Raw genomic sequence first — 70,210 nt, forward strand, 5'->3', positions numbered from 1 at the left:
AAAAAAAAGTCCCGATTAGAAGAATCCCATTCATTTGGAACAGTAATGTACGTTGCAATTCAAGGATGGTTTCCAAGTAAGTGAGAAGTCAGTGCTTATCTGGTGGCCACTTCGGTTACATCCCCAAGAGAAAGATCTCTATCCCCCACACCAGAGAAGCCCCCTCTTCCACTGAGGGGGAACGAGGCTGCTCACGCTGGAGTCCTCATTTAGGAACTTGAGGTACAGGCTTCGAGTTCCATTGCACAGATCCCGGTTTCTGTCTGTATCACTATGGCAGGTAATACTTAACGGCTAACCACACAGTATCAGCTATATATATGGCTTGTAAGGCAGTGTTGGACAGGAGCAGGTGCCATTAAAGACTTGCAACCTCACTGCAAAAAGAGAGGTGACCTTCCTTATCAGGGATAGTGACATCAGTAACAGAGTCTGTTTTGAGCGTGTTATTGGTATATATGGAGCACAAATAGCACTGTAATCCACAGCCAACTGCACGCTCCTTTGATCAAATACAAGCTTTGCTATTTTTCCTCCCGCTAAGGCATACAGCACACATGCAGAAGTGGAGGGAAAAAATCTTCATTTAATCATCTTATGGAAGTATTCTGCTGCTGCTCAGTAGCATAAGAGCACCTGGGCCCTTCTGGTGAATTTCTTCCTGCCTCGATTCTACAAGTAGTAAAATCCAGACTCTTCATGAAGGGCACATATCAATATACAAACTAACAGCTCCACCCTACTCATGCACTTCAAACATGTAATGGCAATCTATACAATGAGTGTGGCTGGGAATTATATTTTTTTTGCATGGTTCTGCTTTTCTGCTCAGTTCAGTTGAGCAAATACCGTCAACCCGTAAATGGGGATTTTTGTGAAACGAAACATGACTTTCTACTAATGATAGTAACTGGCAGCGTTGGCAAATCTGCAACAAGTAGCAGATTTACAATCACAGGGCACCACTGAAAAAGAGAAAGAAAGTTGCGCGACAACCACACTAACAGCGACGGTGCTCTTTCTTGGGGAGCTGCAGCCCCTCCTCCGTGCGCTGCAGCCCCACGTCTAGGAGCCCTCTGTGGCGCGTGGCAGCGTCACCTCGCGGCGTCACCCCGCCGCCCTGTGACGCCCTCGCCGCGGCTGTTGAGCCTGGCGCCGTCGCCGCGCGGCCTCAGAGCTGCGGCCGCCACTGCCGGAGCGACGGTCGGCGCGTGCCTCGCTGGGAGCCTCGCTGCGTCCCGGCCCTCGGAGCGCGCCTCTGCTCCCGGCGCGGGGGCTCCGAGCCCGCGACCCCCGCTCCCGCAGCCCGCCGGGGCTCAGCCCCGCCGCAGCTGTCCCGGCCGCGGCCCCTGCTCGGGGCTCGGCTCCTCTGCCCCGCCCGAGGCGGGGCCGTCTCTCTGGCCGTGTCCGCGTCCGCGCCGCAGCATGAAGAGGTTCCTGGCGCTCTTCGGCAGGGGGCAGAGGGCGGCGCCGCCCGGCGGCGCTTCCCTGGCCTGCGTGGGCGCTCGCTACGAGCTTCGCGAGGAGGAGCTGAGCGAGCCGCACCGGGCGGCTGCCCGCGGAGACCTGGCTGCGCTGCGGCGGCTGCCGAGACGCGGCCTCGACGGGCGCGACAAGGCGAAGCGGTGAGGGGGGCGGCGCCGGCCGGGGCTTTGCCGGCTCTTAGCGAGGGCCTGCCCAGGCGTGGAGGGCGCGTGTGCGCCGGGGGGGGAAGGCCGGGTGGCAGGCCCTGCCCCACCAGCACCGCCCAAGGCTGCTGTGCTGCTCTTGGAAAGCCCGTGTCCCCGGCGCGCGGCACTCTGTTGGCACGCAAGCGGTGCTGGCGCACGCTGGAGGGTCCCTTGGCGGAGGCTGGAGGTGGCCAAGCCAAGCCTTGGTGGTCCTTGCCGGGCAGCGTGGGTGGTGCTGTTGGAGGCAGCGGGCGGTCGCGTGGGCAGAGGGATGGAGGGCAGCCGCTTGCGCCCGGCAGCGTGGGGCTGCGTGGCCAGACTCGTGTGCCTGGGCGCGGGAGCCCCTTTGCAGGGAAGCAGGTGCAGAGCTGCGGGAAGCGGGAACTGCGTGGGGTGGGGGTGGCTGCTGCCGTTGGTGCAGGAAGGAGCGACTCTTTGTAAGCTGGCTTTGTGGCTCCGGACAGCGGTGGCCCTAGGCCCGGGACAGAGGCAGGAGCGGTGGGTGCAGCTCGGCGTGTGTGTGCTTGTTAATGGAATGTGTTGCCTTTGTAGGACACCCCTGCATCTGGCTTGCGCTAATGGGCACTCGGAGATCGTGTCCTATTTAGTAGAGAAGAAGTGCAAGCTCGATGCGCGGGACAGCTACAAGAGATCTCCACTGCTGAAGGTACGTGGAGCACGGGAGAACTGTTGAGGGAGGGCTTCCAAGTTCCACCCCGAGCGCTGCGTCTCTGGGGTGATGCGTGACGTGGGGACAGGTGGAGACTGTGTTGTGATTGGCGCAGAATGGGCCCGCGTTGTCTCCTCTGGGAAAGCCGGGGTTGTTTTCTGAGGTTGGCCGGCTGTGGGAGCACTGAGGGATGGAAACGTAGTTGCTGGAAAGGCTTCCTTTTCTTTGCTGTGTTGCTTGCAGGCAGTGCAGTGCCAGCAAGAAGAATGCGTGGCCATTCTGCTGGCGCATGGTGCCAGGCCTAATGTTGCTGATGTTACCGGCAACACTGCCCTTCACCTGGCTGCCCTTGGTTGTAACACCTCTCTAGCAGGGCAGCTACTGGAGCACAATGCCCTTCTTGAGGCTCAGGATAAGGTAAGCGTAGAACGTGGGTGAGGCTGCTCTTGGAAGGAGAGAGTGGCTTCCCTTGCCTGTTTGGTTCTGACTGGGGGCGGTTTATGCTTGCAGATGGGCTGCACGCCCCTTGCCCTTGCTGTGTCCAGTCGTCACGGCGAGATGGTGGAGTTCCTGCTTCAAAAAGGAGCTAATGTGCACGCTCGAGACCAGTCTGCCAGGTGAAGGGCTTGTCCAAAGAGCGTGTCCGGAGGCCCCCTGCTTTCCCAGTTGTCCTGTGCTTCCATGTAGCTGCCTTTGCTTTGCTTTGCTTTTCCCACAGCTCTGGCTGTGGGAAAGGGGGAAGCAATTGTTGTGGGAGCAAATAGGGCTGAAAAGCATGCGAGTGAAATGTCTGTGTTGGCTCCTAGCTTTCCTCTCCTCTTTTGGGTGTTCTAGGACCCCTTTAATGCGGGCTGCTTCGACTGGGGACAGGAGCATCCTAGAAATTCTTCTTCGCCACGGTGCTGATCTTTCCCAGAAAGATGTTGCTGGGTGGACGGCGGAGGAGTATGCTAGGACTTTTCGACATGCTCGGTAAGTGCTTGAGGTGACCGTTAGAGTTGTTAAGGTGTGTGAATGTCCGTGTTGGCTTATGGGCGCACTTGTTAAGGTTTACTGATGTGTGGAGACGTCTGTAGAAGCAGGGCAAAAGGGCATGATGTGGTACCTATTGTGTCGAGTGTGAATTGGGACGGGTGTGCTCACATATGTGTAACTAGCCACCGTGTGTCACCTTGCCAGTTGGCTCTGAGTAGGCGTAGCGTGGAGAAGCAATGGCTCGGTGTGTCCTAGAAGAGCCGTGTACAAGGATGCCGTTGGTTTTGGTGCCAGTCCTTCCTTTCTTCCTGTCCGTAGTGTTAGTGAAGAGCTGGCAGAGTGCGCGCAGAGAGCGCGTGCAGGCGGCCCAGTAGGCCTGGCAGTACTCAGCTCGCCTCCCGAAGCAGGAGCTGCTGCCTTTGCATCGAGTGCCTGTGCTGCGGCCAGCGGAGGTAGGATCCTTGAGCGCGGAGGAACTGATGGGGCTCTGCGTGTGGCGTGCGCGTGTGCATGTGTGTGTGGTGGGAGTAGCTGAGCACTTCATTAGCTTCCTATCCCGTCAGCGCCCCGCAGCGTTTGCTAACTGTCTGCTCCCCAAGCGTATTTGTCCCATGCTAGTATTTTGTTGAGGAAGCTTAGAGGAAATGTAAGGGCAGTGTTGATTTTCTTTGCTAATGTCCTTTGAGGGGAGGGGGTTAGAATTCAGCAGGGTGCGAGATGTCCGGGGTTGTGGCCTGCTTTGTTCCTGCTGTCTTGCGTGACTGTTCCCCTGCAGTGTGGCCTGTAGAAGTGCCTGTGTTAGTTGCTTGTGGGCAGTGTTGACTTCTGAAGGTCTGACATGCTAAGAATTAATCGTGTCAATTAATATTTTCGCAGTGGGAGAGGAGCTTTCCCGCGAATGCTTTGTAAGGTGAGGCTTGAACAACGGCTTTCCGCCAATCCTTTCCCGTGCCTCAGAAGAGGAGAGCCTGGAGAGAGACACGGTCCTTTTTGTCTTCACTTTTCAAGCATTCAAGACATTGATGATGAGGAGAGTGAGGAGAACTCTATTCCTGCCTCCGAATTAGAAAGACGCCGTTTAGCTGCCAAGGTGAAGTGGCCCAAGAGGCAGAATTTCTCTGGAATGAGTGAGTGGTTTGGAGGGCTGAGCTGTGTGGATTTGAGCGAAAGGGCGTTTGCAGTGCGGTGGCTTTTCTCCTGCAAGGCCGTCTCCTGCCTGGCCCCCCTTCTCCTGCTGTGAGCTATTTCCTCCAAGCCTGGTAGCTGTGACAGGGCGTGCAGCAGCTTGGTGGTCGGGGGCAGAAGAGCACTAGGTGACAAGAGAAATGACCGCATAGTGTTGATGTGCGTGAGATTTCTAGAGAATAAAAGCTGATGAGCTCCTAGATTACCTGTTCCTTTGTCCTGCAGACCTTGCGCTCAGTTTCCAGGAACAAAGGGGTGATAGAATTCTGACTGATACGGGAGAAAGGCATTTATTGTTCAAAGCGTGCTGAGATGCTTCATCCCCTGGCTCTCCTGTCCTCCTTGTGAGGTTCCTCAAGGGTCCTCAGCAGGGAGCTGCTGTAGTGGGTGTTTTTTCCTCCTGGCACATGCGAATGGCATTCCAGGCTCGCGTGTGACTGATCTCCCACTGCCCGTTTCCCCTCTGATGGTCTCTTTTTATTTTTGCTGTTTCTCCTGCAGAAGAGGTGTTTGGCACTGGGACTGTGCAGTGATTCTGAGGATTCCGAGGATGATGCTGGAAGGCACCCTGCAGTGCTGGAGATGCAGGCAAGATTTCCTTCTTCTCCTGGTCGCCCTCTTGTCAGTGAGCTTTGAGAGAGTGTCGCAGATGCCGTCTGCGAAGAGCTACTGCAGCACAGTGAGATGTGCTAGTGGTTTGAAGAGTGCCCGTGAGGAAAGGGAAGGAGGCTGGACTAAGGCTGTGGGAGGAGCAGGCAGCTGTTGCTTGTCCTGGGTGTAAAGAAGGGGGAGATGGGGAGCGTGCTCGTGTGTGTCGCCGTGTTGTTGAAGCTGGGGTCAGAGTGTGTCTAGGCCGTGCTTGTGAGGGGCAGAGCAGCATGTCTGTGATGCTGGGTATTGCTGTCTGCCCAAAGGCATTCCTGTGGGAAACCTGCAGGCCTTCCTTGCAGCAGACAAGAGAGAAGTCTCCTGTGTAGTTAGCCAGGGATATGAAGTATTTAGCAAAGCATGGGTGACCGGTGCAGAAGATGCTTCTTTCTGTTCTTTGCAACTCTTTCTTTTTTTTTTTTTTTTCCTGACCTCTGTTAGGAAGCATCACCCGAAAAGGATGGAGAGGGAGGTGCCGGTGGTCCTCAGGATAAAGATGCTGCAGGATCAGTGGCTGGTGAGAAAGGTGAGTTAGTAAACATGGATCCCGCTGTGTGTTTGCTCGTTGGGGCTTGCCTGATGGAGGAGAGCAGCAGAGTGAAAGAAGCACTCATGGTGTGCCATTCCTTATTTCCCTTGCAGATGTTTCCTTGGCAGCGGGAGCGAAGCAGGAGGAAGATGGAGACCCCCTCTTGGATTCTGAGGTGCTCTCTGTTGGTTTTTGTTGTTGCAGAGGAGCGGGGGAAAGGGTGTGTGTGCTCCTGCATACCTGAATGTAGGTGAACGTAGGCTCAGACCGTGTCCAGGCTGCACTTCTGAGGGCCTCTATTTCAGAGGAACAGCGTGTCTGTGACACTGGGTACTGCTGTGCGCTGAAACATCCTCCTAAGGGAGGAGTGCAGGCCTTGTAAAAGAAAAGTCAGAACATTTTCCCCTGTCCAAGTACAGAGAAGAGAAGTACGTTGCCAGGTGTCCTTTCCTGTGCAGCGGGTTCTTCTTTCTGTTTCTTCCAACTCTTTTGGCTGGCCTCTTTCAGGAGGAATCACCTGCACGGGATGGGGAGGAAACAGCGGGTGGTCCTCAAGTAGCAAATGCTGCAGCAGCCCTCCCTGATGTTAGAGGTGAGTTCAGAAGCGTTGCGCCCCTGTGCTTGTTTGCTCCTTGTGCTGAGTCAGTGAATGCCAGTGATGACCTGCTGGTGAGATGGGAAAGCCCCTAATTCTGCCCTTGCCAGCAAATGCCAGGGCAGAGGGAACGTCAGCTGAGGGAGATGTTGTGTGGTAGTGCTGGAGTGCAAGGAGCACTGTTTCTTGGTGACTCACTGCGCATGCGAGGATATTTTGTGTAGTGCTTTGAGGGTCCCTCCCTTGCGATGCGAACGGACTGTGGGTGCCAGATGCTGGAGCGCGAGTTTGGGAGAGCAGCTGCCCGCAAGGCTCCGTCCTCCAGGCCTCGGGCATTGCAGAGCCGTGTTTGGATGCTCGCTGCCCCTCTGTTGGGTGTTGGTTGTAGCTGTGTGAACTGTCATGCTGGGCTTGGGCAGCTTGTGGTACAAAGAAGGGCAGGGGAAGGGGTGAGAACACAGTGGTGTGGCTGAGAGTGAGGATGCTCTTGAGTGACGCTGATTTATTTTCTTTTTTTAAAACACTCTAGTAGAAGCATTATCTGTCCCTTGGCTGTGGGTGTTGCGTGATGGAGGAGAGCAGCAGAGTGAGAGAAGCACTCATGGTGTGTTCTTCCTTATTTCCCTTGCAGATGTTCCATCGGCAGCAGGAGCAGAGCTGGAGGAGGACAAGGATTCTCCTTGGGATGCTGAGGTGCTTTCCATGGGGGGCACAGTGGTTTTCCTGTGGGGGGGATCCTCTTAGGAGGTTGCTCTGGGTGTGGGCCCAGCACTGAGGAGGCTCTGCTCCTTCTTTGGCTACTCCTGCCATATGTTTGTTCCTGCGAACTAGAGCAGCTTATCTGTGTGCAAGCTGCTCCACAAGGCTTGTGAGGAAGCAGGGTCTGGGAATGTCTGAGCTCTCATAGCAAGTGGCCCTTGCATGGGATTCATAGTGCAATACTGAAAGGTCCAGATTCTGGCTCTGCAAGTGCTTGCTGCGATTGCTGCTTCTTTGCCAAAGTATCCATTAAAAGGACAGTGTATGGAATCCTGCAGCCAACTAAGAAGGCCGACAGCAATAATGTGGGTTTTGTCTTGGAGCCCTTTTTTTGGGTCAAAAAGTGCAAGGGGGGAAAGAGCAGGAATTGGACTAAGGTTTCTGAAAAGCAGGCAACTGTTGGTTTTCATTGGTACAAAGGAGGAGGGAAAGGGTGTGCGTGCTCCTGCATATGGGAATGCGGGTGAAGGCAGCTGAGGCTGTGCACAGGCTGCACTTGTAAGGGTCTCTTCAGAAGCAGAACAGCACATCCGTGTCATTGGGTACTGCTGTCTACTCAAACATCTTCTCAAGGGAGGAGTTGCAAGCCTCAAAGAAAGGAAGTCATAACATTTTCCCTGTGTGGGTACAGAGAAGTAGCTTGCAAGGTGTCAGTTGCCTGCATAGGGAGTGCTTCTTTCTGTTCTTTGCAAGTCTTTTGGCTGGCCTCTTTCAGGATGAAGCTCCTGCAAGGGATGGAGAGGAGGCCGCTGATGGTCCTCAGGATACAGATGCTGCAGGAGCCACAGCTTGTGTGCGAGGTGAGTTAAAGCCCCCATTGAAGCCCACGTCTTGTTTGGTGGCTGTGAGCGCCAATGCATGGAAACGGTGACGTGACTGTGAGACGGGACAGCCCCGACTCTGCCCTTGCCAGCAAATGCCAGGGCAGAGGGAATGTCAGCCGAGGGAGACGTTGTGTGGTAGTGCTGGAGTGCAAGGAGCACTGTTTCTTGGTGACTTGCTGCACGTGCGAGGATATTTTGTGTAGTGCTTTGAGGGTCCCTCCTTTGCGATGCGAATGGAGGAGAGCAGCAGAGTGAGAGAAGCACTCATGGTGTGTCCTTCCTTATTTCCCTTGCAGATGTTCCATCGGCAGTAGGAGCAGAGCTGGAGGAGGACAACGATTCTCCTTGGGATTCTGAGGTGCTTTCCATGGGGGCAGAGTAGTTTTCCTGTGGGGGGATCCTCTTAGGAGGTTGCTCTGGGTGTGGGCCCAGCACTGAGGAGGCTCTGCTCCTTCTTTGGCTACTCCTGCCATACGTTTGTTCCTGCGAACTAGAGCAGCTTATCTGTGTGCAAGCTGCTCCACGAGGCTTGTGAGGAAGCAGGGTCTGGGAATGTCTCTGTGAGCTCTCATAGCAAGTGCCCTACTAGAAGTGCATGGTGCGTGCTCCAAGCTTTTTCTTCCTCTGTGTGTGACTATTTCATTAGGATAGTATTGGAGAGCTGGGTGAGGAGCTTGCTGATGCTCCCAAAAAGCAGTCGCTGCCAGAAACCTTGCTGGCAGCTGCCCCACGTTGTCACCAGGACATGGAGGAAGAGCAAGGGCAGCTGCAGAAGGAGTTGGCCAGGGTTAAAGGCAAGGTAGGCAAATGCCATAACAACTGTAATGATGGTAACAGCGCTGCTTTTCCCCCGTAAATGATGAGAAGGACAAGGCAGCATTCTGAGCACAGGTACAAGTGGGATGTGATCAAGTCATTAATTCTATGCTGCCGTAACCCATGAGGGCAGTGGAGCCTTGAGCAGAACGACATGCTCTTCTTCGTGTGCTGTGCTGTGCAGGCACTGTAGTTTGAGACGTGCAGAAAGCGCTCTTTTCCCTTGTCGGTCGGAGCCGGCTGCTTGCAGGAAATCGGGATGGGGACAGGAGAGGCCAGCAGGAAAGAGGGTGAAGCAAAAGGGTTCGGGAGATTTGAGTTGGGAGTCAAAGCAGTCAACTTGTGTGTATGATGCTGACGATGAAGCTGAGTACCATGGGTCCTGGTTTGACAGTTGCAGGAATCGGAAGAGCGGCGTCTTCAGGCTGAGCGGAGTGTTGAGGAGTTGAAGAGAGCCCTGGCAGAGAAGCAAAGCGAAGCAGTGGCCGCTTCCCAGCAAGAACAAGACCGTGCCTCCCTGCTATTCACCATAAGGCTCTTGAGGGAAAAAACTGGACGGTGAGGAAGTGCCAGAGTGAAACAAGGCTTTGCTTTGTGGGCTGGTGTAAAGGCAACAGGATTACCTTGCTGCATCACAGCAACGGAATATGGGCCTTGGAGGGAGGCTTTAGCTTGAGATGTTGTTAGTCCACAGTGTGGAGTGGGTGTGTATGCTCTTTGGGTTCCCATACTGAGCCCTATGTTTCCTTTGAAGGCTGGAGCTTGAAAAAACGGGGCTGGAGGTGACAGCGCGACAACAGACTGCGGAGATGGAAGCTCTTCAGAAGGAGCTGCACAGCTCTGCCTCTGTAAGCGACTCCTGCCCTTTCCTTTTCACGAGCTCCTGAGCCTACTTGTGTGTGTATGTGGGGCCAGCTAGAGAAGAGATTTTCCTGGGGAGCCCAGGGGAGAGCGTTTGTGGCAGCGTGGAGGCGATCGGCTGCTGGTTCCTTCCGAGGCTTTCTGGTCTTGGGCGTTTTCACGGGGTCCTGTGCTGCATCTTCCTTAAGCCTGTCTGAGGGGAGGCTTTGGCACTGCTGTGCTGCTTGGAATGTGTGCCGCTCTCAGTGAGGAGAAACTGCTTAGGCTCTGCAGAATGACTTTGCTTTGGCACGCTGGTGCGTGCTGTTTTCTGTGAAGTGCTGAAGAGGAGTCCCTGTGGTATCATTTGCAGAACTGTGTGCGATGCTCCCTTGGAATTTATAGGTGTCCCAGGTTCAGTGATTGAGAGCGGCTGGGAAAGGCGCTTTCATCTGCGGGCTGCGTGAAGCCAGGGATTTTGGTGCCTTCTCTAGCGAGCGAGGGTGCTCTGTGCCGTGCCGTGTCCCTGGAGTTGTTGAAACAGAGCTGAAAGTAAACGAGGGAGCTTTAAGAGAAACTGTTCTGCAATGCAATGCACAGCTGAACGTGAAGGACAGAGTGGTCAGTACTGTCCCCCAACCTGGAGCAGCCAAGGGAAAGCAAAGATAGATGAGGGGCAGAAATTGATTCATTCTGCTCACACTTGGGCTCCGCTCTTCAGGAACTTGAACATCATGAGGCATTGAGAAGCGTTGTTGAGCCAAGATAATTGTAATGACACCAAAAGAATGAAGTGAGGCCCCATGTGAGGCAAATGCTTTTGGTTCTGCTTGAGGGCCTGTGCAAGCTGAAGTAAGCAAATCAATGTATGATAAGACAAGAATCTATGAAGGAAAGATTGGCTCAGCTCAGCTCCTTTTGCTCAGCTCTTTTTATTTGTTGCACAAGTAGAAGATGTGCAGAACAAGGCAGGTCATCGCAGAGGAAGTAGTGAGGGCTGCCCAGGAGAGTATTAATGATCTTGTCAAGAAACTCAGCGCTGACCCTGAAAAGCAAGCCTATCTGAAGGAGGGGAGAGACAAGGGATCCCGTGCCAAATGTCCTGACTTAAGAGAAGGAGCCTTTCCATATGAGACTGACAAAGTAGAAAAAGAGGACAAGAGACCTCTCTTTTTTGTAAAGGAGTATAAAGAACAAGTAAAGATTTGTCAGTTCTTGAAATAATTGTACTTTTCTGAAGGCCCCAGGTATACGCTGCATGCGTGGGAATGCACCGTGCAGGGTTTGGTCTGCTTTGTGGTGTTTCTCTTGCAATTTTGGAGGGTTTTGGCAAAGAGGAGGAAAGGCTGCAATGCGAGCAGAGATCAGAGGATGATAGCCCAGTCTAAGCTGTGGTTTAAAACTATTCAGGACTTTTCTTTTCATTTCTTCCACCTAATCCTTTTGGTGTCACAGCGGGCGAGTCATTTTATTTGATGTCCATCTGTTGCACTGGTGACACAAAGGAGTGTTTCAAAAGCAGGAAGCACCCAGTGTGCAAGAGCTGAGAAGAGGAGAGGCAGGGAAGTGAAGTGATTGGGGAAGGAGGGGAGAGTATGCTGAGGAAAACTGCTGCTAAGGAGGCCTGAGGGGAGGAGCGGGATCAAGCTGACTGTAGCTGAGTGGAGAGAGGCAAAGGAAGGGAAGGAGAAGAGCTGACAAGAGACTGTGGACAGAGTGCCAAGCAAAGGCCAAAGAGGGTTCTTTGGTCTTCTGATGAGAAAGGCTCAATTCTCCATAAGTTGGTATGGAAAGTGAAGAGCATCAGTATTGTGCAGGTGTTTGTTAATCTCTGTGTGTGTGGAGGGCTCTAAGGGGGCTGCAGTTGCTCAGGAAGCTGATTTTGCTCACAGTCCTGAGCTTTGTCTTCCCCCTCTCCTGATGCGGTCCTATTTCTTCCTCTGAGGCTTGGCAAAAGATGATCCAAGCGAGAGAATGACTGCTTGGCAAATCAGTCCAAGTATCTGCCTACAAATGGACACGGTGCCCAAGTATGCACTGTGCTGCTCTGCAGAGTGTCATAGTAGTCATTTGGGGAGCTACTTCTAGGGACAGTTGTATAATGTAGCAGGAAAAAGCAAACGCACAGTGCATGGTGCACGGCTTTTCTTGCGATGCATGTAATTATTTCATCAGGGCAGGGTCAGAGAGCTGGAGCAGGAGCTTGCCGATGCCCGCAGAAAGCAGGCGCTGTCCCAAGCCTCGCTGGAAGCTGCCACACGTGCTCGCCGGGAGCTGCAAGAAGAGAAAATGCAGTTGCAAAAGGAGTTGGACAGGGTTAAAGGCAAGGTAGGCAAAGGCTGTGACTACCCCGAGGACCCTGACAACCCGGTTTTCCCCTGTAACCAAGGAAAAAGCACAGGGCACTATTCTGAGAACAGGTGCCAGGGGGACGTGAGCAAGTCAGTCCATAAACCCTGTTGTAACCTGTGAGGTCGGTGAAAGCTTGAACCTAATGACCTGCGCCGCTTCCTGTGGTGTGTGGGGTCCTGTAGTTTGGGACCTGCAGAACCTGCTGTTTTCCCTTGCCAGTGGGCGCTGATACGGTGGTAGTTCTTAAGGCTGCTCCTAGGAAACCAAGATGGGGATGGGAGAGGCCAGTATGAAAGAGGACAAAGCAACAGGGCTTTTCAGAGGTGACCTGCGAGTGCAAGCAGGTGGCTTGACTGTATGAAGAGGAAGCTGAGTAGCGTGGGTCCTGGTTTGACAGTTGCAGGAGTTGGAAGAGCAACTTCTCCAATCTGAGCAAAGTGTTCAGGATTTGAAGAGAGCCCTGTCAGAAAAGCAAAGGGAAGCATTGGCTCTTTCTCAGCAACTGCAAGAATGTGAGAAGGCCCGCTTGGAAATGGAGAGCCTAAAACTGCTGGAAGAAAAAGTGGAAAGGTAAGGAGTTGCCACAGTGAAGCCAGGCTGTGCTTTGTGGGATGGTGTAAAGGCAAGGGTGTAAAGGGTTAGCTTGCTGCTTGGCAGCTAGCAAATATGGGATTTGGAGGGAGGTTTTTGCTTGAGATGTTGTTAATCCACAGTTTGGAGTGGGTATCTGTGCTCTGTTGGGTTCCCATACTGAGACCTATGTTTCCTTTGAAGGCTCGAACTTGAGAATGGGAGGCTGGAAGGCAGAGCTCAACAACAGACAGCTAAATTCGAAGCTCTTCAGAAAGAGCTGCACAAGCTGCACAGCTCTGCCTCTGTAAGCTGCTCCTAACCTTTCATTTTCACAGGATCTGATATGAAGCCCTGGCTTTGTGGATCACAGTCATGTGTGCAGTCAAATAACACCACGTGCATCTGAGCAGAGTGCTGGCATTTTCTTAAACATAGATGCACGTGGGTGCCTGCAGTCTGTGTTTATGTGCTGTTCCAAGAAGAACAGTACTTGGCCATTTTTAACTCATAGGAAGCCACGGGCTAAAAGAAGAGATGGCAAAGCTTAACTGTTCCCAGCGGACAGAGAGCAGGCCTGAGCTGTGCAGAGGCGCACTGGTGTGGCCAAAATACGTTATGTTTAGGTTCCCTCTGAAGCCTGAAGCAGCTCTGTAATGTAAGAGCAAAGAAGGGAAAGTGGAATCTGTGGTCCAAGCCTTTTCTTCCTGTGCATGTAACTATGTCCACAGGCCACGGCCAGACAGCTGGAGCAGGAGCTTGCTGAGGCTCGTAGAAAGCAGCTGATGTCAGAAGCCTCTCTGGAAGCTGCCGCCCGTGTTTGCAAGGACCTGGAGGAAGAGAAAGGACAGTTGCTAAAAGAGTTGGACAGGCTTAAAGGCAAGGTAGGCAAAAAGAGTAACTACTTTAATGAGCCTGACAAGGTTGTTTTTCCCCTGCAAATGATGAACAAGCAGAGGGCAGTATTCTGAGAAGAGGTGCCAGGGGCACGTGAGCAAGTCAGTCACTACAGCCTGTCGTAACCCGCGAAGGCAGTGGAAGTTTGGACCAAATGACCTGCTCTTCCTCCTCCACCGGGCAGGGTGCTGCAGTGTGAAAGCTGCAGAAAGCAGCATCCCTCCTTGCTAGATGGGGGTCTGCATTGTCCACGTGAAGCAGCATCTCAGGCAGGTGTTCTGAATGGTCGCGCAGGCTGAGCCTGCACTGGGCCTCATGTCCACACGGGAGATCGAAGGGCCTCAAAGTGACTGACTTGCCTGGTGTAATAGCCCCGGTGCCTAAGGTTGGCAGGGTCTTTGCTGTGCGCTTCCTGTGTCCTCCCTTGGACAAAGAGGAGTGTAGTTCCTTGGAAAGGCCCTGACCAATCTGTGGCACGTACGGGTGTTCTTGCCTTTGTTTAGGCAAAGGAGGGTGTCCACTCCCGGAGAAACGGTGGAGATCCTGGCTTCTTGGCTTGGGGCCTTTTTGCATTCTCTGCCCTTTTCCTTCCCAAGAAGAAAGGAACCTGCATTCTGCTCTGAAGTTTTGGGCCACTTGCTCTGTTTAGGGACTGTCTCTGCACCATTTGTGTAAGAATAAGGTAGAGGTGCCTGCACAGTGTTGGAATTGCAGCCTCCCCATTTGGCCATGGGTGGACTTTGCAACTAATGCTTCCCACGGAGGAGTGACCGCCCGGACGCCAGGAGCGTCACAAGTGCCAGAAGGAAGAGGATTGGTGTTGGGGCGGTTTTGGGGACTGCTTGTAGGAAGACAAGATGGGGATGGAAGAAAGAGGCTAAGGAAGAGAGCAAAACAAGAGGATTTGGGAGAGATGAGTTGGGAGTCAAAGCACTTGACTTGTCTGTATGCAAACGCAGCTGAGTACCGTGGGGGCTGGTTTGACAGTTGCAGGAGTCGGAAGAGCAGCGTCTTCAGACTGCGCGTTGCGTTGAGGAGTTGCAGGCGGCCCTGTCAGAAAAGCAGAGGGAAGCAATGTCTTCTTCGAAGCAACTGCAAGACCTTGTGGAAGCCTCCTTGGAAAGAGTTAGCCTAAAGCACCTGGAAGAACGAGTGGGGCGGTAAGGAAGCGGCACGGTGAAGCAAGGCTTTGCCTTCCGGGATGGTGTAAAAGCAAGAGGAAGAGCTGGCTGCATCGCAGCAAGCCCATCCAGAATTTGGAGGGCCGTTACTTCACAGTGCTGTCTCCCTGTGTTTCCTTTCAAGGCTTGAGCTTGAAAACGTGAGGCTGGAAGGCAGAAGTGACCAACACACGGCTCGAATTGAAGCCCTGCAGGAAGAACTGCACAGCTCTGCCACTGTAGGCTACTCCTAAGCTTTCTTCTTCCTGAGCTCCTGAGCCTAGCTGTGTGTGTATGTGGGGACTTTGTGGGAAGAGATTTTCCTGGGGAGCCCAGGGGAACATCATTTCCGACAGTCCACAGGGGATCAGCTCTAGTTTGTCCCTTTCCAAGGCCTTCTGGTGTTGAGAGTTTCCCTGGCTACTGTGCAGCCTTAGCACTGTGCGAGGAGAGGCTTTGACACTCATGTGCTGCTTTGAGCGTCTGCTGCTTTTTAGCAGTGCTGGTGCTTAAGCCCTCAGGCAGTAGCACTTGTTGCTGTCCTAAGAGCGAGTTAGCTCGTGGAATCGCTTTGGTGCCAAGCAAAGCCCAAAGCGGCATCCTCAGGCTGTGACAAGGGAGACTTCATTGCCAAAGCTCTGACACCTTTCCTGTTTACTGACTGTGGATTACTTGGCTCGAAGGTGTCATTCCATAAAGTAACTCCGAAAACTGCCGAAGGCCAAGGTGCAGCTGCTAAAGCAATGTCACAGGCCTAGGCAGTGTTGTGTGCTTGGGCCGAGTTAGGAGACAAGTCCTTAATGAAGGAGAACTGCTCCAGGGCTCAAACTGGGGGTAGATTGTAAAGGAGTAGTGAGATAGAGAAATGTTGGTGGCATTTCCCTTTGCTAATACCCCTTGAATGAGGTGCGAGCATGAGTCCGGAAAGCATCAGTGTGGCTTTTTTGTTCCATAGGTTCATAAGAGCCTGGAAGATCTGCTCTCTGCCTTACGGACAAGGCACGTGCCTTTGAAAGAAGACAAATATCAGCAGGTACATCAAGAGTTGCTTGACTTCCCTCTTCCAGTCGATGATTTCTGCTGCCTACTGATTGCGGCTGATTCCCCTGAAGCTTTAAGTTAAGCTCTGCTGTCCACTGATGTGGATAGCTAAGTACCACCTGCTGGTGCCAGGGGGACAGAGGAAGCTGTTTCTCAGGCTCTTTTGCACCTTTCTCCCCAGAGCCCCTCGTAGCAGGTGGCCTTCAGTTTTGAGGGGTGCAGGGCAGGGCAATTGTGGCTGCCCCTAGGCTAGCATAGAGAGACATCCTGCAAGTTCTTTGTGAGGAACACCCTGTGCAGCTGGTGCTTATGCATGGCGTTACTGAGCTGTGTATGCCCTTTCTCCTTCCTGTGTGGAAAGTGTGAGAGTGAAGAAAAGGCAGAGAAGGAGGAGGCAGAGAAGAAACAAGCAGCAGAAGCCCAGCTGGAGGAAGCAGTGAAGAAAAGCATGGAACTGCAGAAAGAATGCAGCAGGTATGGCTTTTTAGCATTTAGCATTTTATCGGTTAAGCTGGGAGTCAAGGTTGCTTTAATTGACGCTGAGACAATGGTTTGTGAGCAACTTCAAGGGGAATGCTTGCTTTTTTTTTTTTTTTTTCCTATGTCTTCTCTAAGTCACTCCCTAAATGGCTGTGCAGGTCCAAGAGGCTTCTGGAGAAAGCTCTGAAGAAACTAAGGACCTACGAGAGGCGCGAGAGCGAGTCCCAGTTGAATTTACAGGAGAAACTGAAGGACGCACCTTCTGGAGGGCGCAGCGAAGAGGCCCTATTAAGAACAAAGGTGAGCTGTGGTCTGCTTGTTTCTGTGTGTTTGTTCTGGAAAGTTCTTGGAAAGAATCTGCCACGTTGATCCAGAGCAAATAGGGCTTCTTCCTCCACGGCTTAGAAAGCTGCTTTCTGGAGCGGTGTTGACGAAGTCAGGCAGTGCTGCCTGTGAGGCAAGCCTGGAAGACCGCTGGCAGCCCCGCTGCATGCAGAACACCCCGCATGATGTATGTTCCTGAGGAAAGGAGAAGGAGGATATGTGGATATGTGATCTCCTGGGAGTGTATGAGTCACTCCCTGAAGAAGAACCCTGGTGCTTTGGAACCTGTCCTCAGGGGTGCAAAACTCCTAGCCATTATTGGCTAGGGGACTGCTGGAGTTAACCTGAGAAGGGTGGGAAACTTGAGGTGGTCTTCTGAGACACCTTTAAAAGAGGTGGTTCTTTTAGCAGAGGAGCATGGCTTTCACTTGGTTTTAAAACTGAGTGAGCTGGTGACAAACAGTCTCAGTGCCCAGCCTGCCTGGTTTGCAAAGGACTGCGTATGCTTAAGCCTCTCTGCCTGTCCCTTGGCTGTGTGCAGGTGCATGAACTTTGCAACCGGCTCTCTGCAGAGCAGAGAAACTCGAGGCAGCTCAAGAAAGCAAACGAAGGTTTGCGAGAAGAGCTGACTTGCATGCATGGGAGCCAGGCAAAGCTGCGGAAGAGGAAGCGGCAGCTGGAAGAAGAGGTGGCTGCCCTCAGGTGCCATGTAGAGACCAGCGTGCCAGATCTCAGCCACATCAAAGACTATAAAAGAGGGATTGAAGAAAAGGCCGAGCGAGAACTAAGGCAAAAACTACGGGAAGTCAATCTCTTTCTGCAGGTAACGTACTTGGCAATGGCATGCTCAGTCCATTTGTGCCTTGTCCTTCATCTCTTCTGTACTGCTGTCCTTTTTCAGTGTTTCCTGCTTGTGCTGGTCAGGGCTGTGGGCTCATGGGCTCTTTATATCTGGAGGAGTCTGTTGAAGGCCATGAGCTTGTGGAATGCTTGTCCTCAGCCATTTTGTGCATCATCATCTTTACGCACATTAGTCCCTGGAAAATCAGGGAACTGCATTAAGAGAAGGGGCTAGTGTCTTGGTGAGAGAGAGGTGACTTCTTAGTCCGAGCTTTGATTGGAAACCAAAATACATAAAAGATTGTGCTAAGAGCAGGTTTCCATCTGTGAACAGAAAGCGCTGTGTAACGTGGTGCTTCTGGCTTTGGCCGTGGATTCTTGAGGGCAGTGAGGAGGCGCCTGAGTAAGGCTGTGCTCTTCCAAGGGGGTGTGTGGAAACTGTCGTCGGGTGTCGGGGGAAAGTTCTTCTTCCCTGGAGGCTGAAATCACACAATCTGCTTCAGACACAGGCAGCCACCCAGGAGCAGGTGGAACAAAGAAGAGCCGCTGCTGAAGCTTCCCTGGTAGGGCAACTACAGCAGAAAATCAGGGATTTGGAAAATGAATTGGCTCTCAGCAGACGCCTGCAGCAAGGCAGAGTTATTGGAGGCCTTGCGGAAGCCGCTGCTGCCTACCCTCCTGAGCTGGACAGGAGCCACTCTTTGATGGTGAGCGCAGCGGGCAATGCTTCCTGTGTGGCAGAGCGACTGGAAGCTCGGATGGCTGAGGTAAGGCATTGGACATGCATGATGTGCTTGAATGAGCTGCCCACAGAGTATGAATGAGAAGGGTTCAGCTTTTAAGGGGAAAAGGAGCACGCATTCATGCCTAGTTCCAGGACACCCAGTCTGCTAGTGCAAACAGCACTGATAACCCTCACAATTGGGCGAGCCCAGTCCCCTGGATCACCCTGAGAGAATCTGTGAGGCAATGCTCAGAGCCTGCTGCAAGCTCAGCAATAGCTCTGGTCCGAGTGTGCCCCAGCCTTTGCAGTGTGTGTGGAGAGCACGTTCCTCACGGAATGGTGAGATTTGTGGCCCGTGTGGCAAGAGTTGGAGAAGGGGGCGAATAATTCTTCACTGAATGCCATGATCCATTCCCTGCTTTGCACAGAGTGGAGGCAAGGGCAAGCTGTGCTCTTCACTGCTTTTTAATCCAGGGAAGGATTCAGGCAGCTCTAATTGTGACTCAGTGCTGTGGTGCCCGCAACGTAGCAGGGTCCTATTGAAAGGAGATGCCTGCAGACTGTAGCTGTGGCCATGCCTGTAGTGTTCTGAAGCCGAGCTCCTCGGCTTTGGGCATTGTCTTGTGGGGTCTCAGAGGGGTGATCCAGATGACTGTCCTCGGGCAGCCCTGTGTCTAAACAGTAAGTCGGCAGCGCTGCCATGAAAAAGGGTTGTCTAAAATGTGGCTGCTGCAGGGAAAGGCAGCTCGTTCTGGCCTGAATCCTTTGCTACTGAGTAAATTAAAGAGAGTTTTGGTTTGTAATGAGAAAAAAAAGCAGGCATCCCAAGTCGGATTACTCGCTGTAAACAGTGTAAATATGCTGCTTGTGGCTTTGGGACTAGCGCTCTGGCCATGTGTGGTTATATCCCCTTGCATTTGCACGGATGGGCACAAGTGCCTTGGGTTGAATGTGTCTGCATTGTGAGCAGAGGTGCCTGTCTACTGGGATTAATGGGGTTGGTTCCTCTGGTTTGGGACCTCCTCCCTTTTCCTCCTGTAGCACTAACAGAAGGCCTTTTGTTCCCCCTCCCGCGCGCGGCTTCCTCAGAAGTGGCTTTCTGGAGTGGGGACTGCCAAGAGTGGATATCTCGAGAGAAAGGAAGTCTGGGGAAACGTGCCCTCCAGATCTTGGCGGAGTGGTGTGTAGATGGCATTCAGCTGCATTCAAGTGAAGGTGTTCTCGTTCAATACTCTATTTAATAAAGCTTGTAGCCTGGGACATCTCTGTTTTATTCTCGTCCCCTTCCTGACTTGGCCTGCCCTGTGCACGTACCTGTTCCCTCTTCCTCCCACTGCTTGTCCCTCTTACAGAATAGGAGCGGCGGGATTGCTGCCAAGGGGGGACCACTGGTCGGAGTCTGGCCGCTTGCTGGCAGCGTGCAGCCTGTGTCCTTTTCCTCAGTGGAGGTTGAAAGCTCCGCTGGGTTTTTTAGACAGGGGCCTGGAGTTGGCTGCTCTGTTTGCCTCCTGCTGCCTTTTAGGACAAGGCTTCCCATGGCCTGGGCAGGAGGGAGGGGGAGAGCTGCTGCTAGCCATGCAAGGTTGCAAGGCCCCTGGGTCTGGAAGGGTATTTGCTTTGTGTGGAGTCTGTGAAGGCGAAAGGGCTGAAGAAATGTCTGTGCCCTGCAGCCTTCTTGGCAAGACTGACCTTCTGTTCAGTGATGGGCACTTGCTTTTCTCTCTGCAAAGCAAAAGCAAGTGGAGAAAGTCTGTCACTTCAGCTTGTGGTGCCCTTTGGTAGTCGGGCATGAACCCTTTGCATATGGTCCCCAGCGTGTTTTGATCCTGCAGAACATGAGTGAGAGCGAGGAGAAAAGCAGGACTGCAATTCAGCACTTGCATCTGGCCTAAGAGGAGCTGTTAATGGTTACAGTGCGGGGAGAGAGCAGTCCCCTTGGCTCCTGCCCTTCAGAGTGCTCCTGCACTGCCAGGGGGAGGCCGCTCTCAAAGATGGAGGGCAGGTGCTGCCAATGGCGGGAGGCTCCTGAGGCCTGGCCAACAGCAGCTGTCCCCCTTGCCTAGAAGTGGGCAAGAAGGATGATCATGGAGTCGCAAACGGGTCGGCAGCAGCTCGAGGCCTGGCAAGCTGATGGAGCACAGCCTCCCAGAAGCCCTTTCCAAAGATGAGAAGGAACAAGAAAGTGTGTGGGGGTAGTCGGCAGGGATTCCCAAAGTGGGAAGCAAAACCCTGCTGTAAGATCACAAAGGCCTTTGCAAGAATCTCAGTTTACCTGATCTAAGGGTGGCTGGTCTTAATGCACTTGATAAGGAGAGGTTTGCTGAGTGACAACAGTACCACAAACTCCCAAGGATGTTCAAAGGCAGAAGAAGATGTAGTAACGTCTGTGCTAATGTGTTATGAAAGCAAGCATGTTGGCTGCTTACCAGGCCATTTAAGGACTATGCAATACCAGAGGACATCACCTGTGCACATGTACGTATGTATATCACTCATATGTTTATTTATTAATCTATATATGATAACTTGGTGTTGGCTTTGTTTTGCTTGGTGCTGTTTTGATTTTAAACACCTGGTGTACGTAAATAGCTCCAAAACGTCTCAGTCTTCATAAAAATAAGCTAGTTTGAACTTTAAGAAGAAAGCTGGCCATCTGTATGCGAGGGCTGTGGAAGATGCATTTAGCAGCGGAAACCTTCAGAGCACTTCCCAGGGAACATTCACGGCTCTCTCCACAAGAGATCCCCACCACACAAGCCTGCTCCATCCTCCTCTTCATGTGCCTTTGAAATGTAGCTGGAGCAAGCACGCAGTACAAGCACTATCCACAGCAGCAGCCTAGGTGTATATAATACATTTAAAGCTTTCTGCCTCCTGACTTCTTTGCTAGCGTGTTCTACTGCTCTCCAGCAGAAGGCTTCTGGGCAGCGCTTTGTGATTAGCGCTCTGGACTTGCAGTGCTTGATGGCACGTCCACTGTGAGGACGCAGCAAACCTTGCTGGGAGATGACTGGCATTTAGGAGACACCTGTAGCCTTAAGCTAAGGCCAGGAACAATGTGGAGATGACAGCCTCCTGGTTGCTTCCTGTAATTCAACAGATATTTGGACATCTGTCAGGGTTCGGCTCCAAAAATCTGGGAATGCTCAATGACTGTGTGAACAGTACACTCACACTGCTAGCTGACCCTCAAAGTTAAAGAGCTAATTTAGGAGTTAAGGAATGCGGTATGCAGGATGTCCCAGCAATGTGTGCAACTTATAATGTTTTCGTTGACACGTTACAAAAAAAAAAGGCCCGATTAGAAGAATCCCATTCATTTGGAACAGTAATGTATGTTGCAATTCAAGGATTGTTTCCAAGTAAGTGAGAAGTCAGTGCTTATCTGGTGGCCACTTCAGTTACATCCCCAAGAGAAAGATCTCTATCCCCCACACCAGAGAAGCCCCCTCTTCCACTGAGGGGGAACGAGGCTGCTCACGCTGGAGTCCTCATTTAGGAACTTGAGGTACAGGCTTCGAGTTCCATTGCACAGATCCCGGTTTCTGTCTGTATCACTATGGCAGGTAATACTTAACGGCTAACCACACAGTATCAGCTATATACATGGCTTGTAAGGCAGTGTTGGACAGGAGCAGGTGCCATTAAAGACTTGCAACCTCACTGCAAAAAGAGAGGTGACCTTCCTTATCAGGGATAGTGACATCAGTAACAGAGCCTGTTTTGAGCGTGTTATTGGTATATATGGAGCACAAATAGCACTGTAATCCACAGCCAACTGCACACTCCTTTGATCAAATACAAGCTTTGCTATTTTACCTCCCGCTAAGGCATACAGCACACATGCAGAAGTGGAGGAAAAAAAAATCATCATTTAAACATCTTATGGAAGTATTCTGCTGCTGTTCAGAACCTGGGCCCTTCTGGTGAACTTCTTCCTGCCTCGATTCTACAAGTAGTAAAATCCAGACTCTTCATGAAGGGCACATATCAATATACAAACTAACAGCTCCACCCTACTCATGCACTTCAAACATGTAATTGCAATCTATACAATGAGTGTGGCTGGGAATTATATTTTTTTTGCCTGGTTCTGCTTTTCTGCTCAGTTCAGTTGAGCAAATATCGTCAACCCGTAAATGGGGATTTTTGTGAAATGAAAGAAAATTTTCTACTAGTGACAGTAACTGGCAGCGTTGGCAAGTCCGCAACAATTAGCAGATTTACAATCATAGGGCACCACTGAAGAAGAAAAAGAAAGTTGCACGACAACCACACTAACAGCGACGGTGCTCTTTCTTGGGGAGCTGCAGCCCCTCCTCCGTGCGCTGCAGCCCCACGTCTAGGAGCCCTCTGTGGCGCGTGGCAGCGTCACCCCGCGGCGTCACCCCGCCGCCCTGTGACGCCCTCGCCGCGGCTGTTGCACCTGGCACCTTACTACTCAAATCTGTGAGTAGTAAAATCCAAGCGGGTGAGGAGCTGAGTCAATGCGTGAATGTTGTCCTTGTAAGTGGGTATCGGGGTGGAGGTGACTTTTCCTCTCAGGCTTAAAGTGTGCAAGTGCTGCACAATGCCCGTATTGATAGTCAGAAAGAGATAAGTGTGGAATTTGGATAGGGGTGGTCTTAGAAAGAAAAATTAACTTTTTTTTTTCCCCTGGGGGAAATTTATGCTTGCACATGGGCTGTATGACCCTTGCTCTTGTGTCTGAATATCACAGGAAGATGATGGAGTTCCTGCTCAAGAAATGAGTTTATGTGCATAAGTGCTGTTTTGCAAGCACCACTGTCTCTTTGTCCTGGCACTTGTGATCGCAACTTGTTGAGATGGGAAAGATTCCAGCTGGATGTGAGGAGACACTTCTTTACCATGAGTGCAATGAAACACCCAAATGGGTTGCCTGAGGAAGTTTCATTTCCTTCTTTTGCTCCCTCCTCAGAGCTCTGTAGTCTCTTTCAACCAGTCTTTGTAAGTATGTTGAGTCCTATGTGCAAAGTTTCCTCATTCCCCTTGAAGGTTCTCCAGCTGCAGACATATTTATTTATACATTTTTGCTGCTAGCTTTACAACACAGGTTGCTTCCACTTGCCATGTTCAGGGTTTCCTTTAAGATTGCTATAAGCAGGTTCTTGGTGAAGAAAAACCCGAATCAATAAGAGGGAGGTGGTCCAGTGCATCCTCAAGCAGGACATCTGCACTGCTTCCTTGCCTTCCTTGCCTGGGACTCCAGGAGGAAATGAAGCCTTTCTAGTAAAGAGAACTGCTGTTCTCTCAGAAACATGTCGCTGTTTTCTGCGTGCTCTTTTTGCCATCTAGTGGCGGCAACATAACGGTTGGCTGCCCTGAGATGCTGTCTGACATCCACAATGTGCTTCTCTGGTGCTACAGCAGTAGCTTGAAGTTCTTTGCTTTGAAGTGCTTTGAGAGCAGTAAGGAAAAATAATGACTAGCTGAAGATATATGTAGTTTGCCTGGCTACTGTTATCATAAAGGACATCTTTTCTCCATGGATTTCTTTTTCTATCTTTTAATTGATTTTTCAGCTGTGAGAAACTCTCTAGAAGTGTTCTGGATTTATTTTACTGTTTAATTTTAAAAGAATATTTGCTTTAAAAATGCATATGATACTAGCTGAAAAAAAATGAAAAGAAATTCGTCATTTTAAAATGCCAGCTTTTTTAGATTTTCATATCAAATGAAAACATCTTCTGATTTATCAGTTTCACGTGAATCTTTCTCTGCATCATGTCCTGTAATGCCTCATGGGCGATGTAGTTCAGATACTGTTTCTTCCCAATTTTTACCACATAAAGAAGTATGCTCTTTGGCTGGATTACATTTTCCATTGTTTCTCCCTCTCACACGTTGCTCTAACATGTTATGGGCTATCTGTGAACATGCTGTGTAGCAGACAATTCCATCCTGAAGAAAATGGCTCAAATTGTTCTGCCTCTAAGTTCTCTAGCAGATCAGGTAGTTACAGTTCAAAGCAGTAGGAAACAATACTACTATGAGCCACCAAAATTACTGGTCAAATAATCACTTAGGCTTTAAAGATTTCAGAGTGAGGGCACAATCCTCTCTTTTTTCTGAGGTCCCTGCTCCCCAAACTATCCGTGTCACATGTTGGAGGGTACAGTACCAAGAGTCACTCCACCCCACTTTATCTGAGCCCAGCCTCAGCTACTCCCCTCTGGGATATAGAGACTTCTCTGACTCCAGGTAACCACAGATTCTGTCCTGCACTCTTCCTGCATCAGGAGGAAGTGCTGCCAGCTGGAAAGAAGAGAGAGGAAGTGTCCTGTTACATAAAACTACAGGCAGGAATGTTCAAAATCAGTGCTTTCATAAAGCTTCATAGAGTATTGTGTTAGCTTAAGCCAACACTGATTATCTGAATGCCTTGCTGCTAAGGTAGAGATGAATTCTGAAAGATAACTCTGTAGTTATCTTTCTGCTAAAGTAGTCATATTTTGATAGGCATGTTTGTTTCATGGGGGACCCCTAGCGAAATTAGGCATGCTGTGTCTCCAAAATGTAGCAGTCCTGCTGAGGAGGCCGATAGTTAAACCGGAAGCAGAGAACTGATTCCAGGTAGCCTTAGATGAGTCTCCCTCGCTGAACTACAGTGCTGCTGAGCTACAGGGGTCATATGTGGCCAGCTTTTTGAGCTTCCACCCACTTTTATACAAGGATATGGCTTGCAAAGGAGTCTGTGTTTATGGTTTGTTCTAGCCTGCTATAGGTCATCCCACATCTGAAAGATGATGCGATCCCACCGGTTAGCAAGTTTGACCGGAACAGTGTCCATCTGTATTACTGTTGGGTTCTAACGCAGTCACTGAGAAGCTTCAGCAGTTCAGCCATGTTCTAAGTGCATGTTACTGAGGCACATTGTGTGTTCACCCTGGTCATGGATGGTAAGTGCTAAAAGGCTGTAGTGGGCAAGTTCCAAGTGTTTTGGGGCAGATGTGATACAGAAGATCAGTCAAAACACCAAGTATAAATATTCTTGGAGTGGTTTACACATGCCCTGATGTCTTGGAGTGTTTCAGAGACAGCCTGAAATATGACCTCAGATTTTTTTTTTTTTTTTAATCTTTTCATCTATTTCACTTGGCCAACTCTCAGGAACAGTCTCCCAGACTGCTGAAATGGCCAAATACTACCCAGTAAGTGACTGAAGAATATTATACAATACTTATTGTATTGTATTACAATGTTTATTTACCTTTAATAAGCAGTTTTTTCTGCTAACACATTTTTATTTGCTCCAAGGCAGGTATTGCTCCCCAAGATACATAGGCATTGTATGGAAGCCAGTGAGGTTAGAGGCAATATTCAAATCACAGCTCAAAGTAATATTGCGCTGGAGATAAAGTAATAACATAGTTCTACAGTACATGGCAGAATAATTTTCTTAGGATAATTAGATTATGTTGCCACAGGTGGATTTGCTCTCATAATCCAGTGTACTTGTTTAGGTATGCTCACCTTATTCATCAGGAAGCAGTGAGGACAAACTCTCTCATCTGCCTCACTTGATGTGACTCCACAGAACTGTTTCCCTGCTGAGCCCCTATGGTGCACCTCTCCAGTTGCTTTCCCCCTATGAAAACTTTACAGAGGGCTACTGCCCAATGACTACCCCAACTCCAAATATCTCTGTTGATGGGTGTTTGTTTAGCAAGCATTTGTTCATTTGCGAAGGGAACTACTTCTTCTTGTCTTCCACACAGAGTGAAAGGTGTTGGTAGGGTAAGCATCCCTTAATGGGGTTGTCCTTTTAAAGCGATCAAGTGGATTTTGCTTGAATCAAATAAGGAAGCACTACAAAAACAATCCACAGACTTGGTGCGATAGCCTTAAATGGTGATACTTGCTGCTGTTTCAAAATTACTCTCTGTCTACATCCAGCTGTGGAGTAGCAATTCTGACAGAATAGCAGTAACCAAGAGCTGAAGGTGGTGAAGTCTTTCAGTGCTCCAGTTGCATCCAGAAAGTGATGAATCTCCATAGCCTGAGTGCTGCACAATACAAGGAATTCATGTCACTTCCAAGTTCCTTCTTGGGACAAGCTTTTTATTTCTAAAAATCTGTTGTTGCAAAACAAGAACTTGAACTGAATTTTAAGAAGACTAGTAAAGAAAGGAAGGAAGGAAAAGAATAGCAGCAAAGATGTCTTGAATGTGCATTTCTATTACTGGGTACTAAATCTTGCATAATAAGTTAATGAATTAGTGAGTTCATGCATAATGAAACCATAAAACATAAATATTGCATATTCGTGCACCAAAGTAGTCCAAGTAAGACACATTGCCTGCTGCAAATCATTTACCTCATTTTGTCTGTTTTTTGCTGCAGAGCAAAGTTACCTACTGTGCCAAGCTGGGGACTGAGCATTCTTCTTATCTTTAAATGTCATGTTATAATAAGGAATGATAGTCTTTCACCTCCATCTTATGTTTGGCAGTTTTCTTGTCCTGGTAAAACATTTAATTCCTTATATTCTATGGCTTCAAAGCCTTATAAAGTTTGTATTTGTTTGCTTGTTTGCTTGTTTCAATTCAACTCCCCTTGTTTTTTCTCTCCAAAGAACAAGTTTATCAATACTTTTTAAGATGATCCTCCCCTACAAATAGTTTTCAGAGTGCTTAGTTTAAATGAAAGGATGGTAGGATGAAAATAAGAGGCTCATTTACCAAATAAAAACTATATTGGTTTGAACCTCACCCTTCATTCATTACCATTGACTGTAAATGATCATTTAAACATCTGAGAGAAGCTAAAAAACAGTCCCGTACCTGTAAGTGTGACATGTAAAAATGACAAGTTCTGCTCTTGGTTCTTTTGTAATTAATTAAAAGGAATAGCTGGAAACAGTAATACAACACTTCCTCTCAGGCTAGTGATCAAATGGCTCCATTTGCTGCTGCGAGATACACAGTTACTCTGCTTTTATTGGTACTGAATAGTTTGGGTCATCTTTTGGAAAGCCTCAGAGGAAGAAATAGGATCGCATAAGGAGAGGGGGAAGACAAAGCTTAGGACTGTGAACAAAACCAGCTTCCTGAGCAACTGCAGCCCCCTTAGAGCCCTCTCCACACACACAGAGATTAACAAACACCTGCACAATACTTTCAGGGTCTGCCGGCATCACTAAATCAAATTAACAGCCCTCTGCACAATGATTTATGGTGACAAGCATTAGCTTTAGGAGTGCTCCGCGTTATGCTGCAGGGGCAATTCTCTAGCTGCATCAGAAAATCGGTTGAAATCCTGCAACACAGAGCAACTGAATCTTCTCCTTCAAGCGGACAAGACAAGAACTCCCCCTCTCCCCCTGCCTCTGACAGAACAAACAATCCCTTTGCGCCTCTAAGCAAAGAGTTTAGGAGATCAAAAAACTAAACAAAGCGGATTGGGATTAGGGCTGCCCAGCCCGCATGATACAGGTTTTTCAATGGTCCAAGAACAAAGAACCCTATACATCAATTCCTGTTGGTCCAAAAAGAATTAGTATAGAATTTTTGATTGATACTGGAGCACAGATTAGTGTTCTGAACAAGTTGCAAGCAGAATCATTAGGAATTAAACCTTCTCAAAAATGTTTTGTGATTAGTGGAGTTACAGGTGCTAAAGAAAAATGCCCACTCGCTAGGACACAATTATGGTTGCCTGGGGAAAAGAGGATGACAGCTGTGGATGTGGTACTAATTTCACACCCACGGAACATTCTAGGATATGATGTGCTTAGAGGAAAGCGATGGTATCTGCCTCATGTTTGGAATTTTGGAGGAAAGGAGCAGGCAAGTATAACGGGAGGAGGGCTGGAAGTAACCCATGCCCTGCCCCCATCTCATGTGACCAATGTTCCCCACTACCCTTTGCCCGCAGCTGCAAAGAAGGGAATAACTGAAGTAATTGTGGACTTAGAAAAGCGAGGCATAATTGGCCGAACACATTCTCCGTATAACTCCCCAGTGTGGCCTGTCAAGAAGCCGGATGGCAAGTGGAGAATGACAATTGATTACCAAATACTTAATCATAACACCGGCCCACTAACAGCGGTAGTCCCTAGTACAGCTGAGATTGTCATGGCTATACCAGCTGCACATCCCTGGATGGCCACTCTAGATATCAAAGATATGTTCTTTAAGGTACCCTTAGATGATAAAGATAAGGCACAGTTTGCATTTACATGGGATTGTGCACAATCGATTGCCACAGCGATATAAACACTCGCCCACCATTGCACATAATGCGCTCACAAAACTTCTAGCCACAGTAAAGAAACCCCCTGAAATATGCATTTATCAATATATAGATGATATACTAATAGGTGGGAACAACAAAGAGTGTGTACGAGAAACTGCTCAAACTGTTTGACAACTATTAACAAACCATGACATGGAGGTACCACTACCCAAATGTCAAGCTCCAGCGCAAGAAGTTAAATTCCTGGGAACTTTGTGGGTATCAGGAGCTGTAGCTGTGCCCAATGACACATTAACAGAGATTGAAAACGGACGCCTACCCCAAAACAAGAAGGAACTACAACAACTAATGGGAACACTAGGATATTGGAGGAAACATGTTCCTGGGTTCTCTGTAATTGCCCGTCCTCTGTATGATTTGCTGAGAAAGAACAAACTGTGGGATTGGACTCCGATCCATGCAGAAGCTATTAGAACCCTATAGGATGAATTCGTTATCCATCAGAGGCTAGGCCCCCTAAATCCAGTGGACTCTTTTCGGGCTGAATGGGGTTTCTCTGAACATGCCTCCTCTTGCGGCAAAGGAGCTTCAGGTCCTTCGCGACCCCTGCTTTTCTCGTCTACCTCCTTTAAAGAGACAGAGCAGCATCATTCTGAGTGGGAAAAGGGACTCCTCTCCTTAGTTCGTGCAATAAAAGAGGCAGAAAAACTACAAACCTCACAGGATATCATTGTTCAGGGGCCTTTTCCATTGTTAACCCTATCCCTAGAGGCAACCCCCTCCTGAAGGTGTCCCACAGAAGGGAAAGATCCGCAAATTGTATGCTTAGCTAGAAGGAATAAGCCACTTGTTATCATTAAAAGAAGGACCAACTAAGACCTCCAAACTACAGCAGTCAGTAAGCTCAGACATTATGACATTATGTCTTCCTCATAAGCCTTCACCGATTAAGGTAGCTCCAGAATTCACTATATCCTCTAAAAAGGGTAGAGTATGGTTTATTGATGCCTCTGCCCGAAGAACAAGCACGAGGTGGAATTACAAGGCAGCAGCCATGGAAATAAGCTCAGGACGGTCAGTAACTGAGGAAGGTGACGGTAGCGCCCAGGTCGGGGAACTCCGAGCCCTGCTGTTAGCTGTGGAAAATGGAACTGAGGTAATTATACTGATTCCTATGTCACATTTAAGGGAGCAACGGAATGGATATGTCGATGGGAGGCAAATAATTGGGAGGTAGATCGTGTACCATGGTGGAGGACAAGTGACTGGCAGAGACTTTTGGAAGTAAACAGACATTGACCTTTAGAGATAGGATGGATAAAAGCACATGCAAAACCTAGTGCACCAGGGACAACGTGGAATGAGGACGTCCATCAATTAACACAAGTGCAATAGTAGCTGCTGAAGGAGATGAGTGGCAAAGGCTAATCGAATGGGTGTTAGCTGTAGCTGTGTGAGCTGTCATGCTGGGCTTGGGCAGCTTGTGCTGCAAAGAAGGGCAGGGGAAGGGGTGAGAACACAGTGGTGTGGCTGAGAGTGAGGATGCTCTTCAGTGACACTGGTTTATTTTCTTTTTTAAAAACACTCTAGTAGAAGTATTATCTGTCCCTTGGCTGTGGGTGTGCAGAACCCGAGGAAGACAACGATTCTCTCTGGGATTCTGAGGTGCTTTCCATGGGGGGCACTGTGGTTTTCCTGTGGGGGGATCCTCTCAGGCGATTGCTCTGGGTGTGGGCCAAGCACTGAGGAGGCTCTGCTCCTTCTTTGGCTACTCCTGCCATATGTTTGTTCCTGCGAATTAGAGTAGCTTATCTGTGTGCAAGGTGCTCCACGAGGCTTGTGAGGAAGCAGGGTCTGGGAATGTCTCTGTGAGCTCTCATAGCAAGTGCCCTACTAGAAGTGCATGGTGCGTGCTCCAAGCTTTTTCTTCCTCTGTGTGTAACTATTTCATTAGGATAGTATTGGAGAGTTGGGTGAGGAGCTTCCTGATGCTCCTAAAAAGCAGTCGCTGCCAGAAACCTTGCTGGCAGCTGCCCCACGTTGTCACCAGGACATGGAGGAAGAGCAAGGGCAGCTGCAGAAGGAGTTGACCAGGGTTAAAGGCAAGGTAGGCAAATGCCATAACAACTGTAATGATGGTAACAGCGCTGCTTTTCCCCCGTAAATGATGAGAAGGACCAGGCAGCATTCTGAGCACAGGTACAAGTGGGATGTGATCAAGTCATTAATTCTATGCTGCCGTAACCCATGAGGGCAGTGGAGCCTTGAGCAGAACGACATGCTCTTCCTCATGTGCTGTGCTGTGCAGGCCACTGTAGTTTGAGACGTGCAGAAAGCGCTCTTTTCCCTTGTCAGTTGGAGCCGGCTGCTTGTAGGAAATCATGATGGGGGACAGGAGAGGCCAGTAGGAAAGAGGGTGAAGCAACAGAGTTTGGGAGATTGGACATGGGAGTCAAAGCAGTCAACTTGTGTGTATGATGCTGAAGATGAAGCTGAGTACCACGGGTCCTGGCTTGACAGTTTCAGGAATCGGAAGAGCGGCGTCTTCAGGCTGAGCGGAGTGTTGAGGAGTTGAAGAGAGCCCTGGCAGAGAAGCAAAGCGAAGCAGCGGCCGCTTCCCAGCAAGAACAAGACCGTGCCTCCCTGCTATTCACCATAAGGCTCTTGAGGGAAAAAACTGGACGGTGAGGAAGTGCCAGAGTGAAACAAGGCTTTGCTTTGTGGGCTGGTGTAAAGGCAACAGGATTACCTTGCTGCATCACAGCAACGGAATATGGGCCTTGGAGGGAGGCTTTTGCTTGAGATGTTGTTAGTCCACAGTGTGGAGTGGGTGTGTGTGCTCTTTGGGTTCCCATACTGAGCCCTATGTTTCCTTTGAAGGCTGGAGCTTGAAAAAACGGGGCTGGAGGTGACAGCGCGACAACAGACTGCGAAGATGGAAGCTCTTCAGAAGGAGCTGCACAGCTCTGCCTCTGTAAGCCACTCCTGCCCTTTCCTTTTCACGCTCCTGAGCCTACTTGTGTGTGTATGTAGGGCCAGCTAGAGAAGAGATTTTCCTGGAGAGCCCAGGGGAGAGCGTTTGTGGCAGTGTGCAGGCGATCGGCTGCTGGTTCCTTCCGAGGCTTTCTGGTCTTGGGCGTTTTCACGGGGTCCTGTGCTGCATCTTCCTTAAGCCTGTCTGAGGGGAGGCTTTGGCACTGCTGTGCTGCTTGGAATGTGTGCCACTCTCAGTGAGGAGAAACTGCTTAGGCTCTGCAGAATGACTTTGCTTTGGCATGCTGGTGCGTGCTGTTTTCTGTGAAGTGCTGAAGAGGAGTCCCTGTGGTATCATTTGCAGAACTGTGTGCGATGCTGCTTTGGAATTTGAAGGTGTCCCAGGTTCAGTGATTGAGAGCGGCTGGGGAAGGCGCTTTCATCTGCGGGCTGCGTGAAGCCAGGGATTTTGGTGCCTTCTCTAGTGAGCGAGGGTGCTCTGTGCCGTGCCGTGTCCCTGAAGTTCTTTCTAGTTAGGGCTGGTTTTAGTTTGTTTTACGATGGCGTGGCCTTTGAGTGTCCTGTGCAAAGGGAAGCTCCTCCTGCCCGTGTTCATTGCTGCCTCTTCATACTCCGCATGGTTCTGTCTTTCTCCCTGAAGAAAATGGCTCAGGCAATGGTTGCTAACAGTTTGGGAGTCTTCTCTGCATATCACAGAAATATTTGCAAGTGATGAGAGAGAGCAGGATCTGTAGTAGAAAATCAATGAGTGCAAGAAGGCATTTCTGTACTAAGCCTAAAGGTTGAGCAAGTAAGACCCAGGAGCCAGCGGGAAGGAGTGAAATATTTAGAGGACAAGGAAAGCTTGAATGAAGATCTTGAAACAGAGCTGAAACTAAATGAGGGAGCTTTAAGAGAAACTGTTCTGCGATGCAATGCACAGCTGAACGTGAAGGACAGAGTGGTCAGTACTGTCCCCCAACCTGGAGCAACCAAGGGAAAGCAAAGATAGATGAGGGACAGAAATTGATTCATTCTGCTCACACTTGGGCTCCGCTCTTCATGAACTTGAACATCATGAGGCATTGAGAAGCGTTGTTGAGCCAAGATAACTGTAATGACACCAAAAGAATGAAGTGAGGCCCCATGTGAGGCAAATGCTTTTGGTTTTGCTTGAGGGCCTGTGCAAGCTGAAGTAAGCAAATCAATGTATGATAAGACAAGAATCAATGAAGGAAAGATTGGCTCAGCTCAGCTCCTTTTGCTCAGCTCTTTTTATTTGTTGCACAAGTAGAAGATGTGCAGAACAAGGCAGGTCATCGCAGAGGAAGTAGTGAGGGCTGTCCAGGAGAGTTTTAATGATCTTGTCAAGAAACTCAGCGCTGACCCTGAAAAGCAAGCCTACCTGAAGGAGAGGAGAGACAAGGGATCCCGTGCCAAATGTCCTGACTTAAGAGAAGGAGCCTTTCCATATGAGACTGACAAAGTAGAGAAAGAGGGCAAGAGACCTCTCTTTTTTGTAAAGGAGTATAAAGAACAAGTAAAGATTTGTCAGTTCTTGAAATAATTGTACTTTTCTGAAGGCTCCAGGTATACGCTGCATGCGTGGGAATGCACCGTGCAGGGTTTGGTCTGCTTTGTGGTGTTTCTCTTGCAATTTTGGAGGGTTTTGGCAAAGAGGAGGAAAGGCTGCAATGCGAGCAGAGATCAGAGGATGATAGCCCAGTCTAAACTGTGATCTAAAACTATTCAGGATTTTTCTTTTCATTTCTTCCACCTAATCCTTTTGGTGTCGCAGCGGGCGAGTCATTTTATTTGGTGTCCATCTGTTGCACTGGTGACACAAAGGAGTGTTTCAAAAGCAGGAAGCACCCAGTGTGCAAGAGCTGAGAAGAGGAGAGGCAGGGAAGTGAAGTGATTGGGGAAGGAGGGGAGAGTATGCTGAGGAAAACTGCTGCTAAGGAGGCCTGAGGGGAGGAGCGGGATCAAGCTGACTGTAGCTGAGTGGAGAGAGGCAAAGGAAGGGAAGGAGAAGAGCTGACAAGAGACTGTGGACAGAGTGCCAAGCAAAGGCCAAAGAGGGTTCTTTGGTCTTCTGATGAGAAAGGCTCAATTCTCCATAAGTTGGTATGGAAAGTGAAGAGCATCAGTATTGTGCAGGTGTTTGTTAATCTCTGTGTGTGTGGAGGGCTCTAAGGGGGCTGCAGTTGCTCAGGAAGCTGATTTTGCTCACAGTCCTGAGCTTTGTCTTCCCCCTCTCCTGATGCGGTCCTATTTCTTCCTCTGAGGCTTGCCAAAAGATGACCCAAGCGAGAGAATGACTGCTTGGCAAATCAGTCCAAGTATCTGCCTACAAATGGACACGGTGCCCAAGTATGCACTGTGCTGCTCTGCAGAGTGTCATAGTAGTCATTTGGGGAGCCACTTCTAGGGACAGTTGTATAATGTAGCAGGAAAAAGCAAACGTACAGTGCATGGTGCACTGCTTTTCTTGCGATGCGTGTAATTATTTCATCAGGGCAGGGTCAGAGAGCTGGAGCAGGAGCTTGCCGATGCCCGCAGAAAGCAGGTGCTGTCCCTAGTCTCGCTGGAAGCTGCCACACGTGCTCGCTGGGAGCTGCAAGAAGAGAAAATGCAGTTGCAAAAGGAGTTGGACAGGGTTAAAGGCAAGGTAGGCAAAGGCTGTGACTACCCCGAGGACCCTGACAACCCGGTTTTCCCCTGTAACCAAGGAAAAAGCACAGGGCACTATTCTGAGAACAGGTGCCAGGGGGACGTGAGCAAGTCAGTCCATAAACCCTGTTGTAACCTGTGAGGTCGGTGAAAGCTTGAACCTAATGACCTGCGCCGCTTCCTGTGGTGTGTGGGGTCCTGTAGTTTGGGACCTGCAGAACCTGCTGTTTTCCCTTGCCAGTGGGCGCTGATATGGTGGTAGTTCTTAAGGCTGCTCCTAGGAAACCAAGATGGGGATGGGAGAGGCCAGTATGAAAGAGGACAAAGCAACAGGGCTTTTCAGAGGTGACCTGCGAGTGCAAGCAGGTGGCTTGACTGTATGAAGAGGAAGCTGAGTAGCGTGGGTCCTGGTTTGACAGTTGCAGGAGTTGGAAGAGCAACTTCTCCAGTCTGAGCAAAGTGTTCAGGATTTGAAGAGAGCCCTGTCAGAAAAGCAAAGGGAAGCATTGGCTCTTTCTCAGCAACTGCAAGAATGTGAGAAGGCCCGCTTGGAAATGGAGAGCCTAAAACTGCTGGAAGAAAAAGTGGAAAGGTAAGGAGTTGCCACAGTGAAGCCAGGCTGTGCTTTGTGGGATGGTGTAAAGGCAAGGGTGTAAAGGGTTAGCTTGCTGCTTGGCAGCTAGCAAATATGGGATTTGGAGGGAGGTTTTTGCTTGAGATGTTGTTAATCCACAGTTTGGAGTGGGTATCTGTGCTCTGTTGGGTTCCCATACTGAGACCTATGTTTCCTTTGAAGGCTCGAACTTGAGAATGGGAGGCTGGAAGGCAGAGCTCAACAACAGACAGCTAAATTCGAAGCTCTTCAGAAAGAGCTGCACAAGCTGCACAGCTCTGCCTCTGTAAGCTGCTCCTAACCTTTCATTTTCACAGGATCTGATATGAAGCCCTGGCTTTGTGGATCACAGTCGTGTGTGCAGTCAAATAACACCACGTGCATCTGAGCAGAGTGCTGGCATTTTCTTAAACAGAGATGCACGTGGGTGCCTGCAGTCTGTGTTTATGTGCTGTTCCAAGAAGAACAGTATTTGGCCATTTATAAGTCATAGGAAGCCCCGAGCTAAAAGAAAAGATGGCAAAGCTTAGCTGTTCCCAGCGGACAGAGAGCAGACCTCAGCTGTGCAGAGGCGCACTGGTGTGGCCAAAATACGTTATGTTTAGGTTCCCTCTGAAGCCTGAAGCAGCTCTGAAATGTAAGAGCAAAGAAGGGAAAGTGGAATCTGTGGTCCAAGCCTTTTCTTCCTGTGCATGTAACTATGTCCACAGGCCACGGCCAGACAACTGGAGCAGGAGCTTGCTGAGGCTCGTAGAAAGCAGCTGATGTCAGAAGCCTCTCTGGGAGCTGCCACCCGTGTTTGCAAGGACCTGGAGGAAGAGAAAGGGCAGTTGCTAAAAGAGTTGGACAGGCTTAAAGGCAAGGTAGGCAAAAAAGAGTAACTACTTTAATGAGCCTGGCAATGTTGTTTTTCCCCTGCAAATGATGAACAAGCAGAGGGCAGTATTCTGAGAAAAGGTGCCAGGGGCACGTGAGCAAGTCAGTCACTACAGCCTGTCGTAACCCGTGAAGGCAGTGGAAGTTTGGACCAAATGACCTGCTCTTCCTCCTCCACCGGGCAGGGTGCTGCAGTGTGAAAGCTGCAGAAAGCAGCATCCCTCCTTGCTAGATGGGGGGTCTGCATTGTCCACGTGAAGCAGCATCTCAGGCAGGTGCTCTGAATGGTCGTGCAGGCTGAGCCTGCACTGGGCCTCACGTCCACACGGGAGATCGAAGGGCCTCAAAGTGACTGACTTGCCTGGTGTAATAGCCCCGGTGCCTAAGGTTGGCAGGGTCTTTGCTGTGCGCTCCCTGTGTCCTCCCTTGGACAAAGGGGAGTGTAGTTCCTTGGAAAGGCCCTGACCAATCTGTGGCACGTACGGGTGTTCTTGCCTTTGTTTAGGCAAAGGAGGGTGTCCACTCCCGGGGAAACGGTGGAGATCCTGGCTTCTTGGCTTGGGGGCTTTTTGCATTCCCTGCCCTTTTCCTTCCCAAGAAGGAAGGAACCTGCATTCTGCTCTGAAGTTTTGGGCCACTTGCTCTGTTTAGGGACTGTCTCTGCACCATTTGTGTAAGAATAAGGTAGAGGCGCCTGCACAGTGTTGGAATTGCAGCCTCCCCATTTGGCCATGGGTGGATTTTGCGACTAATGCTTCCCACGGAGGAGTGACCGCCCGGACGCCAGGAGCGTCACAAGTGCCAGAAGGAAGAGGATTGGTGTTGGGGCGGTTTTGGGGACTGCTTGTAGGGAGACAAGATGGGGATGGAAGAAAGAGGCTAGTAGGAAAGAGGGCAAAGCAAGAGGATTTGGGAGAGATGAGTTGGGAGTCAAAGCACTTGACTTGTCTGTATGCAAACGCAGCTGAGTACCGTGGGGGCTGGTTTGACAGTTGCAGGAGTCGGAAGAGCAGCGTCTTCAGACTGCGCGTTGCGTTGAGGAGTTGCAGGCGGCCCTGTCAGAAAAGCAGAGGGAAGCAATGTCTTCTTCGAAGCAACTGCAAGACCTTGTGGAAGCCTCCTTGGAAAGAGTTAGCCTAAAGCACCTGGAAGAACGAGTGGGGCGGTAAGGAAGTGGCACGGTGAAGCAAGGCTTTGCCTTCCGGGGTGGTGTAAAAGCAAGAGGAAGAGCTGGCTGCATCGCAGCAAGCCCATCCAGAATTTGGAGGGCCGTTACTTCACAGTGCTGTCTCCCTGTGTTTCCTTTCAAGGCTTGAGCTTGAAAACGTGAGGCTGGAAGGCAGAAGTGACCAACACACGGCTCGAATTGAAGCCCTGCAGGAAGAACTGCACAGCTCTGCCACTGTAGGCTACTCCTAAGCTTTCTTCTTCCTGAGCTCCTGAGCCTAGCTGTGTGTGTATGTGGGGACTTTGTGGGAAGAGATTTTCCTGGGGAGCCCAGGGGAACATCATTTCCGACAGTCCACAGGGGATCAGCTCTAGTTTGTCCCTTTCCAAGGCCTTCTGGTGTTGAGAGTTTCCCTGGCTACTGTGCAGCCTTAGCACTGTGCGAGGAGAGGCTTTGACACTCATGTGCTGCTTTGAGCGTCTGCTGCTTTTTAGCAGTGCTGGTGCTTAAGCCCTCAGGCAGTAGCGCTTGTTGCTGTCCTAAGAGCGAGTTAGCTCGTGGAATCGCTTTGGTGCCAAGCAAAGCCCAAAGCGGCATCCTCAGGCTGTGACAAGGGAGACTTCATTGCCAAACCTCTGACACCTTTCCTGTTTACTGACTGTGGATTCCTTGGCTCGAAGGTGTCAAAAGTAACTCTGAAAACTGCCAAAGGCCAAGGTGCAGCTGCTAAAGCAATGCCACAGGCCTAGGCAGTGTTGTGTGCTTGGGCCGAGTTAGGAGACAAGTCCTTAATGAAGGAGAACTGCTCCAGGGCTCAAACTGGGGGTAGATTGTAAAGGAGTAGTGAGATGGAGAAATGTTGGTGGCATTTCCCTTTGCTAATACCCCTTGAATGAGGTGCGAGCATGAGTCCGGAAAGCATCAGTGTGGCTTTTTTGTTCCATAGGTTCATAAGAGCCTGGAAGATCTGCTCTCTGCCTTACGGACAAGGCACGTGCCTTTGAAAGAAGACAAATATCAGCAGGTACATCAAGAGTTGCTTGACTTCCCTCTTCCCGTCGATGATTTCTGCTGCCTACTGATTGCGGCTGATTCCCCTGAAGCTTTAAGTTAAGCTCTGCTGTCCACTGATGTGGATAGCTAAGTACCACCTGCTGGTGCCAGGGGGACAGAGGAAGCTGTTTCTCAGGCTCTTTTGCACCTTTCTCCCCAGAGCCCCTCGTAGCAGGTGGCCTTCAGTTTTGAGGGGTGCAGGGCAGGGCAATTGTGGCTGCCCCTAGGCTAGCATAGAGAGACATCCTGCAAGTTCTTTGTGAGGAACACCCTGTGCAGCTGGTGCTTACGCATGGCGTTACTGAGCTGTGTATGCCCTTTCTCCTTCCTGTGTGGAAAGTGTGAGAGTGAAGAAAAGGCAGAGAAGGAGGAGGCAGAGAAGAAACAAGCAGCAGAAGCCCAGCTGGAGGAAGCAGTGAAGAAAAGCATGGAACTGCAGAAAGAATGCAGCAGGTATGGCTTTTTAGCATTTGTAAGAAATATCAGCTAAGCTGGGTGTCAAGCTTCCTTTTATTGACCCTGACACTATGAGTACTATTTGTGAGCCACTTCAAGGGAGATGTTTTATTTATTTTTCTTCTATTTGTTTTTTTTTTTTTTCTTTTTGCTTGTTTCTTTGATTTGGATCTGTTTTGGGGGGTTGTTTATAGGTCATTCTCTGTCTTTCAGGTTAGAAATGGAGCAATATCCTTCACTGGTGCGTACCTAAATGTATGCAAAAAGGCTGACTGTCCTTGGGTCTCCTATGATATTCCCTAATTGGCTGTGTAAGTCAAAAAGGCTCTTGGAAAAAGCTCTGAAGAAAGTAAGAGCCTATGAGAGGCGCGAGGCAGAGTCCTGGTTGAATCTGCAGGACAAATTGAAGGACGCACCTTCTGGAGGGGCAGCGAAAATGCCCTATTAAGAACAAAGGTGAGCTGTGGTCTGCTTGTTTCTGTGTGTTTGTTTTGGAAAGCTGTCTGATTTCTTCTCCTGACTTCTGTATTCACGTGCACGTTCACGTGGTGGCTGTGTCTGGATATGAAGGGGCTTTCTTCTGATCCCTGGAAACATCTAAGTAATCTTTCTGAAAGGGAGGGAGTGCTGCGGTGCCAGAGTAGTGGTGTGGAAAAGGTGAATTTCTGAGGAGAAAGGAAGCCGCAAGAGTAGCAGTTGACCTTTGGGGCCTACTGGAACCCTGATACTTGCTAAAAGTTCTTGGAAAGAATCTGCCACGTTGATCCAGAGCGAATAGGGCTTCTTCCTCCACGGCTTAGAAAGCTGCTTTCTGGAGCGGTGTTGACGAAGTCAGGCAGTGCTGCCTGTGAGGCAAGCCTGGAAGACTGCTGGCAGCCCCGCTGCATGCAGAACACCCCGCATGATGTATGTTCCTGAGGAAAGGAGAAGGAGGATATGTGGATATGTGATCTCCTGGGAGTATATGAGGTGCTCCCTGAAGAAGAGCCCTGGTGCTTTTGAACCTGTCCTCAGGGGTGCAAATCCCCTAGTTTGTGGTGTGTAGGTGAAGCCTTTATTGGCTAGGGGACTGCTGGAGGAGACCCGAGAAGGGTGGGAAACTTGATGTGGTCTTCTGGGACACCTTTAAAAGAGGTGGACCTTCTTTTAGCAGAGGAGCATGGCTTTCACTTGGTTTTAAAACTGAGTGAGCTGGTGACAAACAGTCTCAGCACCCAGCCTGCCTGGTTTGCAAAGGACTGCGTATGCTTAAGCCTCTCTGCCTGTCCCTTGGCTGTGTGCAGGTGCATGAACTTTGCAACTGGCTCTCTGCAGAGCAGAGAAACTCGAGGCAGCTCAAGAAAGCAAACGAAGGTTTGCGAGAAGAGCTGACTTGCATGCATGGGAGCCAGGCAAACCTGCGGAAGAGGAAGCGTCAGGTGGAAGAAGAGGTGGCTGCCCTCAGGTCTCACAAGAGGCTAAATCGCAGCCACATGAAAGAGTATAAAAGAGAGAGTGAAGAAAAGGCCGGGCAAGAGCTAAGGCAAAAACTACGGGAAGTCAATCTCTTTCTGCAGGTAACGTACTTGGCAATGGCATGCTCAGTCCATTTGTGCCTTGTCCTTCATCTCTTCTGTACTGCTGTCCTTTTTCAGTGTTTCCTGCTTGTGCTGGTCAGGGCTGTGGGCTCATGGGCTCTTTATATCTGGAGGAGTCTGTTGAAGGCCATGAGCTTGTGGAATGCTTGTCCTCAGCCATTCCGTGCACCATCATCTTTACGCACATTAGTCCCTGGAGAATCAGGGAACTGCATTAAGAGAAGGGGCTAGTGTCTTGGTGAGAGAGAGGTGACTTCTTAGTCCGAGCTTTGATTGGAAACCAAAATACATAAAGGTTGTGCTAAGAGCAGGTTTCCATCTGTGAACAGAAAGCGCTGTGTAACGTGGTGCTTCTGGCTTTGGCCGTGGATTCTTGAGGGCTGTGAGGAGGCGCCTGAGTAAGGCTGTGCTCTTCCAAGGGGGTGTGTGGAAACTGTCGTCGGGTGTCGCGGGAAAGTTGTTCTTCCCTGGAGGCTGAAATCACACAATCTGCTTCACACACAGGCTCCTACCCGTTAGCAGGTGGAACAAAGAAGAGCCGCTGCTGAAGCTTCCCTGGTAGGGCAACTACAGCACAGAATCTGGGATTTGGAAAATGAATTGGTTACCAGCAGACACCTGCAGCAAGGCAGAGTTACTGGAGGCCTTGCGGAAGCCGCTGCTGCCTACCCTCCTGAGCTGGACAGGAGCCACTCTTTGATGGTGAGCGCAGCGGGCAATGCTTCCTGTGTGGCAGAGCGACTGGAAGCTCGGATGGCTGAGGTAAGGCATTGGACATGCATGATGTGCTTGAATGAGCTGCCCACAGAGTATGAATGAGAAGGGTTCAGCTTTTAAGGGGAAAAGGAGCATGCATTCATGCCTAGTTCCAGGACACCCAGTCTGCTAGTGCAAACAGCAGTGATGACCCTCACAATTGGGCGAGCACAGTCCCCTGGATCACCCTGAGAGAATCTGTGAGGCAATGCTCAGAGCCTGCTGCAAGCTCAGCAATAGCTCTGGTCCGAGTGTGCCCCAGCCTTTGCAGTGTGTGTGGAGAGCATGTTCCTCACGGAATGGTGAGGTTTGGGGCCCGCGTGGCAAGAGTTGGAGAAGGGGGCGAATAATTCTTCACTGAATGCCATGATCCATTCCCTGCTTTGCAGAGTGGAGGCAAGGGCAAGCTGCGCTCTTCACTGCTTTTTAATTCAGGCAAGGATTCAGGCAGCTCTCATTGTGACTCAGTGCTGTGGTACCCGCAACGTAGCAGGGTCCTATTGAAAGGAGATGGCTGCGGACTGTAGCTGTGGCCATGCCTGTAGTGTTCTGAAGCCGAGCTCCTCGGCTTTGGGCATTGTCTTGTGGGGTCTCAGAGGGGTGATCCAGATGACTGTCCTCGGGCACCCCTGTGCCTAAACAGTAAGTCTACAGCGCTGCCATGAAAAAGGGTTGTCTAAAATGTGGCTGCTGCAAGGAAAGGCAGCTCGTTCTGGCCTGAATCCTTTGCTACTGAGTAAATTAAAGAGAGTTTTGGTTTGTAATGAGAAAAAAAGCAGGCATAACAAGTCGGATTACTCACTGTAAACAGTGTAAATATGCTGCTTGTGGCTTTAGGACTAGACCTCTGGCCATGTGTGGTTCTATCCTCCTTGTGCTTTTTGATGCCCTTTTGTAAATTCCGATTGAGAGAAAATTGATGAGTGGCAATTGTGTTGTGATACAGTTAATGGCATAGAGTGCTGGCAATGCTGTGCTTTGGTGGACAAAGAATTTCTCAGGATTGAGGGTGGTGTTCCTGTTTTGTATTTCACATGACATTTGGGTTTTAAAGGACTGTAGAACATAGTACTAGAAGAATGCAACTACTGAGGACTTAAGGGTATCCTGTGTATACTTCCAGGTGCATGAGGAATGGTCAAAAATGTCACTGAAGAACTTGAGCGAGGTAATTGCAACCTGGAGATTTATGTGAAAACCTCATCCGGATCCAAATAATTGTGGCACAGAATGTTATGCAACTGTCCTTAAGAAAGAGAAGGAACAGTCTATTTGCATATAAAAGGTTGGTTCCTTTGGTTTGGGACCTCCTTCCTTTTCCTCCTGTAGCACTAACAGAAGGCCTTTTGTTCCCCCTCCCACGGGCGCGGCTTCCTCAGAAGTGGCTTTCTGGAGTGGGGACTGCCAAGAGTGGATATCTCGAGAGGAAGGAAGCCTGGGGAAACGTGCCCTCTTGATATTGGCGGAGTGGTGTGTAGATGGCATTCAGCTGCATTCAAGTGAAGGTGTTCTCATCCAATACTCTATTTAATAAAGCTTGTAGCCTGGAAATCTCTGTTTTATTCCCGTCCCCTTCCTGACTTGGCCCGCCCTGCGCACGTACCTGTTCCCTCTTCCTCCCGCTGCTTGTCCCTCTTACAGAATAGGAGCAGCAGAATTGCTGCCAAGGGGGGAACACTGATCGGAGTCTGGCCGCTTGCTGGCAGCGTGCAGCCTGTGTCCTTTTCCTCAGTGGAGGTTGAAAGCTCCGCTGGGTTTTTTAGACAGGGGCCTGGAGTTGGCTGCTCTGTTTGCCTCCTGCTGCCTTTTAGAACAAGGCTTCCCATGGCCTGGGCAGGAGGGAGGGGGAGAGCTGCTGCTAGCCATGCAAGGTTGCAAGGCCCCTGGGTCTGGAAGGGTATTTGCTCTGTGTGGAGTCTGTGAAGGCGAAAGGGCTGAAGAAATGTCTGTGCCCTGCAGCCTTCTTGGCAAGACTGACCTTCTGTTCAGTGATGGGCACTTGCTTTTCTCTCTGCAAAGCAAAAGCAAGTGGAGAAAGTCTTTCACTTCAGCTTGTGCTGTCCTTTTGATAGTCAGGCATGAACCCTTTGCATATGGTCCCTAGTGTGCTTTGATCCTTCTGGACATGAGTGAGAAGGAGGAGAAAAGCAGGACTGCAAAGCAGGGGCCCACCATTAGCAGCATGGACCAGCGGGTACGGGGGCCAGTACACGTTCCCATCTTGGCTGCTGTGGATGATGGCACAGAGCGCACCCTCAGCACGTTTGCAGACACCATGGCCTTGAGAGGAACAGTTGATCTCCCCCATGGCGGTGCTGCCAGGCTGAAGGTCCTCGACAGCCTAGAGAAGTGGGCCTGGCAGGGCTGAAGCTGCTGTCCTCCTCCCACGCAGCCCAGCACCAGCCCCACAAAGGTGAGGAGCTGCCACCGTGCTGCTGCCAAGGCCTCAGGCGCTAGAGCTTCACCTAGGGATGGCCCCAGCAATGCCTTAAAGGAGGTGGCAGTGCCAATTCACCCAGCACTCGAGCGTGGCACCGGCCCTGACTCCAGCCAGGTGGGAGCCCCGCTCTTGCAGCACTGTGCAGGCGTGTAGCGGCCCCCAGCACCATCCTGCCTCTCTGTGTCGCTCTTGCCACAGCTGCTGCGCATCTTGGCCTCACCCCCCGTGGCTCCACCCCACCACCCTGTGACAGAAGGACTCAAGGTGTACCATTTCTCCTTCCTTTGTACAGCTACGGAACAGCAGGAGTGCAGCAGGAGGAAGACAGCGACCCTCCCTGGGATTCCAAGGGGCTTTCAGTGAGGGGCACAGTGGGTTCCCCATGGGGGGAGACTCTCAGGAGGTTGCTCTGGGCATCGGCCCTAGCACTGAGGAGGCTTTGCTCCTTCTTTGGCTGCTTCCACCCTACATTTCTTCCTGTGAACATGAAGAGCTTCACCTCTGTGCAAGCTGTTCCATCAGGCTTATGAGGAAGTAGGGATTGCCAGTGTCTGAGCTCTCCTAGGAAGTGGCCTTTGAATGTGACAGTGCATTATTGTAAATGCAAAGATCCTGGCTCTGCCAGTGCTTGCAAGGCTGGCTGCTTCTCTCTCTGCGTGCAAGTGTGAAAGGCATGCAAGTGAGGAAACGGAAGGAGGTGTGACTAAGGTCTCTGAGAAGCATGCAACTCTTGGTTTTTGCTGGTGCACACAAGACGGAGAAAGGATATGCAGGCTCCTGCCTATATGAACATAGGTAAAGCCAGGCTCAGTCTGCGCCCAGGCAGTGCTTCCAAGGGCCTCCCTGTCACCAGAACAGAATGTTTGTGACATTGAAAATGAAACCTTGAAAGAAAAGATGAAGATCTTGAAACAGAGCTTAAACTCGGAGAGGAAGCTTTAGGACAGACCCTTCTTCAGTGCAGTCTTTAAAGACAGATTCTGCAGTACTATCCTCCAAACTGGAGCAGACACAAAAAAGCAAAGATAGACAAGGGACAGATATGAAATCATTCTGCTCCCACCTCAGCTCTGCTCTCCAAGAACTTGTACGTCATGAGGCACCAAGAAGCAATGTTGAGCAAAGATTTTGGAGCAGAAAGGCTAAGTGGCTTGGTTTGCAGGACAAGCTCCATCAAGACCTCTGTGGTGCGCAAGAACCCCGCAAGAGCTTGCCTCTGCAACTGAATAAAGCTGAGGGCAAAGCTAGCAGTCAAGAGAATGAACTTTGCCAACTGAAAGAAACACTTAACAAAAAAGATTGCTTTTTGAAATGACACAGAAAGAACGCAAAGGCAATGAGAAGATATGCCGAACAAGGCGGGTCATCACAGGAGAAGTAGTGAGGGGTGTCCAGGACACATTTCATGATCTTGTCAAGAGACTCAGAGCTGACCCTGAAAAGCGAGCCTACCTGTAGGAGGGGAGAGACAAGGAATCCCATGCCAAATGTACTCACTTAAGAGAAGGAGCCTTGCCATATGAGGCTGACAAAGTGGAAAAACAGGTAAAGGATACCTCTCATTTTATGAAGGATTATAAAGAATGACTTAAGATTTGTGAGTGACATGTTTGTGTCTTCCTATGGGGATGTTAACCCATGCTTGATTTGTTTCAGACCGTCGTGCTATTGATAGCACTCGTGTCGGCTGGCCCGTTCTCTGACCAGCGCTACTTCGATTTTTAAATCTTGCAACTCCTTCCTCAATTCAGAGGGGAGTTTTGGCATTCGGAGGCCCACTTCTGTCCCGCTCTAAGGGAGCAGACGGCTGATCACATCCACCTCCTTGTTTCAGTTCCTTCACTAGCTTCTCCAGGACCTCCAAGTTTTGGTTATGCGCACTTGCCTTCCCCTGGAGGTTGGATTCATCCCTGTCTCTTTGACAGCTTGATGGATTTCTAAAAGGGCATCTGCCCATGTAGGTACACCTAAGGGTGGAATCATGGGATTTCAATGATTGGCCTCAGTGATCATTATACAATCTCTGTTTCAGAGATAATATAGTCATATTTGAGGGATAATATAAATATACGATCTCAGTGACTATTATACTATTATATGATCTCTCAAAGTTTGTACTTTGGTTTTCAATACCATGGGGAGCCCCCTTGTTATAGGTTTCTGCACAGCAGCTGTTAGTTCCGTGGGGCTGAGGGGCTCTCCCCTTTCTCCAGGGGAGAAACATTATTCGGTCTCCTCCCGATAAGAAGACTCAGCACGGCTACTCGGTTCCTCATTCTGTTGCCTTCCTAGTGTATTTATCTTGCAACTTCCCCAACTCATCCCAACTGTGGGATCCTTCTGATGGAGGTGTGAGCATTGCCTCCTTGAAATCTGATTGCAGAGTGTCTTTTGACTGTGTCGGAGCTGCACAGCAGGGTTGGGCTCGGGGTATAGATCATCCCTATCTGAATCAGAATTTTCACTATCACCCCATGTGTCCCTGTCCCAACCCTCAGGTCATTACTAGCCCTTTCTGGTCAGTAATGAATTACCAGTTCCTGTCTCACCTGTAGGTCTAATCTGTGAATTCCATCAAACCCCAATTATCTTCAGAACATGAAGGTACAATCTTTTCCTTTTCTCCCCACAACCTACATTAAAATATTAATCATTCCAAGCACATTGATGCAAATTCCAACAGTGAACCAAAAAAAAAAAAAGAAACAAACAAAAAACATAAAATGTAGAAGTTTTTTGTGCAAGTACTAGGGGCATATTACAAACTAGGTCTGACTATGCCCTGATTCCAAGATGCTCCGGGACACATTATTACAGAGACCATTCAGACAATTTCCTTACCAACTAAAACATCTGGCTCTCTAATCAACAAGCATATTTGATTGTTCTTATTCTGAAATCTTTAATACTTGTCAGGGAGTTTATGCCCTCACCTCAGCTGTGAGCTCTCTTGCAAAAAAACTGCGGCCTTAGCAGCTGAAGCCTGTTTGGCTCAAAATTTAGGCTTTGCAATCTAAATTTACTTAGTTGCCGTTTAAGCAAAAGGCTTCTTCTGTCTGATGGGTTTGGCTGTTTTAAATTTCGCTGTACCTTCTGATGCTCTTCTGATTTAGCTTCTAGAGATCAGGTCTGAAATAACAGCAAAGTGCTAATACACAGACAAACAGCTAATTAAACTGTAGCTCTGTCACTTTGGTTCAGGAGAACAACACTGCAATAAACAAGACTTAATCAAGCGCTGAAGACTAATTTTGAAAAGGAACATGAAAGCTTTAAATTGTATTGTTATCAGCAATAAAGGAATAGGAAGTATTTCAAAGGGCTCAATCCCTTCTCTAAACTCGCACTGTAATCCTGCCCAATGGCAATAAATAATTCCACTAATAGTCATGTTTCTATTACAGAGAAATGTCTCCCTTTGTTATAATTTTTATATACTTTTTTTATGGTTTAGAAACTTAGGAAAAACTGTTTAGAGACTTTACCAGTCATAACCTTAGCAAGTTGTTCCACTAACCAGATTGCCTAGGGAATACTGTATTGCCACACAGTAAGACTTCATAACTCTGAACTGTCTAGGAGTATCACTGTAGGTGCGTACAACTGAGAATGGTCCTCAAATTCATTATTCTGTAAGTGGGATCTTTCTGTAGGGATTTTTTTTTTCTTTGGGACAGGTGCCAGATCAGCTACATTTAATGGAAAGTAATACTCTGATAGAGGCAGGGATGGCATGAACTAAATGATGCCTGGATAGTCTTCTTTCACCATATTTCCTGTGATATTAATTTCTCATCTATTTAGCCAAACCAATTGCCTGCAAACTGTACTCAAATCAACAGTACTGCTAAATAAACAAGCGCATGAGCTTAACATCTAATAATTATTTTGCCCATAATGCTTTGAGGAGATTTGCGCATTCTGCACTAGTTGCACTTTTTCAGGTTGCTTAACTTGTTTTTAAAAGGCTACTTGGATACCCGTCTACCTTGTGTCCTCTGAGCACCAAAGCTAGCTACTCTTTGCCTCGTATTGTTGCCATTTATGCTAGATATGCTAGTGCTACCATAACCTTTAGAACAGCAACACCAGAGCAATCTGCGGTGTACAAAATCCTCCAGGCTCTCAAATGATTTGCTCCAAGCTAACCCCGGAAGCCCCAGCTTTGCAGTTTACACAGCGGTGCGCTTGGCATTTGCCTGGAGAGACCCAGAGCGTCAGCTGCGCCCGACCCCACCTGCCCGCCTCGCTTCTGAGCAGGGCAAGGGGCACCCGGGTTTCACACCCTGCGGGCCCCTCGTGGCTGCGGGCGCTGACGGCGATGACACCCTGCTGGATACGAGCAAGGCCAGGCCCAGGCTTGAGGGCAGCACCCACCTGGCAGGAGAGCATCCGCATTCAGCTGCACTACCTGGAGAGGCAAGAGAGAGAAACCCGAGCTCGAGGAGTTGTAACCCGCCCCTTTCCCTCACGGGGCACCGGGTCTGTGGGCCGGCCTCGCAGGGCGGCAGAGCCGTGGGGCAGAGACCCCCCGAGGCGCCTCCAGGCTCGCCCAGCCTCGCGGTCGCCTTTACACAGGGGACAACCGGCCCCCTGCGCCCTCGTCCCCCGGCCCGGCCCGCCCTGGCGCCTCCGCGCTCGGGAGCAGCCCAAGCGCAGACCTGCCTACAGCGGGCGGCCAGTGCGAGGCCGTGGTGACGGGCGGGGGACGGTTCTGCTCACGCCGGCCCCGCTCGCGTCTGTGGCGTCTGTGGTGTCTGTGGCGTTTGTGGCATTTGTGGCGTTTGCTGCGCCTGTCGCGCCTGTCGCGCCTGTCGCGGTTCCGCTGGGTGCAGCTTGCTCCCTGGCTCCGAGCCCGCGACCCTCCTCCCGCAGCCTGCCGGGACTCACCCCTGCGGCTGTCCCGGTGCGCAGACCCTGCTCGGGGCTCAGCCCCTATTCCCAGAGCAGCATGAGGCGCTTCCTCTGCTGCTTTGGGAAGAAGAAGAGGCCACCAGACGGCGCAGGCAAAGAGGAGCTGGGCGAGGAGAAGCGGTGAGGAGGAGGAAGAGGAGGAGGAGGGCTTGCTGCGCAGCACGGAGGGGAGGGAGGCTCCACAGCGGGATCCTGCTGGGCGGGTCTGGGTGTCCCTTGGGAGCGGGTGGCCCTGCGCCAGCAGGAGCCCCCAGTGCTGCCCTGCGTGTGAGTGTTGTCCCAGTCCCCTGCTAGGCGGAGAGATGGAGCCTCCTGGGCATCCCCCTCCAGTCACGCCTTGAGCTCCAGCTGTGCCTTGCAAGGCCTCTCCAAGGGCGCGGGGTGCAGCTTTGGTAGTTGAGATGAGTAGCTGCAGGGCCTCCACAGAGAACAGCTTCAGGAGAGGGAAGCGTTGCAGCTGGGAAGGAGTTTTAGCGCAGAAGAAACGTGCTGTGTATGGAAGCTTCAGGCAGAGCTGCCTGATGGTTTTTGTGACTGTGATCCCAAAGCTGACAACCTGCCTTGGGGTGGCGCTTACCCAGTTTTTTGCACAGAGGCTTTGGTACCCCGATCAATACCTGATTTGAGCATGTAGGCAGTAACCCACGAAAGATCCTCTTGCTTCTTACAGGTGCTATGATGTTGGTGTTTGAAAGAAGCAGAAAAAATATTTGGTAATCGTATCTCAAATATAGACCCGTGTTGCAGTCTAGGTCCAACTGATATGTTGTTGGATGCATAAGCACAATGCAATCAGCCTCAGATTGAAACTGTTGGATCTTGTGTATTAATACAAACCGTTAATGCTTTCTCTGGAATCATAGAGTCAAAATGTTCATGCAGAAATGCTTTTCTTATTCGAGTCACTTGGCATAAGAAGACACATCAGTGCTATAACTACTCAACTGTCAAGTTAGCTCTTGAGTCCATAAACAGTCTCATGAAGTAAACACTCTCATATCTTGATTTTGAAAAAAAATGACATGGCTCTGTTGCTTGAAAGCATAGAATATCTTTTTCTGTGTGGCATCAGTGTTACTCCGAGGAGCTTGAGAAAAACATTTTGTCTTTGTGCTCTTGTGTGCACCGGTTGTGCCTGCCCAGCACTTCACGCATTGCTCCCAGCCTGGCTGTCGCTGGTTGTGTGAACATGATATCCCTGTTTAAAAGCCCGTGTGTGACTGGGAGCCCCTCTTCCATCCAGGCAGTCAGTGCTGCAGGGCCAGCACTGCAGCAGCTGCCCCTTTCCTGAACAGTGCCTTCTCCCCTGTACTTGATGCTGTGCCTAATCAGGATCATCTAATCTAGCATAAGCTGAACAAAGGCCCTTCCAGACAGGACACCCATAAGAGCTCCTGGGAGTGGATTTGGTATATGTGCCACTGTGTGGTAGTGGAGAACGGCATGGGAATTAAAGTATTTTCTGCTGGTGATATGGCAGTACGTGCATTTGTGTCAGCTCACTGGGTGTTCCGTGACAAAGTGCGCCCTGGAGGCTAGCACCAAACCTGGTTATGAGTCAGGTGCCTGCAAGAAGAAAAGGTAAGAGATAGGGAGGACACATGAGAGGAAGTTTTAGCACCCCAGATTCGTACTTACTTCAGGAGTTTAGCTGATCCCTAGATTGTCTGTCATAAAGGCTAGACTTTTGTCATTTAGTTAGTCTCTTGCCCTGAAACACCTGAATTTCCAGCAGATGCAAGGAAGAGCTTGAAACACATAGGTCTTTGCAGTGGGTTCATAACTGAGTGTTGCCAGCCAGTATTTATCTGATCAGTGATGTTACGTGAGGTGGATTGGGCATATGGCTTTTGCCTGCTTTACCTGACTGTGCCATTCATCCTGTCACGTGCCAGATGGCATTTGTAGAACACAGCTGCAGATTTTTTTCTTCTAGCTCTCTGTTCTTTCACAACGACTGACTCACTCATCAGGACTGAAGTTTACACTTGGATAGTTTTAGCCTTTTCAGTTACCTTTGCTAGAAAGCTTTGCTTCTCCTGGAAAAAAAAAAAAAAAGATCTGTTTTGTGTATCACGCTATGATCAGTTTTGTAAGTGGGCAAATAAAGTGACACTGTAAAGGTCAAGAAAAGAGTAAGTGGAACAGAGCAATGTGATACTTTTAAAAAGCATAAAGGTACTGGTGCTTAAAAGCTGTAAAACAGAAAGATTTTGGAAGTGGTTCAGTGAACAGTCCTGACTGCTGCAGCAACTTAGGAATACCATGAAAGTTTTAGACCCACTTGTTCCCTGTTAGTTAGTTGTTGGTGCAATATGTATTCTAAATGACCACCTAAGGCAGTTGTATTTCAGAACTGCATCCTGTTCTCTAGGGACAGGAGACATTCACAGCACTGGAAATTGTTGTGAAGAATAGGAAACATGGGTAGTAAGAGCAGAAATACATGCATTCTTCATGTAAAAATGATTTTGCCGCTCAGCGCTTCCAGAAGCAATATGCTATACCATGTCTGGCTTTCCTTGGACACGGAACTGAAGGCTCAGATGCTCCCTGCCAAATTGTTCCTTGTAGTGAATCTTCTGTGAAGCTCTAGCAGACCCTTGCTCCAAAGAGAGGTCTCCTTTTCTGTTCTCAAACTGGGAGGCTTGGTTGAAGAGGGCCAGTGTAAAAGAATGCAGATCAAATGAGATTGATGTTATTGGGAGTTTTCTGTTTTGTAAAGCTGACAGTGGCTTTCTCAGGAGCGTTGCACTGGCAGAAGCAGTTTTCAGAAGATCATGTACTCCTTCACAGTTGCATTGCCTGTCCAGTTGCATCAGCTGCACTGGTTGCCATTCTCCCGTGTGAAGTGCTTGCAGGGAACTGCCAGCACACCGTGCTGATAGGCTTGCACATAATGACAGCCTGATATTTACACAGAGGTGAGGGGTGCTCTGCATTCACAAGGAGATTTCTAGGTAAGTGGTGGCAGTCACTCTTGAGTGGCCTCGTCCCGGGTGATGCTGTTGGTTCCCTGTCTCTCGCGAGATATCCCAAGTTTTGTGTGTTTTCCTTGTCTCTGTCTTTGTTCCCCTGTTGGAGGAGAGCCAAGAGGAGGCTCTTCAGCTGCCAGAAAATATCCCCATTTCAAATATGTGAATTTTTGTGTTATGTATCACTGTTTTGTGCATCTACCTTTCCGTTCTCACCTAATCAGTGAGTGCTTGTAGCCATGCCTCTAGGCAGGGCACAGCAATAATTGCAAGATGAGTTTTCCTAAACTGAAAGAAGTTGCTGCTCTGCAGCAGTGCAATTCCAAAATGGTACTCTTGGCCCCTGGAGAACTATGGGCTTATTATTGTGTGGCTGTCAAGGGCGTCTTGCCTGTTGTCTAGTGTATCTTGTGCCCTGCTGGGACAGGGGTGCCACAAAGCAGTAGGCATCGTGCCTTGTGCACAGAGCCCTGCACGTGGCGCCCTCCATCTGCGACGGAAGATGAAACGTGTGCAGGGTGGCAGGGCTTGCTGGGTGACTGTTTCTTTCAGTGCAAGCAGGCTGGATGATTGCCACCAAAACTCGGATGTTTAGCAGTCTGAAGGAGCACCTTTCTTCCAGGCAAGGTTTTGACTTGAAGTAAAAAATCAGTGCCCTTTCCTTCTACTGATGGCAGCTGGTGTAAAGGCAGTCCTGCTACCTTGGGAGACCTTCCCCCCTGGGGACTTTGCCTGAGAAGGGAAGCTACAGCTGTGAGCGAGACAGAGGGCTCCTTTGTTGCTGTCAGCATGGCAGTGTTGACGGGGAAGTTTCTGCTGTCAGGCCTGCTGGGTGTTAGCGAGGGCCCTTTGGAGGGAACAGGTCCTCAAGTGTGCTGCAGGAGGAAGCTCAGGAGAAGTGCAGACCCCCCCACAAGCAGTGCCCAAGGCTGGTGTGCTGCTGTTGGAAAGCCCAATACGGTGCCGATGTATCCCATAAGGACGTTAATGGATGGACAGCTGAGGATTATGTTGTTACTCCTGGGTATTCTAGGTAAATTTTTAACTTTCTTCTTAGAGTTGCCAAGATTTCTGTTGTCAGAGTTGCCGATTTGTCCAATATGAATGGCTCTGGGTAGGTGTGTGATGGAGAATAAATTGCTGTTAGCATTGTAGTAAGTGGTGTGTAAAGGATGTTGTTTCTAGTGACAGTATTTCCTTTCTTCCTGCATATAGCGTTGCTGAGCGCCTGGCGAATTGTGCAAATTTCAATAATGAAGAAGCTTCTGCGAGAGCAAGAAGAGACTATTCACTGCGTCGCGCTCTTCACCAGCCAGGAGCTGCTCTGGACAGAGGAGGTAGGAGGCTTAACCCTGGAGAAGCTGAGGAGGAAAATCCCTCCAGCCTTTTCTTCTGGTGCCTTGTGTTCTTGAAGCTCATCGTGTTCAGCACTGACTTTAGTGGAGGCTTCAGATGGAGTAGCCCGTAGGGTTCCTAAGTGCGCTTCAGTGGTGCCGATGGGACACGTGTCTTCCAAGGCTGCGAGGGCACTTCTGATTAATGTGTCATTCGTCCACCTGGAGGGTTGTTGCCTTCTGCCCATTGGATCCCCAGTGTCTCTAAGTTTTCCTTCTCTGACTTTGCACTGGGGGAAAAGGAGGAGTAGGATGGGGAAGGAACCACTGTTGATAGTATTTTTGTTTTCGGGTGTGTACTTTTACTTACTGTTGCTCAGATGCTGAAAATCCAGATAGAAAAGCTCTCTGTTTGTCCTTGGTAGTTAGGTTTTGTTTTTTTAATGTAGGAAGTCAACAGGCAAATTTCTGTGCAGATGCTTTAAAAAGTAAACTTAAAAATCCATACAATATTTTCCCCCACCTTGAATTTTCCCAGATGCGAGAATGTAATCTAAAGATGAACTTTGACTTTGGACCAGGAGCTTTGATCCAGTCAGAGATTTCTGAACCTTCCCAGTAGAAGATTTTGTAGAGGGCTTAGGACAGAGAGTTGAATCATCAAAATATTGCTTCTGGCTGAAAAATGTTCCCTGCTACTGCATTCTGTGCAGGTTGATACAATCACTGTGGTAGTGCATTTTAGTGTTGTTTGACAGGCGTTGTTTGAACACAGAGATTTCAACAGGCGTTGCTGTTGCAATACAGGGGAGAGCTCCCATCCAAGCAGGACCAGGAAAAGGTGTTTCTGTTTTTGTTGATAGCAGGAGTCCTTTTGCTGAACTGATTCCATGTATTTGTGGCAAAATCGGTGTACTGCCTTCTGCTCCAAGTGAGACAGAAGTTAAGGCCCTGTCAGGGAGGAATTTGGTGTGGAGCAGCTGCAATATCATGACTATAACTGCAGCCCACCATAAGATATAAAATGTGTTAAGTGAGTGGGGTGATGGAGCAGGTGGATAGTGTTTTCTGTTATAGAGTATTTCTATTGTAGTCTAGTAAGACGTCTGCCCTGTGACACATCACTTGAAATTGGTGAATATAAATAGCATAGTACGTGAAAATTATGTGGCAACGTGAGTACTGAGAGCTCTGCAGTCTGTGTTCTGCAAAATTTCTGGACAGCTTTACCTCGAGGGTTTTCTTTTTGCCATCTAAAACTCTTCTAGGATGCTCAGAGGGAGGGATACTGGGTGTTCTGTAAAGAGTTCTAAATATGAAGGAATTGCATTCATTTTGATGGATGAGGCCTAATCAAGCTGAGAGAAGCAAGTAGAGATTAGAGTTGGTAGCAAATATCTGATAATCTGTTTCAGTATTTCAAAATATGGAAGGCAGGTAAATTAGACTAAACTAATAAATTAAAAGTTAAGCTGTTTGACATTTTTCCTTGGAAGTAGAATTCCGTAGATGATGATTATTTTATCTATCACCTTCCTGACTGTGGACTAATAGTAATGATACATTATCCCATTGCTATAGCTTTGTGCATGGCTTTTTTATGTTTTTCCAAATCTCTGATTTCAAATTTATTCTGATATTATTGTTTCATCTTGTCTTTTCCATGCCTTTTCCTACATGGATATAGGAATGCAACAGTCTCCCAACCAGACATCAAGAACAAGAGAAACAGTGAAAGGTATTTTGTACAATAGCCTTTCAGAGATGAGACATATAATACAACATATAAACCTTTATGTAGCTTATTATTTTGGAGTCCCTCCTTTGACAGCATTGGGTTTATAAATTATATATTTGTGTGTGTGTGTTGGTGGTGGTGGAGTATTCATTTGCATGTTTTGCACGAGTCCTCTATTACTGCATTCAAATTTTATTCTGTGTTTTCTCACTAGTGAAAGTGCCTTTTAAAAAATCTGCTGATGTGCTTTTGCTTCAGAATAGAAATGGGCCTGAAATAAAGTGGAAACGAGCCCTCTCCACGGTCTACTCTTTTAGATTACATCTTTTATTGTGGGACATCAAGGCTGTGGTTTTATTTTGGCTAGTGTCTGTGTCACAAACATCTCCACCTGTCTTCTAAAAATGGAAATGCAACCTGATTTTGATTATAGCCTGTGATTTTACATATCTAAGATAACTTAGAATTAATTGAAACAGCTGGCCAGTTGTAGATATTACTGAAAAGCCCTGTCAGCAGGTTGGAAGTGTTCTAACATAACTGCCCATTTCTAAGAGACAGGATTCTACTTGCGAAGGTTAGCAGGTAAATTAGACTGCTGACACTGAATATTTAGTTTTACACACAGCATTTCTGTATAGCAACAGAATACGGCAATGCTTGTATAATTAGGAAACCTTAAAAACAAAAGAGTGTGCCTGCATTTTATTTTTTTTTTACCTTGTTATCCCATGGCAAGTTGCAGCATTTAGGTTTTGGATGAGACTCTGTAGAACATGTGCTCTGAAATAGCTTCTGTATGTAGAGGGTATGTTTGTTTTCTGTGGCTTTGTTTTGTTTTTTACCCTTCAATGTTGGGAATCCAAGAACCCTTTTATTTCATCTTATCTTAGCTGTTGATAGGTGAAATGTTTTAGTAGTAGTTTGTGGAGGAGGAGGGCCTTGTAAGGTCCCTTTTCACGTCTCCCATTTTGATATGACCCTATGTGCAAGTTTCCTTCATCCCACTGCAGAAAACTTGGAGCGTAGTAGAGCGTGGGACAGTTACGTCTCTCTTGTCCGTTCAGTACCCCTCTTTGGCACTGTGCAGAGAACTGCTGGTGATTCCTCTGCAGAGGAATAGCCTTCAGTTTTTGATTATGCATTTCAATATTTCTGGAGATTTACAAGATAATTTATTCCTGGGTAGAAAAGTGAGTATGATATAGTATGTGTTATTTACACCTCACGGTGTTTAAAATAATAAAATCTTGGCAAGTGATGTGTACTCAGGTGTAGTATGTGTGGTATGAATACTTCAGTGGTTTATTTCCTTATTGCAGTGTTAAACTACCACCATTTTCAAATTGTCTACTAACATAACATATTTATACTATGCTATTCTTTTTTATTTTACAATTGCGTCCTAAATTTGCAGGTATAAGAGACCTAAGGAAACATAGTTGTTAGTGTTTTGTCTTTTAATTCAATATGATTTGAAAAACCAGTTGTTTGGGAAATATTTTCCTTCATGATGTCTTGTGTTGGTTAACTATTTCAAGTTTCACTCTATTATGACTTGTAGTATTATCTATGTTAAATGTTTGAGTGTATTGTTGAAATTAGCAGATTTGGCATGCTAAAAATTGATCCTGTTGACTAACATTTCAACAGGGAGAGATGACGTTTCCCATGAAGACTTCATCAGGTGAGCTTGGAACAAGGCTTAACACTTACCTGAACATTGATTTGAGAGAGACAATGCTTACTTTGCTTTCTTTTTAAGAAGTCCTGAGAAAGAACTTAGTTATGACACTTGGCATACTTCTTTGGAAGAAGAACTGGATTTTACTCCCAAGGTATGGTGCCTTCATAGGAAAAAAATCCCATAAAATGACTTACTTAAAGGCAGATTTTCTATGGGATGGAGTAAAATGGTATTTCCAGGCAGGTTTGTTTCCTCCTGCCTAGTGGTCTCTTGCCTGCCACCCTTTTTGCTGCTGTGAACTTTCTCCTCCAAAGCTTGTAGCCGTAGCAGAGCACGCAGCAGCCTTGCGGGTGGGTGCGAAAGAGCACTAGGTGGCATTGAAAGGAGTGACATTTTCTTAATTCTGGTTCTTTTGAGTCAGATGTCTTGATCATAAAAGCTGGTCAGCTCCTAGATTACCCGTTTTTTTGTCCTCCAAACCTTGCTCTCTGTCGCAGCTAGCTTTGGTGATAGAATTCTGACAGATGTGGAAAAAGGGCATTTATCGATCCAAATCTGCTGAAATGCTTCATCCCCTGGCTCTCCTGTGCTCCTTGTCCGGTTTGTCAAAAGTGCTTGGGTTGTTGCAGTTGCTCAAGCAGGTCTCTCTCCTGTATGTTGGCATCCTGTGCTTGGAAGTGATCTAGCCCTGCCCGTGGCATGGTATTCCTCCTAGCACCTGTGCGCTCTCACACACGCCTTCCTATGTTCTGAAGGGGAGGTCTGGGGCATTGAGATTACGCTGTGGTGGAGAATTTGAGTGCGTGGCGGTGGATCCCACACTGTGATGCTGTAATTTAATTAAAGTTATGTATTTATAGTGGTTAAAATGGAAATGATCCATATTTCTAGCATCGTATTGAAACAGCTAGGGAAGTCATTTTAACAGTTTAGCAATGTAACAGTTACTTGGGTCACTTGTAAATGTTTCAAAATAAGCATCCTGCAAATGCAACCCCAAACACAGTTGAATTTTAGTCAATTATCTGGTAATCAGGTAAATTTACTCAATTATTTGGTATCAGGTAAAAAGACTTGAATTTTAATTAATAATTGCAAATACAATTCAAAAAGATTTCATAGAATTGTGATGCATGTGGACATAATTTTAGAAATTATTTGGAAACAAAAGGACAGCCTTCTCATACTTACCGTTCAAGATTTGGTACAAACAAATGATGTGTTATTTTCTCTTTTTAAATAAATAGATAATTCTGCTTAAAGCTGTTTTTATTTACAGAAACCACCAAAGCCAAACCTGGCACTGCTAATGAATGCTTCTGAACAGCTGAGGAAAAACCGTGAGTTTCTTGGAAAAATTTTATGATATGCTGCACAAATGTAGACATGCTAAGTGTTGTGTTTTTGTTTGTTTTTGGCTGTAGTAAAAGAGAAAAGTAGCATTATGAGAAAAGAACATGTAGTCATATCAGAGAAAAAAAAAAAAAAAGGTCAGATTGTGAAGATGAAGCCGTTGAATCCCCTTCTAAGCCTTTGTCCCTGGTCAAGTCCTTCCCCGATCTTGCCCATCCCTCACCTGGCTCCTTTTCCAGACATTCCCAGATGACTCATCTCCTGTGCTTTAAGCAGGTAACATGCCCATTATCATTCTATAACTCCTTTTGTTTGTTTACGTATGTTTTTCCTTTCCTCACGCTTTAAGATGGTGATGGTTGTAGAATTGAAAGTCCTAAATCACCAAAGGAAAACCTCACACAAGTAACAGCATCAGACACAAACCTCAGCAAAGGAGTGCGTGAAGAATTGAATCAAGATGTCTCAGATGCAAGCAACCTGGAGGAAGAAGAGAAAGAAGATGGAATAAGGATAATTCAGTCACCAGAGTATTTTCTAAAGGTCTAACAAGAAACGGGTGGCAAACTTGATTTTGTTAATATTTGTCCTTGCATATATTCTTTTTTTGGGTCATCTTTTTCTGGTATTAGAAAATGTCTCACTAAAAACATACACCTAGACAAAGCAATTTCTTTGGTTAAAGATATTATCAGATTATATTTTTATTTGATTTTTATATGTGGTTACAGTGGTGTTGGCAAGGGGAGAATAGACAGTAGACATTTTTCTTTCTGTAGTGAGTAAAATGTCTCTCAGAGAGGAGGATGTACAAATATTGGTAAAGAGTTACTGCAGTCCAGTAAAAGTTGTGCTATAAAGGGTAAAAGTGAGGAAGCAAAATTGGTTTTGCGGGGTTGTTTGAGAGTGAGGGAACTGGTGGTTTTAGTCAGAGCAAAGAAGGGAAGCGGGGGAGCTGTGCTCCTGAATACTGTAATCCAGGTGAAGCTAGACCCACTAGGTGACCCATGAAATGTTGGGAATGGAGCTGGCCGGGCACTACCAGGTGCAGCTCTGGGCCCTGGGCGGAGGGGCACCCGTCTGCCCTCCTTGAGGCAGCCTTCAGTACCTGTGAGACAGCCAGCAGACTCTCAGTTCACTTGTGGTGTTCCTTCACAAAATGTGCTTTTTTATGTATTGATTGCATGTCTGTTTTGGGTGAATTTAGGAAGAATCGTCTGAATGGGATGAAAAGGAAGAGGAGGATGCTCAAGAGGACCTGCAAGGTGCCGGTGTTGAAGGTGTGAAAAATGTTGTTGCTAATGACAGTCCTCAAGTCCGGAATCCTTCAGAAGACCATACTGCTGTGAGAAGTAAGCTAACAGATATCTGTATTACTAGGGCAGTATGAAATGGAGCTCAAGTAATGGACCAGGACTTTATAGGGCTGTGAGCACAGACAGGAAAGATGGTGTTGTCATAGCTCATTTCATATCACCTGTTTACTTTACAACTTACGAAAAAAAACACACACGAAATGTTTTTTCCTCGTGTGAAAATCTCTCTCAAACTTCTCAGTTTGGACTTGGTGTGCACTATGACCATGCTAACATATTGTATATATGTATGTTTTCATACATCATTATGTAATGGAGAGAGAGTTTTTTCTCTTTAGGATTTTGTGAGTTGGGGGGGATATATTAGTCCGTGTTTCAGATCTTTCTTAAAAACATGATGATTCAGGATGCAGTCTAGGCATAAAGAAACTGTTCATTATTTTAAAAAATGTGTTTTTTACTGTAGGTGAGTACTCAGAACCTACCTTTCACGTGTCATTCTCAGCTGAAAAAAAGGAAGCCATCAAGGGTCCCATTGAAAACTATGAAAGGCAGGTATGTAAAACCAAATATTTTAAATTAGAGTTTGAGCTGACAATTTTATTAAACATTATGGCAAAGGAAAACTTACCAGTCTGTGAAAACTTGAAGAAGAACCTTACAGATGAAAGTTTATTATAATCCGAAGCCAAATTGGCTGCAATCTTGCTATGGTTGTATAAAATGCTTAATATTAGGATGGATACATACCATATATGATGTTATGGGTACAAACCAATATTATTGTGTTTCCAGCTGATTTGCCTAATTTTTGGTCAATGTTTTTCTTTAAGTGTGCAGTGCTGAGGAACAGCACGATTGAATTGAATCCATTTTTCATGCAAAGTGCACATTTGAGTGTTTGTTTGTGAGATTTTTCCGTCTTTTATCATCTGCTGATCTTTCAGATAAAAATTCTCTAGACCTTCCTGTTTGTGTAAGGAGAAGGTAAACTTTGAAATTTGGTGACCAACGGGATGCTTTCCCTGTCTCCAAATGTACCCTCCTTTGCCCAGATTAAATGTTGAGAAAGAGGTTATTTTCAAGGTGCCGTATTCCCTGGGGTCTGAGGCAGGCCTTCCGCTTGCACTAGGCACACTCGTCAGGTCTGGCTAGAGGAGAGGTCTTCAGTGAGTGTTTGGAGTCTTCTGTAACACCTGAACTGGCAGTGGAGCAAGCAATTTCTGCCCCGTACGTGGGCACCCTGCAGGACGAACGGGCTTAGTTTTAAAGGACACGGTGATTAAGTCAGTCTAAGTGATTAGACTTACTGGAGAGTGGTAACAGTTAGACAAAGCGATTGGGAAGGCTGAGAGACACTGTGACTGGCTGAGATGGTGCTGCCCCCAAAAGAGCCTGGCAAATCAGAAAGTAGAAGGAAGGAAAGGACAGGAAAAGATAAGCAGCTGTAAGGAATAATTGTGTTATATCAGTGAAACACGAATAAAACAAGTGCTCACAGTGCTGTGAAGATAAAAGTAACCCGCATGTCCAGACAAACCTAATTCAAGGAAGACTGGTATCTCCAAGTGGTTGTTTTGGGATGGGTTTATTTGTTTATTTTAAGAAAATGATGGTTCAGTAAAGCTTTAATTTACTTTTCCCTGTTTTGAATATAAACAATTGTTTTCAAAATCTTTGAATATGATGAGTTTGCAACACAAATTAGTTAGATTAACTGTAACTTCCTTTCTTTTTTTTTTGTTTTTTTTTTTTGTTTTTTTTTTTCTGTCTGTACCTACAATAGAATGAATATATTTTAGAAACTACCAACTTGATAGAGAAAACAACACATGAAAATCAGACTGGCAAAGCAGAAATTTCACACCAGGAAGCCCTATCACAACATAAGGACTTGCACAATACTAAGAAGCAGTTAAGTCCAAAACCTTGGGAAGAAAGATATGAAAGAATATGGGTTGAAAATGAGAAAAGGGAATTGAAAATGATTTTTAAAAACGTTATGGCGGAGCTGAAGCAGATATTCCCTGAAGTTAATGCAACTGAAAAAACTATTTCATTTGTTGGAGAAATGTGTGCGGATGACTCCGACGAAGAACAGCAGTCTTGTGGCATCCTGGAAAGGAATCCGGATAAAGAACTACAGCAAGATATGGAAAGATTTAAGAGTAAGGTAGGAATGCTGCAAACGGTATTCCTGGCTTTGGAGAAAGGGACGGTACAGCTGCAAAAAGAGGTAGAAGTTCACCTGCTCTTCCTCGTTCTTTAATCCTTCTCCATACCGACGGTCCTGTTCACCTTAGCTATTCATCCTTAAGGAAAGCTGCCTTGTGCAAAGGCATTGAACCTTTTGGTTCAATGTAGGTACATTATAAGAATAGAGAGAGAGGTGGAGAGTTGTCCTCTTTGTCATTGTGTAATTAGAAGGTTCTGAGAAAATCCAGAACATACTATTGTTCTGGTTTAATAACAGGTGGCATTCAGTTCTAGTGTAAGTAGCTAATAGTTTTATTGCCATAAAAGAAATGCACCAGTAACACTAGTTCTTATTCTGCATTAACGAATGAAAACAGCTTCTGAACAGGGTCCTGATTCATCTCTGCATTTGCTATGAAGTGTGCGTGGTGTGCCTTCATTGAACTTCCTGTTTGCTGTGAAACCATTTCTGCTGGGGGATTTTTTGGTGTTTTATTGCTTTTCTTGTTTTGGTTTGTTCTCCATTAAGGACATAATAGCCCAGCACACTTTGAGTCTTTTCTCCCGTATTTTTACAACTAACATTTTGCATTCCTTCTAATCTTCTGTCCATCAGTAATGCCTTCACTTCTCCAGTAGTCTCTACTGCAGTCCAGTAAAAGTTGTGCTACAAAGGGTAAAAGTGAGGAAGCAAAATTGGTTTTGTGGGGTTGTTTGAGAGTGAGGGAACTGGTGGTTTTAGTCAGAGCAAAGAAGGGAAGCCGGGGAGCTGTGCTCCTGAATACTGTAATCCAGGTGAAGCTAGACCCACTAGGTGACCCATGAAATGTTGGGAATGGAGCTGGCCGGGCACTACCAGGTGCAGCTCTGGGCCCTGGGCGGAGGGGCACCCGTCTGCCCTCCTTGAGGCAGCCTTCAGTACCTGTGAGACAGCCAGCAGACTCTCAGTTCACTTGTGGTGTTCCTTCACAAAATGTGCTTTTTTATGTATTGATTGCATGTCTGTTTTGGGTGAATTTAGGAAGAATCGTCTGAATGGGATGAAAAGGAAGAGGAGGATGCTCAAGAGGACCTGCAAGGTGCCGGTGTTGAAGGTGTGAAAAATGTTGTTGCTAATGACAGCCCTCAAGTCCGGAATCCTTCAGAAGACCATACTGCTGTGAGAAGTAAGCTAACAGATATCTGTATTACTAGGGCAGTATGAAATGGAGCTCAAGTAATGGACCAGGACTTTATAGGGCTGTGAGCACAGACAGGAAAGATGGTGTTGTCATAGCTCATTTCATATCACCTGTTTACTTTACAACTTACGAAAAAAAACACACACGAAATGTTTTTTCCTCGTGTGAAAATCTCTCTCAAACTTCTCAGTTTGGACTTGGTGTGCACTATGACCATGCTAACATATTGTATATATGTATGTTTTCATACATCATTATGTAATGGAGAGAGAGTTTTTTCTCTTTAGGATTTTGTGAGTTGGGGGGGATATATTAGTCCGTGTTTCAGATCTTTCTTAAAAACATGATGATTCAGGATGCAGTCTAGGCATAAAGAAACTGTTCATTATTTTAAAAAATGTGTTTTTTACTGTAGGTGAGTACTCAGAACCTACCTTTCACGTGTCATTCTCAGCTGAAAAAAAGGAAGCCATCAAGGGTCCCATTGAAAACTATGAAAGGCAGGTATGTAAAACCAAATATTTTAAATTAGAGTTTGAGCTGACAATTTTATTAAACATTATGGCAAAGGAAAACTTACCAGTCTGTGAAAACTTGAAGAAGAACCTTACAGATGAAAGTTTATTATAATCCGAAGCCAAATTGGCTGCAATCTTGCTATGGTTGTATAAAATGCTTAATATTAGGATGGATACATACCATATATGATGTTATGGGTACAAACCAATATTATTGTGTTTCCAGCTGATTTGCCTAATTTTTGGTCAATGTTTTTCTTTAAGTGTGCAGTGCTGAGGAACAGCACGATTGAATTGAATCCATTTTTCATGCAAAGTGCACATTTGAGTGTTTGTTTGTGAGATTTTTCCGTCTTTTATCATCTGCTGATCTTTCAGATAAAAATTCTCTAGACCTTCCTGTTTGTGTAAGGAGAAGGTAAACTTTGAAATTTGGTGACCAACGGGATGCTTTCCCTGTCTCCAAATGTACCCTCCTTTGCCCAGATTAAATGTTGAGAAAGAGGTTATTTTCAAGGTGCCGTATTCCCTGGGGTCTGAGGCAGGCCTTCCGCTTGCACTAGGCACACTCGTCAGGTCTGGCTAGAGGAGAGGTCTTCAGTGAGTGTTTGGAGTCTTCTGTAACACCTGAACTGGCAGTGGAGCAAGCAATTTCTGCCCCGTACGTGGGCACCCTGCAGGACGAACGGGCTTAGTTTTAAAGGACACGGTGATTAAGTCAGTCTAAGTGATTAGACTTACTGGAGAGTGGTAACAGTTAGACAAAGCGATTGGGAAGGCTGAGAGACACTGTGACTGGCTGAGATGGTGCTGCCCCCAAAAGAGCCTGGCAAATCAGAAAGTAGAAGGAAGGAAAGGACAGGAAAAGATAAGCAGCTGTAAGGAATAATTGTGTTATATCAGTGAAACACGAATAAAACAAGTGCTCACAGTGCTGTGAAGATAAAAGTAACCCGCATGTCCAGACAAACCTAATTCAAGGAAGACTGGTATCTCCAAGTGGTTGTTTTGGGATGGGTTTATTTGTTTATTTTAAGAAAATGATGGTTCAGTAAAGCTTTAATTTACTTTTCCCTGTTTTGAATATAAACAATTGTTTTCAAAATCTTTGAATATGATGAGTTTGCAACACAAATTAGTTAGATTAACTGTAACTTCCTTTCTTTTTTTTTTGTTTTTTTTTTTTTGTTTTTTTTTTTTCTGTCTGTACCTACAATAGAATGAATATATTTTAGAAACTACCAACTTGATAGAGAAAACAACACATGAAAATCAGACTGGCAAAGCAGAAATTTCACACCAGGAAGCCCTATCACAACATAAGGACTTGCACAATACTAAGAAGCAGTTAAGTCCAAAACCTTGGGAAGAAAGATATGAAAGAATATGGGTTGAAAATGAGAAAAGGGAATTGAAAATGATTTTTAAAAACGTTATGGCGGAGCTGAAGCAGATATTCCCTGAAGTTAATGCAACTGAAAAAACTATTTCATTTGTTGGAGAAATGTGTGCGGATGACTCCGACGAAGAACAGCAGTCTTGTGGCATCCTGGAAAGGAATCCGGATAAAGAACTACAGCAAGATATGGAAAGATTTAAGAGTAAGGTAGGAATGCTGCAAACGGTATTCCTGGCTTTGGAGAAAGGGACGGTACAGCTGCAAAAAGAGGTAGAAGTTCACCTGCTCTTCCTCGTTCTTTAATCCTTCTCCATACCGACGGTCCTGTTCACCTTAGCTATTCATCCTTAAGGAAAGCTGCCTTGTGCAAAGGCATTGAACCTTTTGGTTCAATGTAGGTACATTATAAGAATAGAGAGAGAGGTGGAGAGTTGTCCTCTTTGTCATTGTGTAATTAGAAGGTTCTGAGAAAATCCAGAACATACTATTGTTCTGGTTTAATAACAGGTGGCATTCAGTTCTAGTGTAAGTAGCTAATAGTTTTATTGCCATAAAAGAAATGCACCAGTAACACTAGTTCTTATTCTGCATTAACGAATGAAAACAGCTTCTGAACAGGGTCCTGATTCATCTCTGCATTTGCTATGAAGTGTGCGTAGTGTGCCTTCATTGAACTTCCTGTTTGCTGTGAAACCATTTCTGCTGGGGGATTTTTTGGTGTTTTATTGCTTTTCTTGTTTTGGTTTGTTCTCCATTAAGGACATAATAGCCCAGCACACTTTGAGTCTTTTCTCCCGTATTTTTACAACTAACATTTTGCATTCCTTCTAATCTTCTGTCCATCAGTAATGCCTTCACTTCTCCAGTAGTCTCTACTGCAGTCCAGTAAAAGTTGTGCTACAAAGGGTAAAAGTGAGGAAGCAAAATTGGTTTTGTGGGGTTGTTTGAGAGTGAGGGAACTGGTGGTTTTAGTCAGAGCAAAGAAGGGAAGCCGGGGAGCTGTGCTCCTGAATACTGTAATCCAGGTGAAGCTAGACCCACTAGGTGACCCATGAAATGTTGGGAATGGAGCTGGCCGGGCACTACCAGGTGCAGCTCTGGGCCCTGGGCGGAGGGGCACCCGTCTGCCCTCCTTGAGGCAGCCTTCAGTACCTGTGAGACAGCCAGCAGACTCTCAGTTCACTTGTGGTGTTCCTTCACAAAATGTGCTTTTTTATGTATTGATTGCATGTCTGTTTTGGGTGAATTTAGGAAGAATCGTCTGAATGGGATGAAAAGGAAGAGGAGGATGCTGAACATGACCTTCAAGGTGCCGGTGTTGAAGGTGTGAAAAATGTTGTTGCTAATGACAGCCCTCAAGTCCGGAATCCTTCAGAAGACCATACTGCTGTGAGAAGTAAGCTAACAGATATCTGTATTACTAGGGCAGTATGAAATGGAGCTCAAGTAATGGACCAGGACTTTATAGGGCTGTGAGCACAGACAGGAAAGATGGTGTTGTCATAGCTCATTTCATATCACCTGTTTACTTTACAACTTACGAAAAAAAACACACACGAAATGTTTTTCCCTCGTGTGAAAATCTCTCTCAAACTTCTCAGTTTGGACTTGGTGTGCACTATGACCATGCTAACATATTGTATATATGTATGTTTTCATACATCATTATGTAATGGAGAGAGAGTTTTTTCTCTTTAGGATTTTGTGAGTTGGGGGGGATATACTAGTCCGTGTTTCAGATCTTTCTTAAAAACATGATGATTCAGGATGCAGTCTAGGCATAAAGAAACTGTTCATTATTTTAAAAAATGTGTTTTTTACTGTAGGTGAGTACTCAGAACCTACCTTTCACGTGTCATTCTCAGCTGAAAAAGAGGAAGCCATCAAGGGTCCCATTGAAAACTATGAAAGGCAGGTATGTAAAACCAAATATTTTAAATTAGAGTTTGAGCTGACAATTTTATTAAACATTATGGCAAAGGAAAACTTACCAGTCTGTGAAAACTTGAAGAAGAACCTTACAGATGAAAGTTTATTATAATCCGAAGCCAAATTGGCTGCAATCTTGCTATGGTTGTATAAAATGCTTAATATTAGGATGGATACATACCATATATGATGTTATGGGTACAAACCAATATTATTGTGTTTCCAGCTGATTTGCCTAATTTTTGGTCAATGTTTTTCTTTAAGTGTGCAGTGCTGAGGAACAGCACGATTGAATTGAATCCATTTTTCATGCAAAGTGCACATTTGAGTGTTTGTTTGTGAGATTTTTCCGTCTTTTATCATCTGCTGATCTTTCAGATAAAAATTCTCTAGACCTTCCTGTTTGTGTAAGGAGAAGGTAAACTTTGAAATTTGGTGACCAACGGGATGCTTTCCCTGTCTCCAAATGTACCCTCCTTTGCCCAGATTAAATGTTGAGAAGGAGGTTATTTTCAAGGTGCCGTATTCCCTGGGGTCTGAGGCAGGCCTTCCGCTTGCACTAGGCACACTCGTCAGGTCTGGCTAGAGGGGAGGTCTTCAGTGAGTGTTTGGAGTCTTCTGTAACACCTGAACTGGCAGTGGAGCAAGCAATTTCTGCCCCGTACGTGGGCACCCTGCAGGACGAACGGGCTTAGTTTTAAAGGACACGGTGATTAAGTCAGTCTAAGTGATTAGACTTACTGGAGAGTGGTAACAGTTAGACAAAGCGATTGGGAAGGCTGAGAGACACTGTGACTGGCTGAGATGGTGCTGCCCCCAAAAGAGCCTGGCAAATCAGAAAGTAGAAGGAAGGAAAGGACAGGAAAACATAAGCAGCTGTAAGGAATAATTGTGTTATATCAGTGAAACACGAATAAAACAAGTGCTCACAGTGCTGAGAAGATAAAAGTAACCCGCATGTCCAGACAAACCTAATTCAAGGAAGACTGGTATCTCCAAGTGGTTGTTTTGGGATGGGTTTATTTGTTTATTTTAAGAAAATGATGGTTCAGTAAAGCTTTAATTTACTTTTCCCTGTTTTGAATATAAACAATTGTTTTCAAAATCTTTGAATATGATGAGTTTGCAACACAAATTAGTTAGATTAACTGTAACTTCCTTTCTTTTTTTTTTGTTTTTTTTTTTTTTTTGTTTTTTTTTTCTGTCTGTACCTACAATAGAATGAATATATTTTAGAAACTACCAACTTGATAGAGAAAACAACACATGAAAATCAGACTGGCAAAGCAGAAATTTCACACCAGGAAGCCCTATCACAACATAAGGACTTGCACAATACTAAGAAGCAGTTAAGTCCAAAACCTTGGGAAGAAAGATATGAAAGAATATGGGTTGAAAATGAGAAAAGGGAATTGAAAATGATTTTTAAAAACGTTATGGCGGAGCTGAAGCAGATATTCCCTGAAGTTAATGCAACTGAAAAAACTATTTCATTTGTTGGAGAAATGTGTGCGGATGACTCCGACGAAGAACAGCAGTCTTGTGGCATCCTGGAAAGGAATCCGGATAAAGAACTACAGCAAGATATGGAAAGATTTAAGAGTAAGGTAGGAATGCTGCAAACGGTATTCCTGGCTTTGGAGAAAGGGACGGTACAGCTGCAAAAAGAGGTAGAAGTTCACCTGCTCTTCCTCGTTCTTTAATCCTTCTCCATACCGACGGTCCTGTTCACCTTAGCTATTCATCCTTAAGGAAAGCTGCCTTGTGCAAAGGCATTGAACCTTTTGGTTCAATGTAGGTACATTATAAGAATAGAGAGAGAGGTGGAGAGTTGTCCTCTTTGTCATTGTGTAATTAGAAGGTTCTGAGAAAATCCAGAACATACTATTGTTCTGGTTTAATAACAGGTGGCATTCAGTTCTAGTGTAAGTAGCTAATAGTTTTATTGCCATAAAAGAAATGCACCAGTAACACTAGTTCTTATTCTGCATTAACGAATGAAAACAGCTTCTGAACAGGGTCCTGATTCATCTCTGCATTTGCTATGAAGTGTGCGTGGTGTGCCTTCATTGAACTTCCTGTTTGCTGTGAAACCATTTCTGCTGGGGGATTTTTTGGTGTTTTATTGCTTTTCTTGTTTTGGTTTGTTCTCCATTAAGGACATAATAGCCCAGCACACTTTGAGTCTTTTCTCCCGTATTTTTACAACTAACATTTTGCATTCCTTCTAATCTTCTGTCCATCAGTAATGCCTTCACTTCTCCAGTAGTCTCTACTGCAGTCCAGTAAAAGTTGTGCTACAAAGGGTAAAAGTGAGGAAGCAAAATTGGTTTTGTGGGGTTGTTTGAGAGTGAGGGAACTGGTGGTTTTAGTCAGAGCAAAGAAGGGAAGCCGGGGAGCTGTGCTCCTGAATACTGTAATCCAGGTGAAGCTAGACCCACTAGGTGACCCATGAAATGTTGGGAATGGAGCTGGCCGGGCACTACCAGGTGCAGCTCTGGGCCCTGGGCGGAGGGGCACCCGTCTGCCCTCCTTGAGGCAGCCTTCAGTACCTGTGAGACAGCCAGCAGACTCTCAGTTCACTTGTGGTGTTCCTTCACAAAATGTGCTTTTTTATGTATTGATTGCATGTCTGTTTTGGGTGAATTTAGGAAGAATCGTCTGAATGGGATGAAAAGGAAGAGGAGGATGCTGACGAGGACCTGCAAGGTGCCGGTGCTGAAGGTGTGAAAAATGTTGTTGCTAATGACAGCCCTCAAGTCCGGAATCCTTCAGAAGACCATACTGCTGTGAGAAGTAAGCTAACAGATATCTGTATTACTAGGGCAGTATGAAATGGAGCTCAAGTAATGGACCAGGACTTTATAGGGCTGTGAGCACAGACAGGAAAGATGGTGTTGTCATAGCTCATTTCATATCACCTGTTTACTTTACAACTTACGAAAAAAAACACACACGAAATGTTTTTCCCTCGTGTGAAAATCTCTCTCAAACTTCTCAGTTTGGACTTGGTGTGCACTATGACCATGCTAACATATTGTATATATGTATGTTTTCATACATCATTATGTAATGGAGAGAGAGTTTTTTCTCTTTAGGATTTTGTGAGTTGGGGGGGATATACTAGTCCGTGTTTCAGATCTTTCTTAAAAACATGATGATTCAGGATGCAGTCTAGGCATAAAGAAACTGTTCATTATTTTAAAAAATGTGTTTTTTACTGTAGGTGAGTACTCAGAACCTACCTTTCACGTGTCATTCTCAGCTGAAAAAGAGGAAGCCATCAAGGGTCCCATTGAAAACTATGAAAGGCAGGTATGTAAAACCAAATATTTTAAATTAGAGTTTGAGCTGACAATTTTATTAAACATTATGGCAAAGGAAAACTTACCAGTCTGTGAAAACTTGAAGAACCTTACAGATGAAAGTTTATTATAATCCGAAGCCAAATTGGCTGCAATCTTGCTATGGTTGTATAAAATGCTTAATATTAGGATGGATACATACCATATATGATGTTATGGGTACAAACCAATATTATTGTGTTTCCAGCTGATTTGCCTAATTTTTGGTCAATGTTTTTCTTTAAGTGTGCAGTGCTGAGGAACAGCACGATTGAATTGAATCCATTTTTCATGCAAAGTGCACATTTGAGTGTTTGTTTGTGAGATTTTTCCGTCTTTTATCATCTGCTGATCTTTCAGATAAAAATTCTCTAGACCTTCCTGTTTGTGTAAGGAGAAGGTAAACTTTGAAATTTGGTGACCAACGGGATGCTTTCCCTGTCTCCAAATGTACCCTCCTTTGCCCAGATTAAATGTTGAGAAGGAGGTTATTTTCAAGGTGCCGTATTCCCTGGGGTCTGAGGCAGGCCTTCCGCTTGCACTAGGCACACTCGTCAGGTCTGGCTAGAGGGGAGGTCTTCAGTGAGTGTTTGGAGTCTTCTGTAACACCTGAACTGGCAGTGGAGCAAGCAATTTCTGCCCCGTACGTGGGCACCCTGCAGGACGAACGGGCTTAGTTTTAAAGGACACGGTGATTAAGTCAGTCTAAGTGATTAGACTTACTGGAGAGTGGTAACAGTTAGACAAAGCGATTGGGAAGGCTGAGAGACACTGTGACTGGCTGAGATGGTGCTGCCCCCAAAAGAGCCTGGCAAATCAGAAAGTAGAAGGAAGGAAAGGACGGGAAAAGATAAGCAGCTGTAAGGAATAATTGTGTTATATCAGTGAAACACGAATAAAACAAGTGCTCACAGTGCTGTGAAGATAAAAGTAACCCGCATGTCCAGACAAACCTAATTCAAGGAAGACTGGTATCTCCAAGTGGTTGTTTTGGGATGGGTTTATTTGTTTATTTTAAGAAAATGATGGTTCAGTAAAGCTTTAATTTACTTTTCCCTGTTTTGAATATAAACAATTGTTTTCAAAATCTTTGAATATGATGAGTTTGCAACACAAATTAGTTAGATTAACTGTAACTTCCTTTCTTTTTTTTTTTGTTTTTTTTTTTTTTTGTTTTTTTTTTCTGTCTGTACCTACAATAGAATGAATATATTTTAGAAACTACCAACTTGATAGAGAAAACAACACATGAAAATCAGACTGGCAAAGCAGAAATTTCACACCAGGAAGCCCTATCACAACATAAGGACTTGCACAATACTAAGAAGCAGTTAAGTCCAAAACCTTGGGAAGAAAGATATGAAAGAATATGGGTTGAAAATGAGAAAAGGGAATTGAAAATGATTTTTAAAAACGTTATGGCGGAGCTGAAGCAGATATTCCCTGAAGTTAATGCAACTGAAAAAACTATTTCATTTGTTGGAGAAATGTGTGCGGATGACTCCGACGAAGAACAGCAGTCTTGTGGCATCCTGGAAAGGAATCCGGATAAAGAACTACAGCAAGATATGGAAAGATTTAAGAGTAAGGTAGGAATGCTGCAAACGGTATTCCTGGCTTTGGA

At 47.2% G+C, this 70,210-nt stretch overlaps 1 protein-coding gene across 1 annotated transcript; it reads left to right on the forward strand.

The window, feature by feature from the left end:
* The first annotated feature begins 273 nt into the window (after positions 1-273).
* Positions 274-47,740, forward strand: LOC148596033 (uncharacterized). Its single transcript, XM_088534528.1, has 19 exons — positions 274-280; positions 1,093-1,368; positions 1,406-1,625; positions 2,223-2,337; positions 2,584-2,757; positions 2,851-2,957; positions 3,175-3,312; positions 7,747-7,831; positions 11,687-11,839; positions 14,318-14,490; positions 14,636-14,729; positions 15,893-16,005; positions 16,170-16,311; positions 16,877-17,158; positions 17,679-17,942; positions 37,367-37,444; positions 39,213-39,485; positions 42,367-42,611; positions 47,617-47,740. The coding sequence occupies exons 1-19, from the start codon at positions 274-276 to the stop codon at positions 47,738-47,740; spliced, it is 3,063 nt and encodes a 1,020-aa protein (XP_088390654.1).
* The last annotated feature ends 22,470 nt before the right edge of the window (positions 47,741-70,210 follow it).

The sequence above is a fragment of the Tinamus guttatus genome, unplaced genomic scaffold (assembly GCF_059628265.1).
Source record: "Tinamus guttatus ecotype Peru unplaced genomic scaffold, ASM5962826v1 Tinamus_guttatus_pri_ptg000035l, whole genome shotgun sequence".
Taxonomy (NCBI): Eukaryota; Metazoa; Chordata; class Aves; order Tinamiformes; family Tinamidae; genus Tinamus; species Tinamus guttatus.

Excerpts from the sequence above, each read along its gene's own strand:
- LOC148596033 (XM_088534528.1), top strand. Across the intron at positions 1,626-2,222 it reads GGGCGCGACAAGGCGAAGCG|GACACCCCTGCATCTGGCTT; the intron begins GTGAGGGGGGCG and ends TTGCCTTTGTAG. Across the intron at positions 17,159-17,678 it reads AAGTCAATCTCTTTCTGCAG|ACACAGGCAGCCACCCAGGA; the intron begins GTAACGTACTTG and ends AATCTGCTTCAG.